Below are 70,826 nucleotides of genomic sequence, written 5' to 3'. Positions count from 1 at the left end.
GAGTGGAGCACTAAGCAAGGGGGAGGGGGAGGGAGAGGGAGAGACCGAGAGGAAGGGAGGAAGGGAGGGAGGGAGGGAGGGAAGGAGAGGGAGAGAAGGAGAGACAGAGGCTGAGAGAAGCTCCTAGCAGGCTGTAGTCCAACTGAGAGGGTCAGGTCTGGACAATTGTGTGCCGGGCACAAGTGGGATTTGGATGAGTCATGTGTGTGAGGAGCACAGCTGAGGTGATGTAAGCACCTGGGGAGGAGCACAGGCAGAAGAGGAGGAGTGGGAGGAGGGGAGGAGGAGGAGGGGAGCAGGAGGAGGGGAGGAGGAGGAGGGGAGGAGGAGGAGGAAGAGGAGGAGGAGGAGGAAAAGGAGGAGGCGGCGGAGGCGGCGGCGGCAGCTACGGGGCGGCTGCCAGTCCAGAACAGAATGATGGGCAACTCTCACCACAAGCAACCGAGGAGTAAGAGCCAAAGCAGGATGCATTCAGCAACAGGTACTCTCTTCCCTTCCCTCCTTTTTTCTCGGCTCTTGCAGCCAGGGCCTCCCCAGCTGCAGCCGTGGGGCCCCTGACCCTTGGTGTGACTCTCAGGAGCTGGCAGGGGGCGGGGAGACAGCCCAAGGGAGATGCGGGTGAACTCCCAGCTCCCCTGCTCTCGCGCCAGCCTGAATTGCATAAGTCAAATGTTCCTGAGCTGGCAGGGGCCAGCCTCTTCACCAGCAACCCCGTGCAGCCTCTGGAGGGTGGCTGGAGCGTCAGGGAAGTGAGCAGCGTGCGGTGGACTGAAGTTTATTGCTAGGACTGTGCTTTCTGTCTGGATCCAGGAGGCAGGGACCTGGAAGCATGCATGGCTTATCCTTTACGAGCCTCCTTTGTTATTCAAGCCTTCATCTCCCCCAGCCCACCTCCCACCCGCACTGTACACCTACACCTCTCCTGGCTCTACCTCCTGTGCTGCATGCACGGAATGAACCAGAGGAATCTGTTTCTTGCTGTGTAATGCCCTGCCCCCATCTCCTGCCCCAGCTCCGGCAGGGAGATCTGCCTACTGCATGGGTGACAGCACAATGTGACAGCCTTGAGCTTGTAGCCCTCCTAACCTGGGTGTGCCCTGCTTTGCCCCTTGGTCCTCTCCAGACATGGACTCATGATGCTGGTGTAACCCGCCCCCCCCCCCCCAACAATTTCCTGGATGCTGAGAGTATGGAAAGCAGGGAGGCAGAATCTGGAAACAACTTTTCTTAACTTGCCTTCCCATTCACCCCCCACCAACTCTTTTCCCTCCTGCTTGTTCCGTGGCTACTGGGAAGCACCTTCCACTGCCGCCTCAAATCGGGCCACATGCCTGAGGTGCTCTACCCTGGCACCTTCGTATTCATGGTGCCCCCTCTTTTCCCTTCTCAGCATCCCTCCTCATAGAGAAGCCCACGGTTTTCTCGGTACCCGTTTGGGAGGACTTCATCCCCCGTTCAAGGCCAGTGAGAATGAAGGGAAAGTTTCTGTCGAGTTTCACTGAAGTTTACCATAAGAAAGCAATGCAAGGATTGGTATCTTGTCAAAAGCGTGCCATGCTCAGGCCCAGAGAGTTGCCAATCTCTTTTTCTGGGGATTCAGCTGACCATGTAGTGGACAGTTGTCCAGGGCCAACCAGTCCTAGGGATAGCTGCCAAGTGGGGTCTCACAGGGTGTGTGCAGGAGGGAGGCTACAGAAAAGTGACTTGGGATGTGCTTTGGCCCCATGAATGGGTGGAATTTGGGTTTCTGTCGTGGACTGAACCAATGGCGATGGTTCTGGCTGTTGAAGTTTCTTTGGAATCTTCTGTGGACACACTTTTCTAAGACTATCATTAGGTGGATGGCCTGACCACCACCTCGTAGCATCCTGCTTCTCTGCCATAGAGTTGGATGCTCAGGATCCACTGGTGTTCGATGGAGAGGCTCTGCACAGCCTAACACAGGAGCTTGAAGATAAATGTACACATAACTGCTGGTGCTGCAGCTCAGGACAGTTACTGGTTGCCATTTCATTGCTTAAATTTTGCTCTGCCTCTTCAATGCCAGCTCCAGTCCCGGAGATAAGTACTGGACCAGCTCCTGGCAGCATGAGGAGGGGGCCTGATGACCGCTGCTCCCTCTCTCCCCTCTGCCTCCTGGCCCTCGCCTTCCCCCAGCACTGTACTGCTCACTTGCCATCCCTAAGCAGCCCCAGAAGGCTTGGTTGAACACACCCCCACTATGCTATCTAGAGAGAGACTGGTTAGCCTCCCACCACAGACTGCCCACAGGACGGTCAAAGAGAAGAGATGAGCAGAGGAAACAGTCAGCGAATAGTGTAACAGAAAAGGTGAGGTTGGCAGGAAAGTTCATGGAGGAAGAAAGCACCTCTTCTGTTGTGCATCCTTACTCACAAATCTCCTTTCCTCTGAGCTGTCTCTGGCCTGTGTTTCCTCTCACTCTATACCGTCTCCACTAGTGGTCAAGGCCATACCCAGAGGCCACTTCCATAGGCTTGGCCTCCAAATGTCTATCTCCAGCTCAGACTAACACAGTCAACTGCTTCATCTCCCCTTGAATGTCCCAGAAGGACCTCATTCTCGGCTAAACACATCTTCTTGCACTACCCTCCATCCTTGCAGAAAAGCTCCCTTTTGTCTCTTCTATTTTGTCTTGGTGACACCTCCACTAATCCAAACTAGAAACCTGGGAGCCATCCTTCACTCTTCTCTTTCCCTCACCTCATGCTTACAATTTTTACTCATCCATCTAGCTATCCATCCATCCATCCATCCAACAGGTATTTATTGTTGAATCTACCTCTGAGACTTGTCAGACCCTTCTTTTGTCCCCCTGTTAATGCCTGCGTCTACACTTTTGTTACCTCTGACCCAATCCAGAACTGGGTTCACTACCTCCACCTTTGCCTTCCTCCCTGCCATGCTTATCATACCATCAGCGTGATCTGGCCCTGCACTCCCTTGCTATGAGCCCAAACCTTGTCCCAGGTGACCCAGGGGATCATTTGTAAGTGATATAGAGAAAACTGTTGTTACCTTTCAGATTTCTTTATGTATTTTAATGTGTATTAGAAAAAACATAGGTAGTAAATCTAACCCATGGTTTCATATATATTTGGTACGTACCCCTAGGGGGAACCAAACCCGGACTCTCTGGTCCACAGAGCAATGCTCCAACCATTGAGCCAAACAGGCCAGATTTTTAATTAGGGCAAGATTCAGTGTTTACAAAGTGAGTCTCTTTAAATAAAATGGTTAAGTAAATAGTAGTACAGGTGTTGCATGGAAATGGAAAAAGTTGAGGATGTGAGACAGGATTGCGTGAGGATTGGGAAGCACCAGTAGAAACTGGGTAAAATATATGTTCCTTGGCATAACTTAGACACCTTCGTGATCGGGCCTCACCTGCCTCTCCAGCCTTACCTCCTGTTACTTTCTGTTGAACTTGATGATCCAGCCATCTTGAATGATTTGTGGTTGTCCAAATACACCATGCCCTTTCAACACTGCCACGTTGTCACAAATGCACTTTCCTGGAACCGCGCTCTCCTATACCCCTCATTTTCTCTGGGCAATTTTTTTTTTTTTTTTTTTATCCTCACCCGAGGATATTTTTCCATTTTTTGTTCAGGTAGAGTGGGAGGGAGAGAGAGGAACAGAGAGAGAGAGAGAGAGAGAAACATCGACGTGAAAGGGACACATCGAGTGGCTGCCACCCGCATGACCAACCAGGGCCAGGGACAAACTGCAACCGAGGTACGTGCCCTTAGCGGGAACCGAACCCGGGTCTCTCCGGACCGCAGGCTGACGCTCTAACCGCTGAGCCAAACTGGCCAGGGCCTCTGGGCAATTTTATGTTCATCCTTCAAAATGCTGACTAGGTGTCACCTTTGCTCTGAAGTCTTCCCTGAGTGACCTTCTTCTGCCATACAAAATTAACAAAGTTCATCCTTCCTTCCTCTGTAGTGATTTAGAGACTTATACACAATTTTATCATTGCTGGCATTGTTTTGGGGTTTTTTTAATTAACACTAATTTGAGAGCAGTTTTTTTGTTTGTTTGTTTGTTTGTTTGTTTTATCCTCACCCGAGGACACTTTTCCATTTTTTGTTCAGGTAGAGTGGGAGGGAGAGAGAGGAACAGAGAGAGAGAGAGAGAGAGAGAGAGAGAGAGAAACATCGATGTGAAAGGAACACATCAAGTGGCTGCCACCCGCACAACCAACCAGGGCCGGGGACAAACTGCAACCAAGGTACGCGCCCTTAGCGGGAACCGAACCCGGGTCTCTCTGGACCGCAGGCCGACGCTCTAACCGCTGAGCCAAACCGGCCAGGGCTTGAGAACAGTTTTAAGTTTGTAACAAAATTCACGAAAAAGTATGGGAATTCCTGTATACTCCCTGCCCCCACATATGCTTAGCCTCCCCCATGATCAACATCCTCCACCTGAGTAATACATTTGTTACAATTGAAGAACACATAGCAATCACCCAGAGTCCATGGTTTACATTAGGGTTCTCTCTGGGTATTATATATTCTGTGGGTTTGGAAAAATGTATAATGACATGTATCCATCATTATAGCATCATACACAATAGTTTCACTGCCCTAAAAGTTCTCTGGGCTCTACCATCCTAACCCCCTCACCCACCAGCCTCTGGCAACCACTGATCCTTTGAATGTCTCCATAGTTTTACCTTTTCCAGAATGTCATATTGTTGGAACCGTACAATATGTAGCCTTTTCAGATTGGCTTCTTTTAGGCATTGTCATTTTTATGGTTGTTTTACATGTTTATCTCCCCTAGTAAAATGTGAGCTTTTTCAAGGACAAGGGTTAAAACTTGTTTAACCAATGGTGGTAAAGAGCCATTGACCAGGCCTTGGAAGGCTTGGGTTCTGATTTCTCTTTCCCTTGAACAAACAGGGTGATCTTAGACAAGTCAGTCACCTCTGCTACCTCCACCCTTCAAGTATGAAAAGCTATGAATCCTTACAGGGGATCCTTAACACACATTCCGAGGGTAGCTGGGAAGATTTGGTACAAGATAGCTAGGAAAGCTTTTAGAAAGTTGAAATTGATTTTCAAGTGAAAGAAGAGTGATTATGATTGCACATGGGGGAGTACCATGGGTCCTGCCCTGAGAATAGAACCAGAAATGAGCCTGGCATGCATGGGGGACCACAGAGAGCAGCCAGGCTAAGCCACTCCCAGCAGCCAGTGAAGCTGCAAAGTGGGTGGGTGTGGGGTGGGGATGGGGTAAGGGTAGGATAGTCACAGCATGTGGAAGCCTAACATGACCTTAGAGCATAGGTTGCTTTGACACTGGAAAGCTTTGTCTGCCAGGATCATGAGTTTGAATTGATTTCTCCCCAACTTTCCCATTCACTTTCACCTCTTGAATAAGTATAGCCTTGTTACCCCATGAATCTGTATGGGGGTGGGAGGAGATATGTGCTCGCACCACCCTGACTACCCAGCATCAATTTGAACTAGTGTCCCACAGAGGAGGGGAAGGGAACCAATATAACACACTATTGTCTGACAGCACTTTCCATCCACAACTTTAACTCTCAAAACAACCTCCAGACTGTTGATGCCATTTTACAGATGAGAAAACTGAGACTCAGGGGCAGAGCTGAACTATGGTTTGATAACCAGGAAGTTGCAGAGCCCAGATTTGAGCCCAAGTCTGTCCAACTGTCAAGCTTGTATCTATTTTACCTTGCCAAGCGCTTCTCAGTATCTTTGCATCTGCGGCAGGAGTTAGTAACCCTGGAGACTGGGTGTGGTGAAAGGAGGATTCTGTGGCTCTGTTCTGGAAGGGCTAGCAAATCTCTATAGCAACCAGGACTGCAATTCCCAGCCTTGTAGAAGTGCCACCGTATGTCTCCTTGATGGCACGTTTGTGTTGGAATAATTGAACTCATTGGAGAATCTATGTTGGGTCCAGAAGCTAAAGCTGAGGATTTCTGAGCTGGCAGGAAAGTGGGATGATTCTTAAATTTAGGCCTAAAGCAGATGTTGAGAGGGGCTTCACATACAGGGACGACTGGTGTCATACTACTTTCCAACCACCCCCGTCCCAAGCAACCACACTGATGCTGTGAGCAAGGTGACCTGTGTTTAAAGATGAAAATTTGTCTACTATTGTCTTCTCTGTGCCTAAGCAAAATGAAGAACTCATCTCATTGCATTTGAAAGGCATTTCGTAGTTGACCTGGCCCTATCACATTCACAAGGTTATTGCATTCTTACAACCCTTGATTTCCATATGCTAGACACTAAAGTGGCAGAGACATATAAGGGAGTCAAGTGGCGCATATCCCCCAGGGATCTTTCCCCCAAAGACATATTTCCTTACCCAACTTAAGGACCCCACTGGAAGGTATGGAAGAAGTTGAAATTCTAGACCACAAAACAAAATATTTCCTGGTACTCCTCACTGTCCACGCTAAGCAATGTGTTAGAAGTAGAGGCACAGACCCTGGGGTTTGAGGCCAACGTGATACTCCCACATTCCCTGGGCTAGACTTCCACTAATGTTGTTATAATCCTATTTGTGCAGTGAAAAATAAAAATCACTAACACATAGAACAATTACACTGGCAAATCATTTTGTCAAGCAGAGAGACCAAATCATATCATTTTCCTGAGTCAGCAAACACACTAGAAAGACAAATGCAAAAGTAGAAGCAGCCACAGGGAATGAGGAGTTGTGTAGATTTCGGGTGGGCAGCCTCAGGTTTGAATCTGAGCTCTGACCCTTACTGTGGGCCTTTGGGGAAAGTTACTTCCTCAGTTTCTTCATCTGCAGTGTGAGAATAGCAGTAATTGCCAACCATCACCTTACGGGGCTATGATGAGGAGCAAACGATGTGGGAGGTTTTGAAGGGCTTTGTGAGGTATAAAATGCTGCACACTGGAACACCTTATCATGGGATATATGCAAATACTTTGAAACCAAAGTATTATGTATTGTTTGCCACTGTCTCACAGCAGTTGACAACAGAGCCAGGCTGGGCCTGTGCTTCTGGGTGGCTTCAGGTGGCAGCCACCTTGTCTCCTGAGTGCTGGGTGCTATTAAAATTTTATTAAACAAGTGACATTTTCTGGTTTAGTCATGGTTGGCTAATAATTGGGTAAATGTTGTGGGTTTTTCTCCTTCTCTAAAATGTTTAAGCTTTGCGGCAAGAAGATTAGAATAAGTGATAAAGAACATAGGGAAGACTTCCAGAGCTGCTTGGGTTCTAAGCCAGACTCAGCCACTTACAAACTGTGTGCCTTAAGGCAGGTGACCTAAGCTCTTGGAGCCTCTGCTGCCTCCTTGGTCTGGTGGGATTAACAGGGCCTACCTCATAGGGTGGTTGTGAGGATGACGTGAGGTGCTGCGTGTGAAGCATCTGGCGTGTAGTGAGCAAGGAGCACAGTGTGCTGCCATCATTGCTGCTTCAACGTATCAGAGTAGGATACTCTAAGGATCACTGATCCAGTGCTTCTCAATAGGTACTGAGAAGGGTGTGGAGGGAGTCTTCAGGGAACACAGTGTATACATGTTACCATTTTTGCATATCAACATTAAACAGAAGACTTCTTGTCTATCATGGTGGGACCCAGATACTTTAATAAAGGGGAAATGTGCCATCACTACCACTCAGAGTAGTACTCATGCCCTCGGAGATTTCCTCATCACTTTGGTGGAGACAGTCTGTGTCACATGTCCATGTCCATACGAGCATTTTCAAGCTGGGAGAGACCAGAGAAGGCTCTGACATTGAAAAGAGGCAACAATGATGCTTCAGATGACAAAGAAAGATGCCTCTGGTGCGAAGTCCTGCACACTGACAGGTCAGTTCTGCATGGCCTCTAGGCAGTACTTCCAAACAAGCTAGGTTGATGTCGCCTCCTAACTGCCACATGCATCCCTACAGAATAAATGGTCTTTGGTGGAACCTTCATCTCTCTCAACAGCAGATTTCCTATGTTGAAAGTCAATCTCCTGTCAAATTCTCCAAGAGCGTACATGAAGGGTCATGGGGTCCAAGGAGCAGGGTGAGGCTTCCAACTGCTCCCTGCCATCTGTGTGGAGTGTGTTCTCTGAGTTATTTCTGGCATTGGAGAGGGTGTCACATAACCCCCTCCATGAATTCCTTTGAAATATTCTGATCCAGCCTGGGACCTTGCTCCTGCTTCAGGGACCTGGCTTCTGGAATTTCGGGCTTCTGTGACTTAGCTCCTCACACTTCTGCCCTGGCTTCAACTGCTGAACACTGATGTTCCATCCTCTTTCTTCTCGGACTCAACCACCCTACACCTGTACCATGACTGTCTACCTGGACATCTGCCTCAACCTTTGCTTTTGTCACCAGCTCCCTCCTGTTCTTTGGACGTTACAGGGCCTGGCTTGGGGGGTGATGGGAGTTATCTGCTCAAGGGAAAGAGCAAAATTGGAAAGGTTGAGGTTTCTTTTGGTGGCCACCCAAGCCAGAGTCCTAACCCACAGAATCCAAGGTCACACTGTTAACTCTGAATATGAAGCCAGTCCCCACCCCTGCCATCATCAGTCCTCCAATCTCCCAAACATGAAGTCCGTGTTATAGAAACTGACACACACCAACCATTCCCCCACCCTGGGACAATAGTCTGCCCTGACTCCAGCCGAAGGAACTAAAAAACTTGCGTTGGGAAAACAAAAGACAAATAATCAGCTGAGACTCTAATTTGACTCTTTCCACCCCAAGCAATGTGGCTGTATTCACACGCAATGGCAGCTCCTATCGTAACAACAGCAGCCAGTTTCAGCCCAGAGGGACCCAGGTGAGAAGTGATTTTTGAGGGGATGACAGACTGAGTCCTGTGGGAGGCAGACCAGGGTTGATGGCTGATGGGAGACCAAGTCAAAGGTAGGACTGACAACATTCTTGATTTTTAAACATAGACCATTTTACCCAGCTCTGGTTATTTTCTTAAGATAAATTTTTAGACCCTGATTAAAGTGTGATACATTTCCTTCCAGTAATGTTTCTTTGAATACTTACATTGTTGAGATCAAATTTTACCTACAGTATTTTATCCTGCTTTTAAATTTACTGCCATATGATAACCATTTAAAATTTTTTAAATTACAGTTGACATTCATTATTATTTTATATTTGTTTCAGGTGTACAGCATAGTGGTTAGACATTCATATTATTTAAGAAGTGATCCCCTGGATAAGTTTAGTATCCACTTGGCACCATGCATAGTTATTACAATATTATTGAGTATGTTCCCTATGCTGTAGCTTATATCCCTGTGACTATTCTGTAACTACCGATCTGTACTTCTCAATCCCTTCACCTTTTTCACCCAGCCCCCCAACCCCCTCCCCTCTGGCAACCATCAGTGTGTTCTCTGTAGCTATAAATCTGTTTCTGTTTTGTTTGTTTATTTTTTTCTTTAAATTTCACATATGAGTGAAATCATATGGTGTTTGTCTTTCTCTGTCTGCCTTATTTCACTTAACATGATACTCTCCAGGTCCATCCATGCTGTCACAAATGGTATGAGTTTCTTCTTTTTTATGACTGAGTAGCATTCCATTGTGTAAATGTACCACAGCTTTTTTATCCACTCATCTACTAATGAGGACTTGGGCTGTTTCCAGATCTTAGCTATTGTAAATAGAGCTGCTGTGAACATAGGGGTGCATATATTCTTTCAGATTGGTCTTTCAGTATTCTTAGGATTATATACCCAGAAGTAGGATTACTAGGTCAAAAGAAAGTTCCATTTTTAATTTTTTGAGGAAACTCCATACTGTTTTCCACAGTGGCTGCACCAGTTTGCATTCCCATCACCAGTGTGCTAAGCATAGTGGTTAGACATTCATATTATTTAAGAAGTGATCCCCTGGATAAGTTTAGTATCCACCTGGCACCATGCATAGTTATTACAATATTATTGAGTGTGTTCCCTATGCTGGTTCCTTCTTCTCCGCATCCTCACCAACACTTGTTAGAACCACCACGTTTTTTTGAAGGGAGGCCCTCCTGAGCCTTAGGTGGAGGTCCAGGAGGGCCACTAGAAGACAGAAGCCAGTCCCAGCATAGCTTTTATCAAGCCAGGCAGCACTCTGAGCACTTTGCAGATGTCATTTACTCATTTGATCCACACAACAACCTTATGGTATAGGAACTTTTATTATCTCCTAAAAGGCATATATAGATGAGAACCTGTAAATTATGCAATTAATCTATAGATTAGAACCTGAGACTCAGAGAGTTTAAACAGCTTGCCCAAGGGCACGCAGTTGAGACTGGGACTCAAGCCCAGACAGTGGGGCTCCCAAGTCTGTCTTCTTTGTCACTGTGCTAATATGCCAATGTGAAGGAGCTAAGACGGTCAGGCTGCCTTTGTCCCTCACCCACCAGCTGGGCTAAGACTGGATTTCAGTCTCTACCAAGAGTCAGCACCATGGCTCTCAACCTGGGGAAATTTAAAGCAGTGTCAATGCCTGGATCCCCACCTCTGAGAGATTCTGGTTTAACTGCCGTGAGATGAAGTCCAGCTGGCAGGGAGAATGGAGGGTAGGGTGAGCAGCAGTTTCTGCTCAAGCTCCGCGACTTAAAAACACACAGCATCTGTCCCAGGTACATGCCCCTGACTGTGAATTGAACCAGCGACCCTTCAGTCCAAGGGCCAATGCTCTAACTGCTGAGCAAAACTGGCCAGGGCCTACTTAAATTCTTGAATGCAGTTGATGATGTCAACTGAAACCAGCCCCCTCCCAACACAATGCATACTCCTGGTCTGGAAATTTCACCTCAGTCTTTTTAAATGGCTTTTCGTACCAAGCCCTATAAATATGTTCTGAAGGCGGGGCCTCCAGAGATCCACAGCCCTACCCCTGCCCTGGAGGAGTTTAGCGTGGTTAGTACTGGAGGTGTGCAGAGGCCTCAAGGCAACAAGGTAGGCTCTTCCAGGGGAGGCTTCCAAGTCCTCTCTTCAAGCTGCTTCCCTGTCTGTCTGCATCTCTGGAAGAAAAAAGAAAAGAACAGAGCTGCAGCTAGGGCTCTCTTCACGCTGTGAGCAATGAGAAGGTGGTCACTGAGACGAGGCACAGCCCTTCCGCCTGTGCTCATTTTGCCAGTATGGTTGTGGAGTCCCTTTCTAAGGAGCTTCTGACACATGACTTGTTTCCCAGACCCTCGTCCTTCTGAATACACAGAAACAAATTTGAACAAGGTACGTTATAAATGTTCTAAAGCCAGCAGTTCTCTCATGCTTTGTGCCCTAGGAAATAGGCTTTGCTAGAATCTGCAGCGTGCCAGTGAGGTGGAGGTGGGAGAAACAGTGAGGAAGGTTGGCAGGACTCTACCCGATGCCATGGAGAGCAAGGCTGGAATCCGAATCTCACTGTTCTCTCAGTGTTGGACCTTGGGAAGCCCCTTTCCTCTCTGAGACTCACTTTCCTGCCCTGTTAGCAGGACTCATCATTGTTATCTCCTCTGTCTCAGATGAGGATTCTGGGAGATGACCTCTGTGTGCTGTGGGCACAACCTCTTCCACGGGAGGACTCACTAGGAGTCAGGGAATCTGAATTGAATCACGTCCAGCCATAGTGCGCCGACTCTTTCCAGGCCAAGAGAGAAAGTGTGTGTGTGTGCAAGAGAGACTTGCAAATAACAAGGCCTATCTCTGTGCACGTCTCTCCTCTGGGAAGGAAGGGGCCCACGCAGTGACAATAGACCAGGGCCGCTGACTCAGACAGCCAGTTCCTGCTCATTTCCCCTCGCTGCAGGACAGCAGCTAAGCGGGAGGTCAGCCTCTGTGGGGCTCTGACTTGGGCCTTTGGCTGAGAACCTCACCCAGAGAAAGACAAGACCGACTCAGACAGCTCCCCTCACTGGTCTGCTGCGACGGGACCGACTGGACCAGTGTGGCTGTGGGCAGGCGGTAGGGCTAGAGAGGAGAGGGAAAGAGAGAGAGGAAACTCACTTTTTGAGTCCTGCATCACTTTCCCTGGGCTGGGCAGCCCAGGAACAGCTTCACAGGGCAACAGAGCATGTGACCCATGGGGCCAAACTGACCCAGCCAGGGCGCTGGGGAACGGGGATCAGGAAGAGTGCCTGGGCGCCCACTGAGCAGCCTGGGGAGGGGGTTCAGAACAGCGTGGAGCCCATTGGCTCCCTGCCGCCAGTGTGAGCCCACCACACAGTTCTCCCCTGCATGAGAATTTGCTGGATGTGGAGTCTTGGCCATCCACACCACTAGGATGGAGAGAGCTGAGTCTATCACCCTCTTCTGGAGCCGGGCAGGTGAGTCTTCCTTCAGGGTAGGAGCATCGCTTGCTTAGCAGAGAGGAGAGGGGAATGAATTGAGGTCTCTTGAGGAGGAGGTATTTTCTGCACCCAGATCTCTCCTGAGGCAGCCTGGGCCATCTTGGGAGAAGCGGGTAGCCCAGTACTAGAGGTCCGCAAGGAGGGGCAGGCTGGACACGGCAGAAGTGCTGTGAAGGGAATTTCAAACTGGGTAGCTCTCAGGGAAGAAAGGGTGGATGTGATCACATCCCAACCCTGATAAACTGGGATTGCAAAGGGATAATGAAAGTCACCGAGGAAGTGTGTGTGTGTGTGTGTGTGTGTGTGTGTGTGTAAGAAATACTGTATCTCTAATTTTTGATAAATAGAGTTATGATGCCTCCTGAAGTCTTATGTTGTGGATGATGGAAAATACTGTCTGTTAATCTTGGTGTTTACCCACCTCTGGATTCCTCCTAAAATGCTGGGGGGGGGGGGATTGTTTTTATTGTTTTGTATTTTGTTGTTGTTGTTGTTTTTGTAATACTGAAGCATGGAGGCAGGGGGGAGCAGGAAAAAGTGCCTATCACTGGCCATCTGTCCACACAGGTTGCTATCAAGGTAACCAAATGCCTTCTAATCGAAGTTCAAGCCAGACTCGCTGGCAGAAGGGTGGAATCAAGTTCAGGATCCTTAGCGACACCAGGACCCCTCCCTGGCTTCTGTGAAGAGGATAGTGGGGTGGGGGAGACGTGACATTGCAGTCGCGTGCCCTGGAAAATGTACTGGAAGCTACAGTTGAGGCTGCAAGGTAGCTGGTAGGACAGATGGCGAGTCTGCGTCATGTGTTTGGGTTCTGGTTGCTCAGTTGTGGAGCTAATGCGGTGTGAAAAGCAAAGTGATGGGACTGAGGACGGAGATCATGTGCTGCTTGGCAGGTGAAGAATCAGAGGAATGTGGCCTTTGGTCTTCAGGTCTTTGAGGGGCTGTCACAGGATGAAGGGAGTAGATTGAGGTCTGTGGGGGATGGAGGGAGGAGGTGCCGCCCTCACCTGCGATGCAGGCCTGGCCCACCCCGTAGTCAGTGCCCGCCTTCCACCTCCACAGCTAGCACCTGGCCTGGCACCCCAGCACGCTTCCTCCCATTGGGCTCCATGCTCCTGCTCTTGCCCCTCTCCTGCCCATTCTCCACTCTTCAGCCTGAGCAAGACTTTAAAAAAACAGACCTGGCAGCTCAAAATCCTGCCATGGCCGCCTACCAGTCACTGCTGAATGGCCGCCCACCACTCACTGCTGAAAGTCCAGGTTTCTTTCTCTTCTTTATCACCTCCTTTCTACTCTCTAAACACAGAGCAGAGATAAGATCTTCTCTCACTCTAACACAGCTCTGACATTTCATAAATCTATGTCCTAGACAGCTGGAAAGGGCTGTATTTAACCTTCCACCTGGCAGCTTTTACTGAAGGGACCCGCTTCAGGCACTGCCTCCTGACACCAGACCAGAGACTTTTCCTTGCCCTCTCCCCCCCGCCTCTAGGTGAAGGAGGTCCCCGTCCCACCCCGTGGAACATGCCCCCTTAGCTTTCTTATCTGCAGATACTTGAAAGATTCCTTATGAGCTCCACAGGCAGATAAGTGGGGCAGTCAGGCGAGCAGGGAATAGGACAGAGACAGGGCCTGTAAGTGTTGGCTGGGGGAGGGGAAAGCCAGGAGAGAAGAAAATGTATCTGCAGGGGTCTAGGGGGCTGGGGATAGGGGAGAAGTAACCCACATCATACTCGAGTGAGGAGACTGGACTCAGAGCAGCTCAGTGACTTACCCAGACTCATTCACAGCTACAAAGTGGCAGAACTGGCATTGAACCCAGGTGCTGCAGATCCCAAAGCCAGGTTGCTTTGCACACCCTCAGGATGTCTTGGCTGAGTTGACATTGCCCCTTGCAGGCTCATTCCTCACTGCCCACCACCCAGGCCCTGGGCCCACCTTGACCTCTGCACCTAGCCAAGGAGCCTAGGCAAGAAGTTGATTTTTTGACAGTAGCCCTGTGCTCTCAGGTCTGATGGACTGACTTCTCCCCACCTCTGCTCCCCCATTGTATTCCCCACTGCCTTACAGATGGCAAGTGCTGAGACCAGTAGCCTCACACAATAAGCTATACTATTCTTTTTCCTCGTCTGTCTTCTGGACTGCTAACACTAACACCCTCTGTGGCCTTGGACAGATCATTTCCCTCCTGTGATCCCAGTTTCCCCAGCTGTAAAGTAGGAAGATAGTAAACTCAGTAATGGCCCTCCCAGTTCCAAGAGGCTGGGATTCCCAGGGTTCTACCTCCTTCCCTGGCCCACCCTTTTGTTGCTTTATCCCCCAAAATGTGGGTCATGAGGGTCACCACAGTCACTGGTTTGGAAACCTTCACTGAGCCAAAGAAGGGACAGCTACATAGAAGTGACTACCCCTGGGCCAGTGGACCAAGCAGTACAGCAGTAATAACAACCACATCTGCAGGGCACTTTATTGTTTACCAACTGCTTTCACAGTCAGCGGGGTGGTCGGGAGGGGAACTTCAAGGTGATCTTAATGGTACATGGTACGGCTTTAAAATACATTGAATTACATGGTGAGAAAATGATCCTCGCTTCCTTCTCCTTCCAGCTTTCTGATTACATCAAGGAGAAAGTCTCAGCATGGTGCTTTTCTTCAGCTTCTATAATGCTTGCTAATCTTTTGGAACAGAGCTGGCGCGGGCCTCAGGCTCAAAGACATTGACAGAGATATCTACATAGAATTTAATTACTCTGTTCTGTTTCCATTGTATTTCTTTTTATAGTGAATTTATATTTCTGGCAAATGATACTCCTTTTGTTTTGTTTTGTTTTGTTGCCATATAAAATTTATTTTAACATACATTAATTTCATTTCAAGAAACAGATTAAATGAATAGTAAATAGAACCAGTGGTACCAAAATGGCTGAAGCTTGGGCGACACTGGAACGTGGCTGTGGTTCAGCAGCAGGTTCCTATGCGTGGCCTATGGTCTGCCCCTACTAGTGTCCTGGCCTTCATTGTCCCTTCCTCCCCTTCTTCCCACACCCTACACCTCTTCAGGCCTGCCAGCTTTTGAGCATGCTGTACCCTCTGTCTGGAATGTCTTCCCCACATCCCTTGTCTACCCAACAAATCCCAATTCATCCTTTAAGACTTAGTTTAAAGGGCACCTTCTCTAGGAAGCTTTCCTTCAGGTTCATTTTTCTTCTCTATCACACCATCTTTCCCATTGCTATAATTATTTGCTTATAGGCCTAGATTTTCCACACTATTGGTTCCAAATGCGTTTGATAAGAAAAATGAGAGAGACAGAAAGGGGGAGAAAACATGTAACTGAGTGAGGTCTGTGCACAGTGCGGGGACTTGCAGTTCCTGGGATCATAGTGGAGGCTTCCCAGATGCTGAGTCAGAGGCTACACAGGCCATAAAACCAGTCTGGGAACTGCCCCTGGGGGGCTGTTGCAGGTCTCATGTAGGAAGTTTATTGGGATGTCTTGTGGATCAACACCTGAAGTCTACAGGAAGGGAGCAGAATTGGTTCAAAGGGGAAGCTGGGCTGTGACACCATCCTAACAGCCTCAGCTGACCCGTGAGGAGCTCTGGAGCTGGGTTGGCTACTCTGTGCCAGGCACTACTCCTTTGGTCAAATCTGAGTGGACTAGGGAGCCTGTGCCTGGGTCAAGGGTAGCCATCTTCCAGCTGAGTTACCATGACGGAACCAGACATTGGTACCCAACATGGACCAGTGATTAGATGCGGGCTGCCCTAGGGGAGTACATGTGGACTCCGGTAGGACTCCCCACAGAGGACTGTCAGCCAGCAGCACTCAGTCCTGGGGGCCCCTGAGGGTGGATCACTGTGTCTGCCACAGGGTCCTCATCAGACCTCCTGGGGCTTAAATGCTGAAGAGGCAGGAAGACTTGGAGGGCACAGTGTGGCTGTCGAAAGTTATTGGCTGGAAGGGCATAAGAAATGTTTGTTAAAAGAATGAATGCCTGAGCATGATGTTCTAAGCACTGTGCTTAGAGGCAAGGACAATACAGAGGCAAACAAGTCCCAGGGAACTTCTGCTATAATTAAGGTGGCTGTTTACTAACAGCAAAGACACTATTTCAGAACAATGTAGTTAAGTGCTGCAAAGTGTACCAAAGACCATGCTTCCACAGCACTGTGTTCTTATTTCTTTTGGAGACCTTATCATAAGGTCCCTCCAACAACCCTGCAAGGCATGAGTTATTGTTTCTGCTCACTTGACACATGTGAAAACCGAAGTGAAGAGATTGGCTTTAAACCTCACTGCTGGTCAGATCCTCAAGCCGGGCCAGCCCTGAGCACGATGGGGCTTCAGAGCCCATGCGCTCTCCCTGAACCACCCAGTTTGCAAAGTGCTTGTTACCTACGTCTCATGTCACAGCCCTGTGAGGGAGAAGAAGAGTTTCAGAAGAAAGTAGGTTTTTTTCTTTTATTTCCTTAACCTGCCTGGTATGCTTTCAGAAATAGATGTATTCTGATCATATTTATAACAGCGACGTTCTTTTTTATTCCGTTTTTTTTTTCCTACACATTCTTAACCACCTGTGAAATTCTTCCATTACACTCATCTGTTCTCTCATGCTTTATCACAAATGTGAGAAAATTGTGATCAAAATCCTGTTAGTTCCTTTTGAGCTGTAAGGGGGAAAATATGCTTTTTGTTTTTTAAATTTCAGCCTTAGTCAAAAAGGCTTTCTTGGTTTGAAACATTAAAAATGTATGAAACCAAAATTACCTCTAATTTTATGTGTGATTAATAACTACTCTAGGAGAGATTTAGGGGTGGATTATATAGACTGAATAAAAGGCCACTTAGAGGCAACAAAAAATCCTCCCTGAGGAGCTGAGTCCTGGGCAGGGCTGCTGTTCCCTGTTCACTCCCAACACCCCTAGGCTGTGCCTTTTGCCCAAACTCCAGGCCAAGTCTCTTTCTTCTCTTCATTCACTGCCCCAAATTTCCTGTCAATTGCCAATGAAGGCACATTTTGAGGCTGTAAAAAAAGAATTCTAGTATCTTTCCCGATGGCTTCCACTGTAGCTTGTCTGGTCCCAGAGTTTTCCTAAAGCAATCTAGAGAAATCTAGAGTTTTCCTAGCAGAAGCTGTCACACTGTAGAGATCCAACAGTTGTTTTATGTTCCAGAGGAGAAAAGTCTTCACATGTTCACAGGACCATGCTGGCCTCATGGGTTAAGCAAGGGAGCCCTCATTTCTACTCATTTCCTTGACTTCCTTGTAGGGAGCTTGCAATAGGCTATGGGGGCCAAAGTGCAGTGCAGGGTTCAACTTTATGCTTTCAAAATTAGCAAGGTAGCCCAGCCAGAACAGCTCAGTTGGTCGAGCATCGTCCTGTGCACGGAAAGGCTGTGGGTTTGATTTCTGATCTGGGCACATGCCTCTCCTTAAGTCAGTCGGTCACTCTGCAGTCTGGAACATCCCTGTCAGTCAGGTCCTCATCGCAGAACACTCCTAGGCCACTGGGCTCCATCAGACCCAGCTGGAAGATGGCTACCCTTGACCCAGGCACAGGCTCCTTAGTCCACTCAGTTTTGACCAAAAGAGTAGTGCCTGGCACAGAGTAGCCATTCAGCAAAATATTTATTGAATGAGTGAATAGTAATCTAGACTTAAGGAAGCACTTCTGTCCACTTCGTTCAGAAGGGGTTTATGGGTAAGGCAGGCATGCAGAGCATCGTAGGAGTCCTCTCTAATACATTAAGCATAAAACCAAACTTAGAGAATCAATCACTTGGCTTTCTGATATACTTCTGTCTCCAAATGTAGAGGTGCAGCATGTTGTGTGAAGAGTGCAGGCCTTGTCACCAGAGAGACTTGAGCTCCAGTCCTGACCATTACTGATTCTGCAGCTTTGGGCAGGTTCCTTGACCTATCTATGTCCTCACCAATAAAAAGGGCCTTACAATATCTACCTTGCAATGTTGTTGGGAAAATTAGTCTAGACAAAGACTGCAAAGTGCCCACTGCAGTGCCTAGTACCTGCAGGTGTTCAAGTGGTATTATCTATTGAGATTTTTAAAATAACTTTTTAAAGTTATTTAATTTTTTTTTTAATTTAAACCTCTGACTTTATCAAATAAGCTCCCAGCAAGTGAATTTCTCAAGTCAAACACCGCCAGGCACCACAATTACCTCTTATTGATGTTCATTACTGAAGGGAAAAGCCTTTTTTTCCTGCTGGTCATTCCTTTCAAATACTTATGAATTGTCTCCTCCTGAGTTCTAATTTATCCCCTGGACTGTTTCCCTATTTTTATTGGAATTGATCACCAGTAAAGGCACCTTCCCTGCAGACATGGGATTCTGGCCAGGTCCCCATGGGCAGCAGTGAGGGTATCTCCATCTAATGTACAGGCAGTTACAAGTCACCTCCTGGTAGCAGGCTCTGTGCTGTGAGGAGTGTTATTTCTTTATTCCAGGGCTCAAGGCAGTAGGTAAGAAAGGGACTTTTTAATACTGTTTTCTTGCAAAGTCCAAAGTGTTAGCCAGGGTGGGTGTCCCACAGGTTATCCATCTATCTTGCTCTCCATTGATGGACATTGGGAATGTTTCCAGTTTCACCCTATTACTAACAGTGGGGCAACAAACATATGTGTGTGTGTGTGCATATATGACTAATGTAGCTTTTTTTTTTTTTTTAATTTTTTTTTTTATCCTCACCCGAGGACATTTTTCCATTTTTTGTTCAGACAGAGCGGGAGGGAGAGAGAGGAAGAGAGAGAGAGGGAGAAACATCGATGTAAAGGGACACATCGAGTGGCTGCCACCCGCACGACCAACCAGGGCTGGGGACAAACTGCAACCGAGGTACGTGCCCTTAGCGGGAACCGAACCCGGGCCTCTCTGTACCGCAGGCCGACGCTCCAACCGCTGAGCCAAACCGGCCAGGGCTGACTAATGTAGCTTTATGGAATTACAGTTACTGGATCAAATGGTGTATAAATTGTTGCTTGGGATGAATACCAGAATCTCACCCTCAAAAAGCCTTAAAATTTACAATTCCATGCCTTACATCAACTGCTGCACTCCTGGGTACATATCCTAGGGAAATTCTCATACAGGTGGACCATGAATGTTCACGGCAGCATTGTTAATAAGAGCAAAAGAGTTGAGAAGCAACAGAATAGATAAATCAAATCACTGTAGATTCGAATAATGGAATACTTCATGGCACGAGAATGTCTGAGCCAGGGCTACCTGCATCAATGTGAATATTTTTCAGAAACCTAATATTGAGCGAGGAAAGGAAATTGCAGAAGGATAGGTGCAGTTTGCTATAATTTAAACAAAGTTTAAGAGCATGTAAAATAAGACTGTATATTGCATATTGTTTATGAGCCTAGGTGTAGTACATTTTAAGACATGCATGTGAATCACAGACCCCCAATCAGGACAATGGCTGCCTCTGCAGGGGAGGGGTTTGGGACTGGGTAGGTACACAAGGGGCTTCAATTGAACCTATAAAACCTTATTTCTTCCAGAAAAAGGTTCTTGGGGAAATTGTTTTTTTTCTAGCTCTTTTCTGTATGCTTAAAATAGTTCATCATCTAAAAAGAAGAAAAGGAAATCAGGGCACACATTCCTGCTGCTTCTTTTTGTGCAGATGAGGAAACTGAGGGCCTAGAGCCCATCCTGTGCTTTAGAAGCACCCAGTACATCAGAGAGACTGATAACGTCCATGGGAAGAGACCCCACACTCCAGTTCATTGAGAATCTCCTTGTCTGTCAGACTCCAGTATAAATTGTTGGAGTGAATTGCTTGGGTCAGTTGCTTGGGTCAGTTACATCATGATACTTGGCTTCCAGGCCCAAGAAGATGACCATGACATTTTTGCTGTTGTCACTCTAATTCTGGACCCTGCCTGCCCACCTAGGGGTTCTGGGTATACTCCAGTGGAGTGTGATCAGTGCTTGGAGCAAATAGTAGATCCAGCCCTGGATTCTGCAACAACCTTTACCGTAAGCCTGCCATTGCGACACGGGTGCTGGAACTGAAATTTTACCACGATGGGTCCTGCAAGCAGCATTGCCCTGCTTAGTGACACAATGGGGCCAGCAGGCCTTATCAGCAGCACTTGCTCTAAAACTGACTCTAGGAGTGGTAGGAAGGGCTGTCCTCAGTGTTTGGTCCCGTTGCCACGGCCTCTGTTGCCATGGTCCCCAAGCACTTTTGCTTACTGTTTCTTTCCACCATCCATGGCACCCATCAGCAAGCAGGACCTAGAATCTCTTTGAGGCAGACCAGGGAGAAATTGGTTAACAGAAAAGATAAAAGAGAGTAGGGAAGTAATTAAACAAACATAAATAGTGGGTGAGAAGAATTTGGTGTATAAAAACATAAGGCCCCAAAAACAATTTTTTAAAGAGAATCTTCTTGAGATTGTGATGGACTGAGTGGCTGGATCAGAATTCGCTGGGAAATGCCCATTATGTAGCTGCCATGAAATACGAGTACAGCAACTCTGTGCCCTGGATTTTCCAGAGAAGTCCCAGTTGCAAGTGTTTGGTTCTATTTGTCACACCAAGAATCCTGATTAGAGATTCAGAAAATAAGGTCACTGCAGTTATAGTGGCTGTCTAAGTCATCCAGGAAAGGCGGATTTAGAATTCACTCTGCTCTCACTGGTTAGCAGGGAATTCCCACACGGGGTGCCCGCCACAGGGCGAGATTGCTCTCCAGGGGTGTGTAGCCAGAAAGGCATAGATTTTGACCCTACAGACCTGAGTTTCAATATGCTGTGCACCAACTCTGTCAACTTCGGCAATGCTCGGACCCTCAATTTTCTCACCTGTAAAAGGAGAACAATAATACCAACGACACAGGGTTATTTGGACCATCAAAAAAGATGTTTACCTTTAAAGCTTGCACAAATATTAGTTGTTAAAATGCATTCCTTCATTCAACAGATAAGTATGCACTACATGACTGGCATGAGGCCAGTCCTAGGACTACAGAGGTGAGCAAAACAGACAAGGTCCCAGCCAGCATGGTGCTTTAGCCCAGGGGATTGGCAGACATCTGAGGTCCATGCTGGGGAGAGACAGGGTAGAGTCGCTCCTTTTAAAAGCTGACTCAGGCTCCTGTGTAGGGTGAGAAGACAGGAGAGGGGAGGGGAAGCCACTTGGCAGGTTCTGCCAGCGATGATAGCTTGGACTAGGGTGGTGGCAGTGCCAGGGAGAAATGGTCTGATTCTGGATCTATTTTGGAGGTAGAAGCAATGGAATTTGATGATGGAGTGATGTTTGGGAGTGAGGAAGAGGCAAGGAGGTATCTTAGCTAACTGTGTTCCCAGCACATGGGTCACTCGGGCCACAAAGACAGGCTGCTGAGGGATTCTGTTTCTCCTCTTCTCCCTCTGGTGAGCAGGGCGGTGCCAGTCCTTGATTCTACAAATCAGTTCAGTAGACTTACTTTTAAATAAGACCCTAGTATTTAAATTTTGGGTTTTGTGTAAATAATAAAGCCAAATATATGGCATTCTGGCTTAGTTTTCATTAACTTAGGATGTTGAGAAAATTCTTCGATCTATGTGGTCTCAGGGATCAGTATAGCTGTGGCTTACTATGTTTTGTTCTGAGGTGCTGGAAGACAAGAGGGGCTCAGCGGGCAGGGGGAGATAGAAAGGTCCAAAAGACAAGGTTGAGTCCCATAACAATGTTTAGCCACAGTTTTCAAAGGAATCTCACACCAATTATTTGCCGCCATATTTTGTAAAATCAAGACCAGAACTGTGTCCTGACTCCCAGTCTGGTGTTTTTGCTACTTACTTCGATGCCAGAGCTTTATTTGGGGGGGGGGGGCAGGTCTCCCCATGAAAAACAAAAAAAGTTCCAATGACATTCAAGGTCTTTCTTTACTGAAGCAAAATTTTACTTCATTTGCATTGAGAATGATTGTTAAAAGAAAATTTGGTCTTTTCCCACACCACTTGTTCCCCACACAATTCAAGACGGCTTTCATTTCTCAGTCCTTGCAGGCCCACCCTTCAGAAGCTATTATCTGCTTGACAATTGGCTGAGACTCTTGTCTTTTTTCCTCTCTCAATTAAACTCTAAGGACGGAGGTTCCCATCTGCCTTGGAGCAAACAAATCTTTTGTTGTACCTGTTTCCCAGAAGCTAGAGAGCTTTTTTCCTTTCTCCGATTTGTATAGTTATCTTTTCAAAACACTTGACCCTCTTAGTGATTTTTTAACTGCAGATGGCAAATTAAATTGGTTTCCCAAACTGGAAAGCCTTTGCTTCAAAGCCCACCACTTTTACCCTGCCTGCACCCATTCCTGAAATAGGAAAGAAAAAGAAAATCACACACACACATTTTCCTAAGTGGTTATTTTTCTCTTTCTAAGCTGTCTTAATATGAGTGTTAACATGAATGTGGCCAGATTGTGAGGGAGAAATGGTAGGGTGTATTTCCACTGGGTAGGTGTTCCTCTCCAGGGTGAATAGGGTGGACGTGGCCATCTTAGCTCATGGTATCTGTACTTGAGCATGAATCCAGCAAGTGCCTTCCTCTTCTATGGTAAGACAGAGATAGCAGCAGATGCCAATGCTCAGGTTCAAGCTGAGCAAGGAGCCAACACAAGTGGAGTGACTCCCATTCTCACATCCTTGAGGCTTTTGAAGGTGAAAGAGAAGATGAGGAAAGAAGAGGACAGAAAGGGAGAAATCAGAAACAGGAAGGTGAAAGGGGTGTCTGCCAAGTAGAAATAAAGATATGAAAAGAATAATAGGCCCTGGCCGGTTTGGCTCGGCGGTTAGATTGTCGGCCCGTGGACCAAAGAGTAGTGGGTTTGATTACGGTGAAGGGCATGTATCTCAGTTGAGGTTTGTCCCCGGCCCTGGTTGGGGTTGGTGCGGGAGGCAGCCAATCTGTCCCTCTCACATCGATGTTTTACTCTCTCTCTTTCCCTCCCTCCTACTCTGTGTGAAGATGAATGGAAAATATCCTCGGGTGAGGATTAAAAAAATAATAAATAAAATAATAATAATAGAAACTGAATTGTTATTGAAAAATATTAATATTTTATACTATTATATAAACTATTATAACAAATTATATTCCCATATGTAAAATATAAATGTAGGCAGTAATTTTACTATTGTTAAAACTGCAAATAGCACTGCTCTGGCAGGTGTGGCTCAGTTGGAGCGTCCCATGCACCCGGAGGTGTCCGGTTGGATTCCCAGTCAGGGCACATACCTGGTTTTGGGTTCCATCCCCAGTTAGGATGTGTGGGGGACTCAGCCAGTCAATGTTTCTGTCTCCCTCTCCCACTTCCTCTCCCTAGGATCAATTTTTTAAAAAAACACAAATGGCCCTGGCTGGTTTGGCTCAGCTGTTAGAGTGTCGGCCGGTGGACCAAAGAGTCTTGGGTTCAATCCCAGCCAAGGGCACGTGCCTCGGTTGCAGTTCAGTTCCCAGCCCCGGTCAGGGTCGTGCAGGAGGCAACAAATGGATGTGTCTCTCTCACACCGATGTTTCTCCCTCTTTCTCTCTCCCTCCTTCCCTTCCACTCTATCTGCTGCTTTGAAATGCCATCTTTATTATACTCTAAATGACCTTCTACACATGAGTTTGTTTTAGACAATGTCATTTCATTCACTGATTTGCCAGTTTGTACACCAGTATCCCCCATTTCCAGTAGCCACGTGTAAAAAGTATAAACAAAGAGATGGGATTAATTTTATTAATAAATTGTATTTAATCCAATATATAAAATATTTTGACATAAAATCAATATTAAAAATTATTAAGACATTTAACATTTTGTTTCATATTAAGTCTTTAAAATTTGGAGTGCATCTTACACTCACAGCACATTTCACTTCAGGCTCGCCAGTTGCAAGTTGCTCACAAGTCCCGAGTGACTGGTAGCTACCAGATTGGACAGTCACCTGAGCTGCGTGTCTCTGTAGTGGGCAGGAATGGTTTGCAAGGGCAGAAGCTGAGGACAAAAAACCTCAACTTCAACAATCTGGGCAGCTCCTGGGGCCTCTCGGGTCCTTGGAGTGTGGACCCCCATAAGCTGTGCGTGCTGGCCCAGTGCAGGGCAGGACAGCTGACCCAGGTTACAAAAGACCCTACTCCTCTCTGCCTCATGGGCTCTAGCTTTGCTGGCCACAGAAACAAGGAAAGAATTCTGAGTGCTCAGGGTCCTGCCACAGGTTCCCCTTTCTTTGCCTCCATAGGTGCCTCTGTTCACAGTCTGTCGTTGCACTTCTCATTGTATTCAAGACCCATTGCCCCCAGTTTCCTTTTTTAAACAACACAGCGGTGTGGCAACGGGCTCTGGGGAAAGCCCTGGGGAGGGTGTGGTGGGAGGAACCCACATCGAGGCTTACTCAACGGTGAGATCTTAGCCCAGTGGCCCCAGAGCGGCTGTGGTCCCTGGAGGCAGTGGTGACGGCCATGGCGGCTCAGCCGATAGCCTGGAACGGTGAGCTGGGGCACAGCCGCAAGGGGATTCGCATGGGGGTTGGAGGGTGGGGCTGGTACCTGAATGGGTGCTGGAAGTGCCAGGGAAGGCAGGTAGGTGGTCAGCTGGAGAGCACTAGGGACTGGGAAGCAAGCTTTGGCCTGGCCTGAGCCAGGCCAGGTTTGGGAAGCATTTGGACTCCACAGCAGGCTTGAGGGCTCCCCCAGGGTAGGCAGGAAGCTGAGAATTGTGATTATCCCCCACAGAGCAGCATGCTGTCCCTGGGCAAAGGCGGTGGCCCCATGCCCACTGCTAGCCTGATTTCCAAACCAGCCCTACCCCAGCCTACCCTTCCCCCCACTGGCCAGCCACAAGTACCAACTCCGTGGCTTGGGCTGGGCCAAGGGCTCAGAGTGGACTGAGGTGCAGAAGGAAGGAATTTCTTCCCTGGCAGCCTGGGTGGGAGCACTTCCTCCCAGTTACCCCACTGTGAGGAGGGGCAGGGCACCAGCTCCTGCAGGGGTGGGAGTGGGGACCTCACCTTCTTATATATCTGCTACCCAATCCCAACTGTAGCCGTAAAGGTCACTGGGGTCTCAGGCCAGAGGGGAATGGGAGGAGGCAAGAGAAATGTCCATCGGCGGGCCGTGCCTCAAATGCTGACTCCTCGGGCTGGCGAGGACCACTGGGGCATCAGGCAGACGTTTGTTTATTGAGGGCCTACTCGGTGCTTCCCAGTGAGGGCCTGACTGTCATTTGGGGTAGGCTCATTCTTTATTGTACAGGACTGTTCCTTGCATTGCAGGACATTTAGCATCTGGCGGCAAGATAAGGGCAGGGGGCGCCCTGTAAGCCTGAGAGCCGGACTGGTCTCAGCTGCCAAAGCTCAGGAGAAGGGCCTGAGCACAGTGGTGGCCTCTTCACAGTTCTGGATGGCATTTTGGAGGTGACTTCTTCAACCAGACTCTTCATAACTCTGTTTTGGCCTGATGGCTATGAACCAACCCATGAGCCTGGTGCCTTCATGAGTCCGAGGTAACCTTGGCTGGGCCAGAGGAAACGTAAAGTCCCACAGACAGAGCCTAGGCCTGAGGGGAGGGAAGCCACAGAACAAATCCCCTAGAAGCTGCCCAAGTGGAGCTGGTGCCTCTGGCAGGCAGTGAGCCACTCTGCTTAGGGCCCTGAGCCCTGGGCAGCCTGTGCCAGGGAGCCCACGTGGAGAAGAGGGCCAGCTTGGCCCAGCGCCCACGCCCGTTTCCCAGCATCGGCCAGGCTCGCAGGGGCGGCTGCAGCTGTGCTTGACCTGTAGTTGGATGGAAAAAAAATCACAGCTTTATCTTCACTAACCTCTAGCTGAAATTTTGCCTGTTCTTCCGTTACGAATGCAGGCAGTACAGCACAGTAGTGTTAGTGGTCTCTAACCTTGCCTCCCATAAGAACCACGGGGTTTTGACACCTCCTTACTCTTGTTGCAGATACCTTGAAACACTTTTCCACTCATGGTTCCTTCAAAAATATGGGAGCTATTTGACCCACCAATAGATCTTGGTACTTAATGTGCTAATACTTAAACATATGTTGCTCTATCATAAAATTTAAAACATATATTAATAACTGTCTTTAAATATAATGGACTTCCTTTGCAATCCTGTGTATCTTATTTTATGCTTAGAGAAACATTCCAAGAAGGGGCCCATAGGTGTCATTAGACTGCCAAAGGGGTCCAAGCCATAAATACGTTAAGAACTCCTGGATCAGAGAGTTGGCAGGAAGTCGGGTTGATTGGAGTCGATGGGGAAGGCCTGCAATGCAAGGACAAACAGCATGGATTGTGCTCTAGGTACTGAAGATGCTGAAGGTTGCTGAGCAGGGGCTGATGAAGATGATGCTGAGCTTTGCAGACTGGAATTACAGAGATGGTGGTGGCATTAATAGAAATAGAGAAGTCAGGGGGAAAGGCTGGTTAGGGGAGTGGGAGAAGGTTCTGTTTTAAATATATTAAATTTGGGACTTAAAAAATGGGCATCCAGGTGAAGTTGTCCGCCCTGCTCTTGGAAATGCAACGGAGCAGACAGGGAGAGTGGCGATGGCAACAGGAAAGAGTTGGGGTCGTTCCCTGCGGCGGTCATGGAAGCATTCAGGGTAATTGCAGTCGTCAAGGAAGAAAGGGGAGTGAGAGGAAAGAGGCCGAGGAAAGAGGCTGCCAGAGCCTGGCTCCTCCAGGAAACAGATCTAAGGCAGAGGTATGAACGCAGGTTTGTTGGGGGCTGCCTTCCAGAAAAGCACCTGCGATGGAGTAAGGGAAGCAGGATTGGTCAAAGGCAGGAGCTGAACGGCAATAGAGTCGCACTGGAGACCTCAACCAATCCCACAGGGAACTCTGAGCTGGGATGGTCCTTCAGATGGTCCCAACTGAGGCCAGGTGGCTGGGTCTTTGTCCCCTCGTCACTGTGGCTCCCCTATCTATTGACTAGTCTTTGGATGCAGGCTGCCCCCCAGGGAACGGGCATTACCTCGGAGAGGGACTCAGCCGCGAGCCATCAGCAACATACCTGGCAGCTGGGGGAAAGAGTGCCTTGGTCCTGAATGGGCAGTGGGGCAGCTCCGGGTCTGCTGTCCAGCCCTGCAAGAGGTGCAACTGGCTAGCGCCCTGCAGGACTCTGAGCAGATCCCAGCCAGCAGCCCACAGCCAGTCACAGGAGTCCTGGCCACAGGGAGCCAGGGCCTAAGAGGCAGTTGAGGCCTTGATGCCTGTAATTGAGAATCCTCAGTATCTCCTCCAAGCTCATTAGAGGCTAAGCTGGGTGGGATGGGGGGCGGGGGGGTTGGTGGGATGGGGGTCGTTGAAGAGAGCTGAACTGTTGCCACCCTCTGCAGTTTGTTTTCAAAAGGTTACCAAACTAAGCAAACCATCCACTGCAGGAACAGGCTCTGTGGCCTCTGCATCCCTCCCTTCCTCCTGGAGCGACCCACATCTCAAATGGAGATATTACCACAATTGAGGTTAGAGCCCTGCGCACAAGGCCTGCAGGCTGCCCAGGAAATGGGATTGTTACAGTTGCCGAGTAAAAGAGATTGGGCTTTGTTTTGTAAGAGAGAAATGTACAAACTTGACTTTTGATTTTGATTTTCATGTCCTTACACCAAAAAAAGCAAACTAAATAGCAATCAAACTGATTAGGCATAAACTCTCCCCAAACTTTGAAATTTAGAGTTGCTGTAGAAAACTTGAATCCAGAAAAAAAAAGATCATTTATTCATCTATCCATTCATTCATTCCACAAACAAATAGCAGGTTCTGAGTTTGCAAAATGATAGGCCGAAAGACCAAGTGTGGCCAGAAAGCCAGTTTTTTGTCGTCGTTGCCCTGCATAGTTTTAAAAAACAAAACACAATTTAAGTTAGTTGCTAGTTCACTTTTTTTCAATATATATATATTTTTATTAATTTATTTTTGTTACAGATGTTTCTCCTTTTTCCCCCATTGACAGAATCCTCCCCATCCTGCCCACCCCCAGCTTTGTTGTCCGTGTCCATGGTTACGCATACATGCATATAAGTTCTGTGGTTTATCTCTTCCCTCCCCCCGCCCCCTCTTCTGAGGTTTGTCAGTCTATACCCTACTTCTATGTCCCTGGGTCTATTTTGTTCATCAACTTGTTTTGTTCAAATAAGTGAGATCATGTGATATTTGTCTTTCTCTGATTCACTTTTTTGAAAAATCAAGATCTCCCAACAATGTACCCATCAGCTAAAACTGAAGAGTGCTGCCCTCCTGTGGGTGGGCATGAAGCTCCCCAGTTCACCTCAGGCCCCATTGAGCCTGTTTCTCGCCTTGGCCTGGGCAAATTCAGAATTTGTGTTCATGAATGCTCGATTCAGAGAAGCTGGATGGTGCTTTGGCTCGGCTCACAGAGCTGTCTCCTCTGCCATCTTCTGTTCACCAGCTAGTGTGGGACTTGTTGGACTCGACAACCAAAACTTGGCCGAGCCATGTGCACCAACAGACAGAAAAGATAGAGTTCTGTAGGGCCCTGGGGGAAGGAGCCACAAATGTGGCCAAGAGAAGCTGGGAAAGCTTTGGAGATTCTAGGACGACAGGTAGACTTCTACTGGGTAGGAAATAGGGCAGGGGTGGAGGAAAGCGGTTTGTCAGTGCAAAGAAGTAGTGGGTCCTGGAGAATGGCGCTTCTGAAGGACGTGTCACGCGTGAAGTGGAAAGGGGTGGAGACCAGATGGAGGAGGACTTGTCAGCCAAGCTTGAGGAACTGGTATTTTATCCTGGAGTTTTGGATGCAGAGGTGTGAGATGACCTGACTGTGTGACTAGAAGCTGACTTTGGTGGCCCCGTGGAGGACAAGATCTGAGGCAGGAAGGGCAGGCAGGAGGTTCTTCTGATTGTTCAGGTAAGATTGATGGGCTTTGATTTGGGGAGGTGCTAGTGAGTGGAGGAAGGAAGGGATTCAAGAGGGATTTAGCAGGTCAGGTTGACAGGTCCTGGTGATTCCTCAAAGTGGGAGGGGACAACTACACACCACGGCACACTGGGGAGCTCTGCGATCTCGGCCCCAGTTATCACTGCCCTTTGTTCAGGGTTCTGTTATGTTTGCATTTGCTCATCCATTAACACATTGGTCTCAAAGCCAAGGACAGCCAACCCACTGTGTGTCCACAAGGCAACCGGCTCCTTGAGGAGCTTCCTAGCTTCCTTCCTGATACCCTGGCGTGGTTCACCCACCCTGACCTTAGCCATAAGGGCTCCAGGGCTCCAGGCCGTGTGCACTGTGTGCCAGGCAGAGGGCTTTTCCCATGGATTCACTCACTGGATCGTTGACGTGCCCAGTGAAATAGATACTGCTCTTTCCTTTTTACACATGAGAACACTGAAGCTCATGGAGGCAACACGACTCTCCTGGGTCACACAGCTAATCAGTGACAGAGCAAGGCTTTGACCTATGCCATCTGCTCCAGTGCCTATGTTCTGCTGGCTGTGCGGGCCAGAAGAGTGGTCGCCAAGCTCACAGACCTAGTGCACACCAGCACAGCTGATGGCACCAGCCTAGGAGTACGGGCAACCTCGCAGTGCTCCAGGGATCATCCAGACTGGGACACCCCCAGGTGTTAGCTAGGCTTTCAGGTTCTGAGAATTTGGGGAGATGCCAGGCTAACACCAAGCCCGGGCGGCTAGCGTTGCAGACAATGAAGGAGAGCAGTCAGGTCACAGCGGACTCTGTCTCTTCCCCAAACTATTTACCCTCCAGGAGTTTTCTATTGCACTGCCAGTCAGATCCAGGTTCCTGACTGCCACCTGCAAGAGCCTGAAGTAATCTGGCTCCCAGCCCACCTTTCCCACATCTTTTCTTACGGGGACTCCCCCTCACTCACTATCCTCCAGGACTGCTGGCTCCTTTCAGTCATTCTTTCCCACCCCAGGGCCTTTGCGTATGCCATTCCCCCTGCCAGGCATGCTCCCCACCCCCACCTCTTGCATGAATGATTCCTTCTCATTATTCAAGTCTCATCTGCTTCATTGCAGAGTCCATGAGGGCAGGGACTGTGCCTGCCATGGTCACCACAGTATCCCCGAATGCCTATGTGTCCAGTACACAGAAATGACCCAATACATATTTATTGAATGAATGAATGAATGAACTAGTTTTTGGCACCTACTGTGCATCAGGTACTTGTCAAATATTCATTTAATCTTTAAAATATCACTATGACTTAGGTATGATTGTTACCCCATTTTGTAGATGAGGAAAATGAGGCACAGAGAGGTGACGTGACTTGCACAAGGTCACAAGGCCTAGGAAAAGAAAGAGCTGAGATTTGACTCCTGACTTATGCTCCAAAGTGTGCATTCAGACAGGATCTTAATTGAGAAGGTCCAGGGCTCTGGTCTCCCACAGACTGTTTCAGATCGCTGACTGAGCTTCCTCAGGAAGGAATTGCAGCAACCCTGGGGGCCTCTCAGCTGGGGTTGTTAACTTTTTCGCTCTTGTTTATTAAACGGGTTGTCCCACTTTCTCACTCTTGTTTATGAAAAACCCTACAGTTTGAGAGAAGTAGCTTAGAAAGCAGAGTATCCACTCAGTGAGGAAGTTATTCCACCCCGGTGGGGGATGTCGGTGGGGGATGTTGGGAACAGGGAGGCCAAGTGCCTCCCTCCGGCCCTGGTGTATTTCCTCCACCGACTTCTTGCTGCTCCGAGTGTGGTATGAGGACCAGCAATAACACCAGCCCCCGAAAGCTACTTAGGAGTGCAGACTCTTGGCTCATGTTCCCCCTCCCCACCTCCTGATTCAAACCTGCATTTTCACAAGATCCCCAGGAGATTCACATGCACAAAAAGTTTGAGAAGGGTGGCTTCTGAGAGTGACCTGGCTCATTACCAGACTGGAGTTCCCTGAGGGCAGAGCTGCGCCTTGTGGGCATATCCCTAGGGCCTCTCACAATGCCGGGCACCTAGTGGGTAGTCCGTCGTGTTTGTAGAATGAGGAAATGTGTGACGGGATCTGGTCACATACAGCCAGTTTAGGCAAAGTTGGAATCATTCACCAGGCACATTGCACAGCCCTGCCTGCTCCCGTCACTCGCTCCTGCAAGCTGCCCCACGCGGAGGCCCAGCCCTGGGACTCTCTCCAGGCCTGTGGTCCCATGAGGGAGACCCAACAACAGGGAGTTTGTCTATATAGGCCTCAGACTTTGGACAAGACACTAAACAGACTTGTCCCCTCCTTTCCCCTTCATCCTCCCACCCCGAAAACCCCAGGGAGGAACTTCTGGTGCCCTCACCCTGTGTGTTGGCTCCCTTCACTGAGGGCACGGCCTCCTCGGCACATGTGACCGGCCACCACAACTCCTGTGGTGCTTCTCAAATGCCCCCTAGGAACCCAAGTCCCTGCCAAGGTGCAGAAGCTACTGCCGGGTGCTGGCTCACCAAGCCCTCGCCGAGTGTGGAACCAAAATAAACCCCTGTTGATATGGAAACGGGTCGAATTATTTTAAGAAAAAAATTGCTCCTTCATTAAGTCACGTTGTTACGGCAACCAGGATTAGGAAAGTCAGTTGGCCAAGGAGGTTATGTGCAATGTTTTGGGACTGAGAGTTTTCAGAATAGTGGAAAACAAGTTGTAAGCTCATCTTCCCCATCCTGCCTGGACCGGCTTGTGCGAAGTCGCTGGGGGCCACTCTCTCTGGTAATGTAGGCTGAAGTCATACAGGATGTGTGGGAAAGGAAGCTCACTGGGAAGAGGATGTCCTGACCAGAGGTCCAGCACTGTCTGCATATGTAAGGTGGCCCTCCACTCAGCTGGGAAAGGTGGGAGAATTGAGGAAATATAACAATGTCTACTCTTGATTGGGTGTTTACTGCATGCCGAGCACTGAGCTAAGTCCTTGACACACTTTCAGTCCTCACAGCAACCCTGCCAGGCATGAGAAGCATCTCAGTTTTGCAAATAGACCGAGTCTTGAGTCAGTGGAGTGACTTGTCCAAGGTCACACAGTTGGTGCACAGTTGGGATTGGGTTTTTAGGCTCCACTTGTGGTCTCTGTTGTAAAGTCAAGGTACTAAAACTGAAACGTGAAGCCAAGCTATGAAGTTGTGCTCTCGGGTGCATGCTCACCCTGTACTGAGGCTGCACTGACCCTCCACACAATCGCACTCAGTTCTCCACCCGGTCAGGAGTGGATATCTGCAAAGATGATTGGCTGAGATTTATTTGTTTATTCATTCCATATGCATTTACTGAGCACCTACTATGTTCCAGGCTCTGTGGATATGCTGGTGACCATGCTAAAGTCCCTGGACTCGGGGATTTTACTGTCCAGTGTAGAGTAAACAGGTGGTAAGTGGTGAAATCAATAAACCAGAAAAGTTTCAAATGGTGGTAAATGCTATGAAGAAAGGCAAGCAGAGGAATGTGCCAGGGTGGCGAGGATCTGGGCAGCATAGGATCGCAGGAAAAGAGAAGGTCTACCTGACGAGGTGATATTTGAGCAGAGACCCAAATGAAAAAGGGAAACAAGCCATGTGATTGGTGGAAGAGTGCTCCAGGCAGAGGAAACAGCCAGGCAAAGGTCTTAGCGTGGGAATGGGCCTGGCATGTTTCAGGAGCAGCAAGAAAGCTGCAGTGCCCAGAGCAGAGCAAGGGGAGTGGCAGGTAATGACACTAGAGAGGGGGCAGAGGCTACGTCATGGTGAGGACTTTGCATTTTCGTCTAGTGTGAGGACAAGCACTGGAAGACATGCTGGGGAGCAACAGGATGTGATTTAATGCATTATCTAATAACAGGTTTATTGAGATAGAATTCACATGCCAGACAGTTTATCCACTTAAAGCATACAGTCCTATAGTTCTTGGTATATTCCCTGACATGAGTAACTACCACCACCATCTAATTCCAGAATGTTTGCGTTATCTCCCAAAGGGAACCCTTTACCCGTTAGCAGTCCCTTCCCACTTCCACCTCCAGTCTACTTTTTGTCTTCATGAAGTTGCCTGCTCTGGACATAGCATATGAATAGAGTCATAAAATGTGTGACTTTGGGGGTCTGGCTTCTTTCACTCAGTTTAGCATCAAGTTTTCAAGGTTCATCCATGTTATAGCATGTATCAGAGCTTCATTCCACTATAATCCTGAATAATGTTCCCTTGTGTGTATATGCCACATTTTGTTCATCCAGTCATCTGTTGATGGACATTTGGGTTGTTTCCACTTTGGGGCTATTATACATAATATTGGTATAAGCATTTGTGAACAAGTTTTTGTGTGGACGTATGTTCTCAATTCTTGGGTAGATAAGTACAAGTGGAGTTGCTGGGTCATGCTGTAAGTATGTTTAAACTCTGTCGAATGGTTCAAGGAAGTGCAGTCTGTTCTCCATAGTGGCTGCACCATTTCGCCTTCCATCCAGCCGGGTGTGAGGGTTCCAGTTTTTCCACATTCTCGCCAGTACTTGTCATTGTCTGATTCTAGCCATCCTAGTAGGTGCGAAGTGGGATTTCACTGTGGTTTTGGTTTGCATCTCCCTGATGACTAAAGATGTCAAGCATTTTTTCATGTGCTTATTGGCCACTTGTATATCTTATTTGGAGAAATGTCTGTATTTTTGCTGTCCTCATTTTCGTAACATTTATTTTATGCAAAGCCCATTTCCTGCTGACTCGAACCTGGTTGGGCGACTCCGACATTTGGAAAGACAGGCCAGGTCAGGAGGTGGTCTGGATGGCCTTGGGTGACTGGGGAGGAGCCCTTGTCATGCTAACTCAATGTGGGCATGAGAAGAAGCCTTTCCTGTTTCTGGGCCTCAATTTCCACATCTCTGTTATGTGAGGGGGCTGCACTGGGGTTGTGGCTCCCCACCGGCTTCTGGATCCTCCATTCCCCGATCTCACAGGGTGGTTGAACAGGGCTGGCAGAAATATTTGCTGCAGGAGTAAGAGTTTCAGCAAACCACAGAGCAGTGTTTACAGTATGATCCCATCTTTGTTTGGTGTAGGAAAATTTCCAGAGAAATACACCCAAGGTAGCAGCACTGCTTGTCTGTGGTGTGTAGGACTATGTGTTACTTTCCTCTTTCAGTTTGTTTGTATATTCTGCTTTTCCACTGTGATAAACATGTTTTACTTTTGAAATAAGAATAAAAGGAAGGCACAAAAGAAAGAAATTAAGCTTGACAATTTTTTTTAAAGAGACAGACTGCCTAGAAGCCGTTAGCAAAGAAAAGGATTGAGAAAGGGAGCAACCCACACCACCACCACTGGAGCCGATGGCAACGGTGCCAGTGCGCCTTTCAAACTGCACGGTGCCCTCTCTGCCCGGGAGCTTGGCTGTGCAGAAAGTGGGCTCTGAGATGGAGGTTGGTGCCCAGGAAGTTGATTAGGGATGCTCTTGGGATCAACCGCTGTGGAAAGTGGCTAAGGAAGCAGGGTTGTGCAGAGAGGATAAAGTGAACAGCGCCACAGTTTCGACAAAGGCTTCAGTTGATCTAACCTGGGTTCAGTTTTGTCCAACTCCAGCTCTCACCCTCTTTCCCTGAGGACACAGCTGCCCAAACTTTCCAGTGACTGTTTTTGTGGTCAAATGGACACATTTGTTCCCCCTCATTAATGCTGAACCACGCCCACCAATCAATTTTCAGATGAGCTGGTCTCAGTACCAGAAATCAAAGTGAAATATAACTTAGCTGATGCAACACATAGTGGCCCTTACTCTCCTGGAAAGCTGTTGTCTTTGGAGGAGGACAGGCCTGAGCCGCCCCTATTTGGGGGGACATGGGAGGCTGGCTGCAGGCATTCCGAGTTAATCTCATTAACCTGTGAGATCAATCGGCTGCAGGCACCAAGCAAGTGATAGCAATGGAGGGGGCAGCCTCACAGCTAGGGACTGATTTATCCGTCCTTTTAATGGATGGGGTTGTATTTAGCTAGTTGAGTTTGAGACTGGCATGAATAAGTCTTCTCTTTGGGCAACCCCCTTATGACGTGGTACTCCTTGCCGAATGTCCTGCCAGTGCAGAGGGGTGAGGGAAGGAGGAGGGGGCACAGGGCAGAATCTTGAACTCTACTCCAGACCTGCTTGATTAGAAACCCTGGCAGTGGGACCCAGCACTGTGTGTTTTGACAGGCCCTCCAGGGACTTCTGATGATCCCTAAAGTTTGAGACCCACTGGAGGGTTTATGTGCACAAACTCTGGTTCCAGGCAGCCTGGTTACTAGCTGTGTGACTTTAGACAAGCCATCTGACTCCTAAGGGTCTCTGTTTCTTCATCTGCAAAATGGGGGAAATAGGAGGAGTACCTACCTCATAGGGTTGTGGTGAAGATTAAATTTGTCAAGTGCTTATGATATATATTTAACAACTGTTATTGTTGGAAATGACGGAGCTTAGGACTTTTGTCTGTTCCCTTGGCACGACAGTGGTTGTAAGTAAGAAACTGGATCATAAAGCTCTTCTGGTTTGATAAGTAAAAAAATATGGTACAAACTTGAGTCTTTATTGTGATTGTACTCATGTAAAAATATGTATGCATATGGATAAAGTAAAAGTATGGGTGATTTCTTTTTCTCATCACAAACTTTTGAAATGTAGTTAAATAGAATATATCTTTGGAATATATCTTTGGAAATATTAAATAAATTCAGTTGGACAAAAGAAATGTATTGGATCATGGATAGCCAATGGGCAGAGTTGAAGTAAAGACTGCTTAAAGGATGCAGGGTGTCCTGGCCAGTTTGGCTCAGCGGTTAGAGCATCAGCCTGTGGACCAGAGAGTTCTGGGTTCGGTTCCCGCTAGGGGCACATACCAAAAAATAAATAAATAAATAAATAAATAAATAAATAAATAATAAAAAAGGATGCAGAGTATAGAACTGCTATATGTGGGTCCCCATCTCCACTCCGGGACAGCAAGGTCACTCTCAGCCCCACTTTCCTCTTTTAAACTATGGTACCTAGAACCAAGACACTCCAGCAAAACTTGACTCAGATCTGAGTATGGTGCTGTCTCTATAGGGTATTTCTTTGTACCACAACCACTTGATATACGGTCACTATGGAATCTACTAAAATACACTGGAATTCCTGCAGTTTATCACATAGCTACCCTGATCTCATTTTGTGGCCTTTGTTTTGACATTGGAGTATGATATTGTGGTACATTTCTGATTTAACAAAGTTTTATTCCTGATAACAGCTTTATTGAGACATAATGTGTGCATACACCATACAATTCACCCATTTAAAGTGTACAATTATACGGGTTTTGTATATCTAATGTATTGTGCAGTCATAACCACAATGTTAGAACATTTTCAACACCTCAGAAAGAAACCCTGCACCCCATTTCCCCTTACCTCCCTCCCCAGGCCTTGGCAACCACCAGTTGATTCTGTATCTATGGATTTGTCTATTCTGGACATGCCATATAAATAGAATCATTCCTATGTGCCATCTAGTGACTGGTTTCTTTCACATGGCAGAATGTTTCAAGGTTCATCCATGCTGTAGCAAGCGTCATTACTTCACTCTTTTTCATGACTGGATAACATTCCATTATATGGCTAGACCACATTCAGTTTATTTATTTATCCATTCACCAATTGATGCACTTTTTGGCTATTGTAAATAATACAGCTATGAACATTAATATAGTTTTTGCATGGACATGGGGTTTCATTTATCTGGGTATATGTCTAGGAGTGGAAGTGATAATTCTATATTTAACATTTTGAGGAACTAATCATTTTCCAAAGCAGCCACGTGCCATGTTACATTCCCATCCAGAATATGAGAGGGTGTGTGGTTTTTATTTGCATTTCCCTAATAACTAATGATGTCGGGTATCTCTTTATGTATTCCTTGGCCACTTAAATATCTTCTTTGGACAGATATCATTCAGTCCTTTGTCCATGCTTGAATTGGGTTATCTATCTTTTATTATTGATTTATGGATGTTTACATACTCTGGATGCAAGTCTCTTATCAGAGATAAGATTCGCAAATATGTTCTGGCATTCAGTAGCTGTCTTCACTTTTGTGATAGCATTATTTGTAACACAAAAGTTTTAATTCTGACAAACTCCAATTAATCTGTGTTTTTTCTTTTGTTGCTTGTGGTAATAATGCCATATCTAAGAAACCATCCCCTAATCCAGAGTCTCAAAGATTTACACCTGTAATTCCTTCTAAGTTTTAGCTGTTTTATGTATGTCTTTTATCAGTTTTGAGTTTAATTTTGTATGACTCCGCGAATTAATTCCAACGTCATTCTTTTGCATGTGGAAATTCTGCTGTCCCAGCACCACTTGTTGAAATGACTATTCTTTCCCCAGGGAATGGACTTGGTACCCTTGTCAAATATCAGTTGGCCACAGATGTATGAGTTTATTTCTGGTCTCTCGGTGCTGTTTCATTGATCTATACATCCATCCTTATGCGAACAGCACACTCTTTTGATTACTGTAGCTTTGTATAAAATTTTGAAATCAGGAAGTGTGAGTCCTCCAACTTCATTTCTTATCAAGATTGTTTTGGCCATTCTGGGTTCCTCGAATTGACATATGAATTTTAGGATCAGCTTGTTAATTTCTACAAAGAATCTAGCTGGGTTTCTGATAGGGATTGCATTGAATCTGTAGATCATTTAGGAAAGTATTACCATCTTGACCATGTTGGATATTTTGATCCACGAACACCGGATGTCTCCATTTGCTTCAATCTGCTTTGATTTCTTTCAACATGTTTTGTACGTTTTCAGTGTACAAATCGTGCACCACATTGTTTAATTTATTCTGGTGTATCCTTTTGATGGTATTTTAAATGGAATTGTTTTCTTAATTTTATTTCATATTGTTCATTGCAAGTGTATAGCAATACAATTTTATGTATTGATTTTATATCCCACAACCTTGTAGAACTCATTGATTAATTCTAATAGATTTTTAGCAGTTTCCTTAGAATTTCTATATACGAGATCATGCCTTTGTAATCTTTCCAATGCCTTTTCTTTATTTTTTCCTTATCAAATTGGTCTGGCTAGAATCTCTAGTACAATATTGGGTCGAAGTAGTGAGAGTGGACTTCTTTGTCTTGTTCCTGATATTAGAGGGAAAGCTGCTAATGTTTCACCATTATGATGTTATTGTGGGTTTTTCATAGGAGGAACCCGTTGTCAGGTGGAAGAAATCCCTTTCTATTCCTAGTTTGTTGAGTGTTTTATCATGAAAGGTGTTGGATTTTTGTCAAATTCTTTTTCTCTTTTTATTGAGATGATCATGTTTTTGTTTTATGTTATATTTATATGCTATATTTCATGAATTGATTTTCAGATGCTACAGTAAGTCTGCATTCCTGGGATAAATCCTCCTACTTGGTTGCGGTGTATGATCCTTTTTATCTGTTGCTAGATTTGGTTTGAGTATTTTGTTGAGGGTTTTTGTGTCTGTATTTATAAGAGCTCTTGACCTGTAGTGTGTGTGTGTGTGTGTGTGTGTGTGTGTGTGTGTGATGTTTCTGTCTAGTTTTGATATCAGGGTACTACTGACCTCAGCGAATGAGTTGAAAAGTATTACTTCCTCTTCTATATTTTGAAAGAGTTTATAAAGAATCAACATTAATTCTTCTTTAAATGTTTAGTAGAATTCACCAAAGAAGCCATCTGTGTCTTGGCTTTTCTTCATGGATAATTTTGATAACTAATTCAGTCTCTTTACTTATTATAGGTTCATTTGGAGTTTCTATTTTTCTTCAGTTATTTGCAATAGTTTCTATCTTTCTAGGAATTTATGCAGTTCATCTATCTCAGTTATATAATTTATTGTCATACAATTGTTTATAGTATTCCTTTTATAATCCTTTTTATTTCTGTAAGGACAATTGTAATGTCCGCCCCTTTCATTTCTGATTTTAGTAATAGGGGCCTTCTTGGTCAATCTAGCTAACCAGTTTATTTGAATTCTCATTTGGTCCTCAGTCTCCTTCAGCCTATATTTGGGAGCCTTGGGCCAACCTAGCAAATACACATATTTCTTTTATAGTCAAGAAAATAAATCTTCTTCCCATTCCAGCACGTGGTGCTCTCAGTCTGAACCACCAAAGCATACTTTTCTGTTCCCTCGACTAACTGAAGCAGATTCATTCTGAAGCAGCCTCTTTATTAGCCAGTGGTGGTAGTTCATAAGGCTATCACGGCCCCACCCTTTCACTTTGGAAATTAAGTTGCAGCCTTTATATTGCATGGCCATCGCGCAAATATCGCTCATTTCTGAGTAAATATGGGAGCTAGGGAAGAACAGAAGGCAAGGGTCCTGGCCAGCTGGGACCCCCAAGCAAGGCATTGTGAGTAGACCTGGGGCCTGGTTCTATATGAGCAGTGCTCTGTTTGAGTATTGAATGGGAACAGAGGCAAGTTAGAAAACTAGAGGCCTACTGCTGTTCCAACCATTTGTCTCCTTGGCCACAGCACCCAGGACTGCGCTGTCATGGTTGGCAGGGACTCAGTTGACAGGTGGCAAAGCCGGGAAGTCAGGAAAAAGCATTTGGTATTTTGGGAAAATACCAATTCTGACTAGTGTTCTGGGGTGCATGGCACAGTGGATGATCATTCCCCTTCTCTCTGGGTGTCCTACTCCTGACTGGGGTAGTAGGGCAGAAAATATCCATTAGCTCAGAAAATATCTTAGAGCCAATAAAATGTCCACTTAAAGATTATTTCCAGACTAATAGGACATCTGTGTGTGCAAACAGGTCCAAATTTTAAAATAAAGCAAACCCAGCAAGATGTTACTCGTATGGAAGTGGCAACAAGTCAACGCTTAGGGATGGGTGTGTGGTGAGCTTGAAATTCAAACCAAGTATGACAACCTCGGCTCCACCCTGAGCTGCTGACTCAGGACCAAGAGGAAGAGGCATCTGCCAGACTTCACGATTTTTGTAAACAGTTCTTGAAAGAGAAACCACACACTTGTCTTTTTGCCAGCCCCGCCTGCCCCCCGGCTTCTCTTCACAGCTGACAGTGCAGCCATTGTCTTTTCTCTGACACCCTAGGGCAGAGCTCCTTAACTTGATCTCCATGAACCACCAAGGGCTGCGCGGAGAGAATTTAGGGGGTCTATGAGCTTGGATGACAGAATTATGTGATCTTATTTCCATTAACATCTAACAGAAATTTAGCATTTCCTCAAATTCAGAATGTAGGCAACAAGCCATAATAGTATTAGCAGTATCTGTGACTTTATCCCCCAGTAGAAATCACAAATATTTTCATCTCATCACTTCAAAACTTCTAATCTATAGACGTGCCACTCAATTTTGTCATTTAATGCATTATTAAAGTAGTAATATAACGAAGTCACAATTTCTTAAAAACATTTTTAATTACTTCACTATGACTGGTTTCCTTTGTAATTCTATATATTTTATTTTACGCATCTGAAAACATTATTCTGAGCAAGGATTTAGAGGTTTCCCCAAACTGCTAGAGGAATCTACCACCCCAAAGAGATTAAGACCCCAGCCCCAGATCTTGGCTCTCTCCTGCTCCACTGGCCTCCTTTCTGACCCACAGAACTTGCCCTGTCCGACCAGGAAGCTCGAAAACACTGGGCAAGTTACACTTTCTGTGCCATTTCTTAATCTGCAAAATGGGGACTAGTAACACCACCTACTGTAGAAGGTTGTTGTGATGATTCAGTGAGTTAATAAATGTAAACTACTTCATGCCCAACAAATAGTAAGTGGTAATAAGTATTTGCTATTTCTGTTGGTGGTGGTTCATATCAATATCTCACTAATATATCCTATTATCATCTCCATTTTTAGAGAAAGGAAAGTGAGACTTAAAAAGGGAAAATGACCAGCCCAAGGGTACACGACAAGGAACTGGCAGAGCCAGGGTTCAAAGACAGGTCTGTGTGACTCTGAAGTTGAGTGGAAGTCAGTCTGCACCACACTACTGAGGAGTGATGGTCCCTCAAAGATGCAAAGGCCATCAACAGGGTACTCAGGAATGAACAGCCACTCTGCAAGCTCCTGGTCTCGTCCCCAACTTATCTCTACTGTCCATATCTCCAACTTGATGAGGTGGGGTGCTCCCAGATCTTAGGAGGCCGGTGCTTCTCCAAAAGGCTACTGCCAATACAGACTCACCTGTGAAGGGGACAAACCAGCCTCTGGTCTCAGGTGCAACTCCAGCCTCATAGAGCAATGGGGTTGGGGGAGTGAGTGGGGACTCAAAACGGCAGGAGCCTGTCTGGGCAGTGAAGGCTGCCTCCTGGAGGAAGTGGTCTATGGGCTGAGGAGATTGCCAGTTGGAGTGGGGCCAGGAGTGCTTATGAATTTTTAAAGCAGAGGGAATAGGGTGTGCAAAGGCCCAGAGGCATGAAAGGCCCTCGTATGTAAGGAAAGAAGGAAGTAATTCGGAATGTCTGAGGTTTGGATTGAATGGAAGAGGGAAGAGAAATGGCATGGGGGGATGAGATGGCATACAGAGTTTATGAGCAGACAGTGAGGAGTGCCAGCATCAGGTCCACGAGTCTTCTAATAGAGGAAGGAGAGCCACAGAAGGGTTTTTGTACAGGAGCAACCGGACCTACCCCAGAAGCATGCGGAAGGTGGATTGATTAGAAGGGGTAGAGACTAGAGGCTGGTTAGACCAGCAAGGAGGCTACCTCAGTAGTCCAGATGAGGGGTGAGGAGGTGCTGAATTTGGGGGGAGAAGTCTGGAACTTCCGGACACTCTCTCTGGCTTATGTGTCCTCTGTGGTAAGGAAATGGTAGGACTGTGATTGCTGGGGGCACTTGGCCTCCTCGGGTTTGGTTGACTATGGGTCCTATGAGGTAAGGTTTCCTGGGGCCAGAGGACACTCACCATGAATCCACATGCCAACACCTTCCATTTCAGCCTCTTCCTCATATTAACAGTCTATAGCAAGGGCAGAATCAAAAACCAGGGTCCTACTTTCCATCATGCTCACCCAGCTCCCAGTAGAGTTGCTGGGGCGAGGGGCCCCATCTCTATCCCAGTGTGCGGCAGGCAAGAAGGAGAGAGAGGACTCAAGGAGCAGGTCAGAGCCTGCCCTCGGTCAAAGGAAATATCCACCCTCCTAAGCCTTTCACAGACTGTTTTCTTCAAAGTAGGTCCCGCTGTTACCAGGGCAACAGAGAACTCTGGGCTTTTTGTTTCTGTGTCTGTTGAATCCCTGGGGAGAAGTAGCCTGCAGAGCTTTCCATAGTCTGTGCAGGATGCAGGAAGTGCTAGTGGGAGATGGAGACACCCTCCCCCCCAATTTGGCGGTGATCTCTTGCCTTGGTCATGCCTGTCCTTATTTTCTGGGAGGGGCAAGGGCCCCACGTGAGTTAGTTATGATGGTCAAGGGTAAGGTTTAGGCTCCTATGAACCTGGTTTCCCAGGACCAGACTTCTGCACCAATCCTATGTCACCTCACTCTGAAGGGGTGCAGTCTGTGCAGGCGTCCAAGAGGGGCAAGCTCACACCAGACCATGGCACATGCTGGGGTCATTACACAAATATGTCTTTATGACTATGTACATAGTGTGGGATCTCCAGGCTGATCTCTCCTCTGGAGAGCTCTATGGGAAGGCTCAGAACCAAATTGGCCATTAAATGTCCCTCGGCTAGTTAGTACCCAAGAGTCTTTTCTGTGCTGGGCCAAGCTGGGCATTCGACTTGCTTAGAGTGCTTTTTAGAAATAGGAGTATTCCTGGGGTTTCTGATTCCGTCAGTGTGGGTGTGAGTGGAGGGTGCCGATTAAGAATTCTGAATATCAAACTGCTGGAGTTCACAGCAGAATTCTGCAAATGAATCAAGTGACCTTGAGCTGCCAGTTTCCTCACAGAATGATGAGGGGAACAGTGGGTTCAGCAAGATTTTTCTCTGCCTTCCTCCATCCCTTGGGAACAGGATTTTTACGACCCTCACCAATCTTTTCTTCCTTATCCTTTGTTTTATTCTAATGTTTCCTTACTGCTGGCATGCAAAAAGGCCTCGGTGAGGTGCAGCCTGGTCACCTTCCATTGGCCGGCCAGGACCCCAGGTGAGGTCGGCCCATCTCTTGGACCCCCCCCCACCCTCTGCTGCAGTAGCCCAGGAAGGCATTAGCATGTCTGACACCCAGTCTGCTGATTCATCCTGAACCCCATCAAGTGAAGTTCTCAGATTTTTCTTCACAAATTTCTTCTAAGCCACATCGTCCCCACTCAGGCTCCTGCAGTTGATTGAGTTGGCTTCTGAACCTGACCAAGAACTCACAGGTGCACCTAGCAAAGGTCATTTCAGCACATCCTTCCGGGTTAGGAAGATTTGGACTCGGATTCCGTTTTGGAGAAGAGTCTAGTCCTCCAGGCTTCATGCCATCTGTAGGTGTTCCTAGTAGGCAGCCTCCAGGTCTTCATCCAGCAGCCCACTTCTTCTCTCGCTTCTTTGTCTCGGGTTGAGATCCGACTGTGTACCCAGCCGTGTGCTAAGCCCCGGGGACCTAAAGTAACTGTGGCCTGAGTAGGACTCACACAAGTTCCCAGTGGAGTCGTTGGCAGCACCTGGAATCCAGGACTCGGTTTCCCATACTCATGGGGCTGCCAGCGGCAGGGCTGGGCAAGGCTCAGCCTACTCTTCTTACTTCCACCCACCTGCTCTGATGGGCCGACACAGTCAGGGCCCACCTCTCCCTGCCAGCAATGGCCATGAGGAACTTCAGGGTACTGGAGACCTTATCTGACCCCTGAAACAGAATAGGGAGCCCCAGTGCTCACAGGTGTAATTTACGGCCCCATAGTCCTGTCCCTCCCCAGACGGACAGTCAGCCACACACTCATGCAAACTCATCACCACTGCCTGCCTTTCTCTTCAGGGCAGAGCTGTCACCTGGGTGGCTCTCCCAGAGCCTCCAGAGGTAGCACACCTGATGCACACCTTGTTGCTTGGGCAAAGACCCAAAATCCAATCAGGTTGAGGCTCTCCTGGGAAACAGCATGGTGGATTAGAGTTGAGAGACTGAGTTTGGGAGTCACACATACCTGAGTCCCCTCCAGAACCTAATATCTCTAAGCTTGGGGTCCCTCTGCTCTAAAAGGAGACACCATTACCCGCCTCACTGAGTTGTTGAGGGAATGGAGTGAGATGATGTTGGTGAAAATGCCTCGCACATGGTCAGAAACACAGTGGTTGCCTGCCTTCCTTCCTTCCTTCCTTCCTTCCTTCCTTCCTTCCTTCCTCCCTCCCTCCCTCCCTCCCCTGAAAGGGGCAAAGCTGATGTGTCCCTGAAGCCGGGCCTTGTCTCTCGCTGCACTCCTGGAAGCTGGGAGGAGGCGGGCAGGACGGGTCAGACCCGAAGACAGTAGGGCCCGTGAATGGAGGCAGAGAGGAGCTGACTATTGGGCAGCTGCAGGGCTGCGAAAGAGCCACTTACCAGCTGTACCCCTTGGGCCCGTGACTTCTCTCTCAGCCTGTTTCTTCATGTGCAAGAGGAGGGTAAACGAACTGAGATCATGGATATCGAGCGTGTGGTTTAGGACTTGGACCTAGTAGGGGGTTCAGTAAACCTTCCCACCCATTGTTCCAGGAAAAAAATGTCCAATTCATGGCTGGAAAACTTGAGCAAACCCCAGAATGGGATTCAGTTTCTTCTGACGCACGTGCTGGGAGGGTCTCTGCAAGGACTGCTGTGTGGCTGTTTAAAAATCTTCACTAGCTAGTTTACTGGTGTCACATAGCACCACCTAGTGCCCCAAAGTGGAAGGACCCGCCCGGCCACCCTCCCTCCAAAGACAGCGTATGCGTGTGCCTGTGCATGTGTTTTGGGAGGCAGGTGGGGGGGACACTGTTGTTGGATGGTACAGCTGGTCCACCCACACCTTTATTTCCCAGCAAGTGGAGAACTAATGCTATTTTTCAAGATGCCTAGTCCCTCCGCTTCCTTCCGACACAAAGGCATAGGACTCTAGGTGGGTCCCTAGATCCTCACTGGGTCTTAGTGTCCTCATCTAAGGAATGCACGGCTTCAGGCTAGGGTCGCTGCAGGCAAGGTGCCTGGGAAGTACTTGATGGCTCCAGGTACCCATCTCTACTTGATCAATAACCCAGACAGACACAGTCTTTACACACCCTTTATATTTTTATTGAGGAGAAAGCTTTAGCATACAGAATGATTTATTATCTTCACAACACAGCAATGCAACAATAGCACAATAACAAGAACGTTTCTTTCCAACGGGTTTCCTCCCGAGTCTCTGGGAATCCTTGGGCTGCCTTCGTACCCCGGCATGCATTTCCCCCCACCCCTCCTTCAACCCAAGAAAGTGCCCAAAGCCCATAGTTCCTCTTGCAGCCCTTGTGGCTGTTACATCACAACAGATATTGAAGACCTGGGAAAGGAGGGAAGAGGGTCGAAGGGAAGCCCAGGACCCTTGCCACCAGAGGGCCAGAAACCAGCTCACTGCTCACCCACTTTCCCCAGCTGAGGCTACGAGGTCTCAGGGTGAGAAGCACCACGGGAACAGGCAGGGCCTGTGCTGAGGGGTCCCTGGAGTTGGGGTGCAAGGCACCTGTCCTTTGCACTTCTCCAGCAGGGACATGGGCAGCAGGGCCAGTGTGTTGACCATCAGCAAACAGGATCCGCGGCCTTGAAGAACAGCAGTTCCCCTTCTGGGTCTCTCTCCTGAGGAAATAGCTGGAAAAAAAACAGACCACATTTTCTTTTACAGGGTTATTCAGTCCTGCACTAGTGGGGGTGGGGAAAACCAGGCTACTGAAATGTCTAATGAATTAGGAGAATACTTCAATTATTCAGCATGTCTGACTGCATAGGTGGCAGCCATTTTAAATCCTGCTCATCCCGAGCTTGCGGGATGATCTCAGCTCTGAAAAGATGCATTGAAGACACACTACAGAGGAAGGCAACAAAGTGTTGCTAGTACTTGCATCTCTGTGGTGGGGTTCTGAATGTTTGGCTGTTTTGTTTTGTTTTTTCTTGATAGTTTTCACTATTTTCCAAATATTCTCTAATGATGATGTACTGTTTTTCTCTTTGGAGGAGGGGAAGCCTTTGTAAAAGGTAGCAACAGGTTATAGCAACCCGGCTGCACTGATTCCCCGGGCTGAGAAATGTATGATAAACAAAAGGGCTTCTTACCTCCTGCTGATGAATCAAGACCTCACCAGCAACCAGCCAGCAGACTGGGTTTCTTTGTGACTCCTCTTCCTCCAGCTCCTTCCTCTGGCTTCCAGGCTCAAACTCCTAAGGCTGGGCGGGGGATCAGCCAGACGCCGGTGAGGGACAGAGGCTTGAGTTCCTCGGCTTTCTTCCCTCTGGCTGCAGACACCTGGGCCGCACCCACCCAGCTGCCAGGCACGGTGCGGGGAGCTCAGTGTCTAGGGCAGTTCAGGCCAGCGGTGGATCCGGCTGCCATTCTGAGGCCAGTGACACAGTGTGTCCTTTCCACTGCAGAAGCAGCGTCTTTTGGACCCACGGCAAGCAGCAGGACTCTTTATGAGGGTCCCTAGGTGTGTACCCAGAAGTCCCAAGAGTTACTAGGAGGCAGTCACCCTCTCCAGCCTTACCATCTAATTGAAGCCCAGTGTCAGGCCTCCATGTGAGAGACGCGAGGACGGCCTGGCTGCAAGGCCACAGTCTCTGTAGACAGAAAGTTCCTCTCTCTTCCGAGAACTAAGGAATCCCTCACATTGAAGTGAAAGAGCAGGCCTTGGTGGTCCAGGAAGGAAAGGCCCGACACGCCTCCTGTGAACCCCCCAAGGATGGCAAGTCTCCCACAAAGATCTTTGGCTGGGGCTGCAGTCCAAGAACTGGCCCGGGGAGGAGACCACCTCCTACTCCCTCATCTTCCAGGCAACATCAAGGGAAAGGCCCCATTTTGGCGAGCTGATCTAGGGACCCTGATACAGTAGTTTGTGGGAAGGACAAACCTCAGTGAAATGTCCTTTTGACATGTTGGCTTTGCCCACCTTCACTGGGCTAGATGGAGGGTCCTCTTCGGGACCCTTCTGCTGGAGACCGAAGCCAGTGTGGGCTTCTAGGCACATTTCTTGATCTCATCCTGCTGTCGATTATATGCAGTGAGTGGCCTCGGTGGCATTAGGAGTTCAGTGTAGCCTGTCCTTCCGCTCTTTGGGGCAGATCAGTGAGGCATTGGGTGAAGGCCTGGCGAGCCAGTCAGTGTTGATAAAACCATAATCACAGGGTTAGGCACGACTAGAGGGGAAATACGAGGGGGTGACCAGTTCATTGACGGGAACAGGCCCAGAAACCTGCTGGCTAGCTGTGGCAGGACTAAGCAGAGTGCACAGTCAAGAGCACAGCTATTGGTGGCCCCTCCTTTCCTGCGCGGTCTTGGCTGCAAGATGGGCTGAAGTTCTACAGGGCTTTTTCAGGTTCTTCAGGTCTGGAAGTCCCTTAAGTTCCGGTCAGAAAAATGGGGCAGGTGTGGCAGCAATAGCAGGGGCAAGGGACGCAGTAGAAGGGTGTGTTCTGTGTGGCCATCTGGCCCTAGCACTCACACGCGAATTCGGCCACGTGCAGCCCGGTGGCCCCCCTGTCTCGGAGTGAGGCGGAATAGCACGGGGGGGCGTCTTCGCGTTTGGCGTTGCCCCAAGCGACCCGCCCGGCGAATCAGGGGCGGTGAGCTGTGGAAGGGCGAATTGGTGCCCGGAAGGCCCTCCAGCAGCGGGACTCGATTCTGGTTCCTCCGTCTGCTGGGCTGTGTTATGGGAGGCGCCGTATCGAGGAAATTCTCGTGATAGTAGCCCGTAGTCTGGGATGAAGCGTTGGCAAAGGTCGGCTCCACGTCCATCACATCATCCAGGTCGTCATCCTGGGCCTCATCCTCCGTCTCTTCTTCTGGTTCTGGCTCCTGCTCTGGCTCCTGGCCTGTCTCCTGGCCCTTCTCTTCATCCTCCCTCTTCTTCCTCATCTCCTCTTCCTCGTCCACGTCGTCCACCACCACGATCTCATCCTCATCGTCGTCGTCATCCTCCTGTTTCTGTCTCATCTCCTCCTCCTTCCTCATCTCTTCCTCCTTCTTCCTCTTCTCCTCCTGCTCCCTCATCTCCTGCTGAAGAGCCCTCACACGCCTCCGCTGGTCCTTGTCCTGAAGCCTGCGCCTGCGCACCTCTGCGTCTTCATCCTCACTGTAGCGCTCTTCCTCTCCGCTGCCCTCGACATTGGGGTCTGCAGCGAAAGGGAAGAAGACATTGCGCACCCCGGGGAGCGGGATCGGCTTGGGGACGCGCACTTTTCTTTCTATCTCCACACATTCAAGTATCAGCTCGTCCAGGTCAGCCATTTCAGTTGACCATAGGAGCTCCTTGCGGAAGAACTCGGACAGGCCTTTGAGGAACTGGTTCTGGAGGCGGCAGTCATCCCAGGACAAGAACTGGGCCAGGAACTGGAAGGCATCTGCATAGCTGCCGAGGGTACAGTCTCCCTGCTTGAGCTTGCGGATGGCCTTTTTCGCCACGCTCGGGGGGATGGGACCACAGAATTTCTTACGGATCTCATCCAGGAAGCGCGGGAAGTTGGCATGCAGGGGGCTTCCTTCCTGGGTGACTGACACAGCCCAGTCCTTGGCATCGCCCGTGAAAAAGGAGACCAGGAAGGCCACCCGCTCGGCACCCCCGGGGAAGTGGTCCTCGTGGTCGGCTATGAAGGTCTCTAGCCGCATCAGGAACTCAGGCAGGTAGACCGGGTCGCCTGCAAAGGGCTCGAGCTCGGGCCGCTCCGGAGGCGGCACCGGGGGCTGCGCGGGCAGCTCCTTGGAGGCGGCCGGGGGCACCGGCTGCGGGGGCGGGCTGGGCTGCGGGGGAGGGTCGCCCTGGCCCTCCGAGGTGCCGCAGTCCTGGGTGGCGTTGGCCGGCACCTCGTCCGAGGCGCACTCGGGCCCCGTGCGTGGGGGAGGCCAGCGCGTGAAGGGCAGCTCGCCCTCGGGCACGGCGTCTATCTCGCTGAGCGGGAACTCCAAGTTCTCCTCCGCAAGGACGGGCACCGGCCAGCGGATGAAGCTGGACACATTGCCCCGCAAGGAATTCACCTCGGCCAGGGCTCTTCCGAGCTGAAGGCCCAAATTGGCATTCTCCCCGCGAAGGGCATTTAATTCTTCTCGCAGGGCCACGTTCGCCATGCGTAGGCTATTGAGGTTGCCTGACGCCTCGGACATCTGGACTCGCCCGGGCGCAGGGTCGCGGGCGGGGACGGGGCGCGTGGAGGGCTGGGGGCCGCGAGGAGGCGACAGGCGGCGGGCACGGGAGGGGCGCAGCGCCGCGGAGGGCGGCCGCGGCAGGCCGACCACACCCACGGGGAGCGCGGAGGGCGGGCGCTCCGGGCAGGGCCGGGCGGCTGGGCCGGGGCGCGTTACCTCGTCCGGGGCGAGCGGGCGGGCGGGCGGGCGGCAGCCGGCGGGCGCCGAGCGCAGGTCGCGGCGGCGAGACGGCGGCAGCGGGCGGAGCGGGCCGGAGCGGACTGCGGCAGATCTGTCGAGGAAAAATGTTGCGGCTGCCGGATCCCCGCTATTTAAATACAGCCTCGCCCCGCCCCCACCCCCACCCCGGCAGGGGCGGGACTTCGGGCACCTCGGGCGCCCAGTGGCCGCCGCGCCCACCCCTGGGCTGCGCCTCTCACTGACTCTCTCCTTCCCTAGCTGCAGCTAACTCGGGTCGGGAAAATGCGACAGCGACTGCCCACTCGAGGTCGTCATGGCGACAGCCAGTGAACGTGTTCCTCTCCTCAGGCAGGCCCCCGAGTGTAAAGGAGCTGCTTCGAGAGGCGCAGCTTAATCTCCAGAGCCTGTTGCAAGGTACCGAGAGGGTGCGGGGCTGCGGCCGGACCCACAGGCCAGATGTGCTGCGGCTGGAGGGAGGCACGGAGAGGACAGGGACCAGCGAGAGAGACAGAGAGAGAGAGAGAGCGCGAGCCGCTTAAACCCATTGAGAAACAACACAGTTTCCATCTGTCACCTTCTACACTAATGGTTCCAAAAAGCCTTCTTTCTACGGCCGTTTACCACCACCACCATCACCCCCTTTTGTGGTTCAGTCGTCCATGGGGAAAAGGGCAGAAACTGAGGCAGGGCAGTGGGTCAAACCATTCGTTTCCAAGGACGGCTGGGTGAGAGATGCCCACAGTGGGGCCCACACACCGCCCAGACCTTCCGCCGCGAGGTCTCCCACTTTGGGCTTCCCTCACTCGACTCCGGCGTTGACCTTGTCCACATCTCTCCCGGACAGTTACTACCTCACCAAAGCAGACCCAATGCACAGCACCCGGCACTCACTTCATGCCCAGTTACCAACCCAGTGTCTTTGAACACGGAGCCCGCCAAGCTGGGTCCACAGCACCCAGAGAAACCGCCCGGTCAGGGTGCCTGAGCAGTCAGACTGCACCCACCAGGCAGATGAGAAAACCCAGACTTGGGAAGCAGATAGAGCTCCACTGTGATTCTAATCACACGCCTGCCCAGCTGTGTGACATTGTGCAGATACCCACCCTCTCTGAGCTTCACATTCATCGGTCATCTTTAAAATGACAATTCCAGTTCCCCACATGGCACAGCTTTGTGAGAATTAAAAAGAGGGATTAGCAAGTTTCTTGCTGCTGGAGGGATCCTGATCAGATGCAGCATCAACTCCCAATACATGTCCTTCGGAACATGGGATGCGCTAAGCACAATATGAAAGTCAATATAAAAGAAAAAACAAGGTGGTCCCTGATAAGACCTTACAATATGAAAGACACACACATTGATCAGAGAGACTTATCCAATGTCAGCAGCCAGAGTTTTAAATCTCAGAGCTATGACAGAGACCACAGGCCAAATACCTGGGTGGAGGTTACAGGAGGCATGCATATGTCAAAATTCACTGAACTATACACTTAAGTTTGTGCACTTCACTATTGCTAAGTTATATCTCAATAAAATACAAATAAAACCTCAGTGCTAAGTCACAAGCTACATCCCCACTTCAGGCTCTCACATCCCATCCACCCCTCATTTCCAAGCCTAGAAGACCCTCCTCCCTCTTCCCCACTCCAATCTTTACACTTTCTTTAAAGTTCTGTGCTTGCCTCCTCCGAGAAAACCTTTAACCTGAGTTCTGCATTTTGCACCACTCCCTCCATAAGCACTCCTGCGAGCACTTGGTACCATCTCGTTCAAGAGGACTTGTATATTCTGAACTGCTTTTTTTTTTTCATTTCTTCATTCATTTACTCTTTCATCTACTAGTCCTGGGTATATAATTCATTCATTTACTCTTTCATCTACTAGCCCTGGGTATATAGTTCATTCATTTACTCTTTCATCTACTAGCCCTGGGTATATAGTTCATTCATTTACTCTTTCATCTACTAGCCCTGGGTATATAGTTCATTCATTTACTCTTTCATCTACTAGCCCTGGGTATATAGTTCATTCATTTACTCTTTCATCCACTAGTCCTGGGTATATAGTTCATTCATTTACTCTTTCATCTACTAGACCTGGGTATATAGTTCATTCATTTACTCTTTCATCTACTAGTCCTGGGTATATATTTTTCCACCTAACCAGACAGCTTGCCAATGTAAACAATCACATCTCTTGGTTTTCCAGAAGCACCTGGCACAGGGCTGGATCCCCAAGAGGCGCTCAGTAGAGATTTCTTGAGTGAACGTTAAATGTGAAAAGACATCTTATCAGTTCTTGTTTCTTCGTGCCAACGAAGATTAATGCTGGTGGAGAATAGAAAATGGCTGATAGCCACCCAGCTGGACTGTAGCCATAACCCCCACTTCCTTGCCAGGGCGGTGGTGACCTTGGAGAAGCAAGATTCCAAGGGACACCATGAACCTTGTGTTCAGATAGGAGAGGTGCTACAATGCAGGAAGGGGCATTGTGTTCTGTGCTGCCCCCAAGGGCAGAATTAGGTCCTCAAGATAAGGAAGAACTTTCTTGACACCTAACAGCCCCCACTGTCTTGGGTGGAATCAGAAGCCTCGGGAGGAGGGCTGCTCCCTTCTCTGAAGGTCTGTGCGGAGGCTGAAGAAACATGTCGAAGGGGTGCTGGGGAGGAAATCTGAGCCCAGAATGAGGTGTTGGACCAGAGAGCCTTTGAGACCTCTCCTGACTCCCAAGCTTACAATTCTTAAAGTATTTGCTGAGATGTGCATAGAGCCCTGCCCGTTGATTCTTTACTCTGACTTCCTGTATTTCATTGGATTCCTTCACTTCCCTCAAATTCATCACTTACATGAAACCAATTCAAATCTTAAGCATCCTTCTTATTCCAGGCTGATGCCCTTGAACTTCTTCCTTCTGTGCCACTTCCTCCCTTTCCTCTCCTTCACCTAAGCCCCCCTCGACCTGTCCCCGCCTTCTAGTAGGACTAAGGTGGAGGAAGCCAGGCCCTTACTCCACACTGGACTTACCGATACCAGTTTCCTCGTGCCTCACCCAGGCCATTTCCCAGGCAAGGTGGCAGAAAACCCAGAGCCGCAAGGCTTCAAAAGAGGACCTTACAGCTTAAAGCAGCAAAAACTATCTGCATCCTGAACTTCTCCAAGCTGAGCACTTCAGGCGTGGACCGCTTAGTCCCAGAACCAGCACAACTCAGATTTCTTGATTCTCTTTTCTCCTTGGCTGTCATAGTCCCAGGAAGTAGGCATTTTTCCGTTTCCAAATCCAGAGACTCAGATGCCAGGAAATATACTAAAGAAATCATGCAAGTCAGGCCTGGCAGCTAGAACAGGAGCCCTGGCTCGTGGTCCCTCCCCTGCCCGGCACTGGACCATGGCCCCCTAGAGTTTGTATCCACTATGCTGTTTTTCAGAAGAATATGAGGAACAGTACTCGGAGGTCAGACTGCTGGGGCAGACCTTCCGCTCTGCTGATGAGGCCCCTGAGCCCACCCCCAGCCCAAGGCCTCAGTCTGCCAGGCGTCTGGAGTTTGTATTGATGGTGAGTTGCCTCTTCCCCTGCCTGGGAGAGCCAGCATGCAGAGTTCGCCCTGCACCCATCGACAGGGAACCTCGAGCTGCTTATAGTATCCACTGGAAGCTGCTGCTCACCTCTGCTCACCAGCAGAGCTACCCTGAGGCAGGGTCTGGCCTGGCAGCCTGTCCACGTTTTCCTGACTCCCAGATGAAGCCTCCAACCAGCCTGCCTAGACAGCCATCCTGTGGGCACAGCTCACCTCCAGTCAGGAGCACACCCTTTGCATCACCTTCTTTCCCAACAGCCTACAAAACAGCAGCTGAGCGAGGATGAGACTACCACCCAGGGTGTGAGGGCCCCTGAGGCCTCCCTGAGCCTGTCTACCACAGCCGACAAGCAAGTTGCCTGGAATAACCCCTTCCCTCTGCCCATCCTAGAGGAGAAGTGGTGGCTTCAGCCTTGCTCCACGCACTCTGACATTGTGCCCATCAACATCTCTGGTAGAGTTGCTTAGCACCACCTCTGTTTGCTTCCTTCCATGCAAACTAAAGACCATCCTCTTCAAATGCACTGGGGCTGGGGGAGGGAGCGAGACTTTCTCTGCTACTGGCTCACCCTGCACTGTCAAGGTCATGGCTCTCGCCAGGGAACGGAGGCATGCAGAAGGGGGGCTCTGGCTGCTCTTCCTTCACTCTCTCTTGGCTCTGCCACACTAACTGAGACCATCTGATGGCAAGCAAAGTGTTCTTAATAGAAAACTCTGAACATTTATGAACTTGTGCGCTCTTTGGAGCATCTATGGAAATTTTAGGTTTGTGAGTTATGTTTGGGCTGGGAAAAGAAAACTTCCTCCGACAGAAGCCATGTTTGGTTGGATAGGAGTCTGAGGAAAAGTGTGGGTTTCAAAGTGCTGGTGATAAAAGGGAGGGTCATCCCCAGGGCACAGACTATGGGCCTAATGGCACTTTAAGTAGACACTCGGTCTTCTAATGAGGTAGGCCTCCTCGACTTATGTGGCAAGTGTTTAAGAAGTAACAGAAAGGGACCAAGGCCAAAAAGGCCAAAGGGAGGCCCAGTACCACCTCAAGAGTGGGGAAAATGACGTATGTAGCTCAATTGGATGTGACTTTGGGAACATGTGATCGATTGCAAGTGGAAGAGGAGGAGGGTTGGTCATTTCATAAGGATATAGGGCCAGCGAGCCGATGAAATCAAGACTTCATGACCCATAGGGACCAAGGCACCCTGTGAGCCAACATTGGCCTGTGGTTTGCGGGGAACCGTTGAAGATGATGAGGGCAGCTCTGGCCACATGTGGTGACGCTCCCTGGATATGGGATCATCCAGCGCCATTGGTGTCATCTGAGGAAATCAGAGGCAGAAAACAGAGCCCACAGCCTAGGGAGATGTACCAAGAGGACTAAGGGCTGAAAGGATAGTGGGAACTTTGTTTCTAAACTTTTATCTTACTCTCAATGAGGCTGGCCCTGAACTTTGCCTGTAGAGTCACTCGTGGGAGGGGGATGTCATGTGCTGCTGTAAGGCTGAGAGGGGAGGGTTTGGGTAGGCAGCTGTTGAGAGAGAAACAGTGAGGGGAGCAGCAGACTCACCCCCTGTCTAACTCTGCCCCTGTGTAACCCTGCCCCCTATCTAACCCTGCCCCATCCCAGCAATTCCACAGGAACAAAGACTGACCCAGTGCTTTAAGAGGAATAAATCTCAGTCACCGCCCAGGGGTGAACTTTGAAAAAATGTAATCAATGATGGCTGGAGGGCAGATATCAGGCTGCTTCCCAGAAACACTGTCCTCTGTCCCATATAAGAGCTTTCTTTAAGAAAAGATTATAATCAAGCAACATCTAGTCTCAGCCTGTCTCTCTGTACCAGTGGTTCTCTCCCCAGGCTACACATCTGAATAATCAACCACCTGGGGAGTTCAAAAAATAGTTTCTACTTGGGCCCTCCTCCCAAAGAGTTCAATGTGCTGGGGTGGCGTCCAGGGATTGGAGTTTAAAAAGCTGCTCAGTGTATTTCCATATATGTAGGCAGGATTGAAAATCATGGCTCTCGGCCACCTAAGACTCACAGGTGACCCTTAGTGTGGCCTATGAAAGCCAGCATGTCTGCCTTGGGGCTCTGGGTGTCTGGGGCCATGTTGGGAGGGATGTTGAAGAAGGGCCACCTGCCTGGATGCTATCATGCTCATCGCTACTGCCATCATCCCTTCTCTCTACCCAGGCCCATTTCCACTGTACTGTAAACAGAAACCAAGATGCACCCAAGTGTCTTTATTTTGGCTACAGGGCAGCAGTTTGATAAACACGCAAGTTCAAGACACTCCTTGTTTAACACAGAGACAGCCGTGAACCCCAAGTCCACCCTGAGGCGGAGGCGGACCATTATTGGATTCTCTAACTTTTCCCAGCGAGACCAAGGTGACCCCACTACAGCTGATCCCCCAGACCCTTCCCCTTGCTCACTCACACCAATCCTGGTGGTATTATGATTATGGGGAACAGGAATAATTTGAAGGGGACTTTGGATAGCCTGAAAAAGCCAATGTGGTAATGAGAGATAACCAAGGGCCTTTGGTCAAGGAAAGCAATAGAATATGAAGAGCAGGTCTTCCAGGCTATAAATTCATTATGTTGTTTCCATTATAAATGGAATATAACCATATATGTCAAGTTTAAGCAAGTAGGTAAAAGGGGAAAGCATCACTAAAAGCATCATCTTAGCAGAACCATTATGCTGCTAAATAAATGCCATCCAAAGAGCACAGGCCAGAGAGGTATGGATGTGAATCTTAGCCTCTCCACTTACTAACTGTGAGGCCTTGGCCAGGTTACATAACCTTTCTGAGCCTCAGCTTCTTCATCTGTGAATTGAGGATAATGATACCAACCTGGTAGAGTTGCTGTGAGGATTAGAGTTATTATATGAAATTTGCCTACCGTGTGCCTGCTACATAGTATGTGTTTAAAAAATGATGACTGTTATTATAAATTATCATAACAGTAGAAGTAGTAGTAATAATGATAGAATAGTAACAATTGTGTGTATGAGAAATTTTTTTTGAACATTTGAACAGTTGCCTCACATCTGTAGGTTGTCTTAAGTGTCACATGTTGCAAAGCTAAAAAGTGACAGGTGCCAAAAATGCAACCAGACTGTGGGCTTTCCAGCTGTGGCATATTCAAAACTCATTGCTGGAGCTGAGAGGCACACAGTGCTGTCGTTTACAGTTCAGAAACTTCTGCTGTCATCTCAGGAGAGGTGAACGCTGAGGTCTGTGATGGCTTCATAAACCTGGGGTGAAAGTCCGGAAAAACCCCAAGGTAGTCCCACCTGCCACCTCCGCTCCAAAAGGAACAATCAAAGCTGGAAAGTCTTTGACAACCATCTGGACAATTCAAGGGCACCCTGTGGCTCATCATGTCGTGATGGGCAAGGACACAATTTCCCCCACACTCTCATCTGTGGAAAGGAAGAACCAAGGAATTCTGTCCAAGTTGTTGGCAAATGCTTCTTGGCAAAAATTTGGTGCTGCCATCATGGGAGCTGCCAGGGGATCCCTGGCTATACCACTAACATTCTGTGTTTCCCTCCTCCAGGTCACAGCAACAGCCCCACAGGCAGGGCAGCTCACTCTACCAGCTCAGACATCAAGCCCAGTCATTCCGTTCCAGAAGGTGTTCATGGAAGAGTTGCAGTCGGTCAGGAAGCTCGTTTCCCCTCACCGGTACTAAGAAACCCTTCTAGAGATCCGGAAGAACCTCCCCAGGCACGTGGTGGCACCAAGCCTCCTAGCATGGAAAGCATGGGAATGGTGTATAGCGTCCCCAGTTCTTGCAATGGCCCTACAGAATCGACATTCTCTGCTTCCTGGAAAGGAGATGCTTTTACCTATATGACTCCAAGTGCCACAGGTCAGAGCAATCAAGTCAATGAAAATGGAAAAAATCCTTCCTCTGGGAATTCATGGGTCTCTCTGCACACACTGCCACCTCTGGTTCCTAAGGAGGCTACCACACTCTTTGTCACTCGTGATAACCCAGCAGGATGCAGTGGGTCAGCTGGCTACTCTGAGCCCCCTACGCAACGAAGGCAAGTATCAGAGCGACCCTTCAAGATTGGACTTCTGACTGGTGGTACCTCAAGGCTGGAGACAGGCCCAGGTGGGGCCAGCAGGTTCCGGGAGCGGTCACTGTCTGTGCCCACAGACTCAGGCACCACCGATGTGGACTATGATGAGGAGCAGAAGTCCAGTGAAGCCTGTGCCCTGCCTTATGCCAGTACCAGTTCTGAGGGCAGTAACAGTGCTGACAACATTGCCTCCCTTAGTTCCCAACAGGAGGCCCAGCACAGAAGGCAGAGATCCAAGAGTATCTCACTGAAGAAGGCCAAAAAGAAGCCTTGCCCACCAATGCGCAGTGTCTCACTGGTCAAAGATGAGCCAGTTGCCTTGCCAGAAGGTGGGTCAGCACTACCCAAGGACCAGAGGCCCAGGAGCCTTTGCCTCTCCTTGGAACACCAAGGACATCACTCATCCCAGGGTCACCCAGCTGTGCCCACCTTCAAAGATCCAGAGGGTACACAATTCTCTCACCACTGGTATCTTACTGACTGGAAGTCTGGTGACACCTACCAGTCATTGTCCAGCTCCAGCACTGCCACTGGCACCACAGTCATTGAGTGTACCCAAGTTCAGGGCAGCTCAGAGTCTCTGGTCTCCCCTTCCACCTCCAGAGCTACTACGCCTTCCCAACTCTCCATCGAGGTAGAGGCCAGGGAGGTACCCTCTCCAGGAAGGCCCACTGGATTGATGTCACCCTCTAGTGGATACTCCAGCCAGTCAGAGACACCAACACCCACTGTCTCCATGTCCTTGACCCTGGGCCACTTGCCCCCTCCAAGTGGCAGTGTCCGGGTGCGTCCAGTGGTGCCCGAGAGGAAGTCATCACTACCCCCAACATCGCCAATGGAGAAAATTTCCAAGTCACGACTATCATTTGACCTACCATTGACCTCTTCGACCTACCTGGATCTGTCTGGGATGAGTATCTCCATCCGAAGCAAAACCAAGGTGAGCCGGCATCACTCAGATACAAATTTTGGGGCCAAGCTGGTCCAGAAAACTAGTCCCAATCAGCCAATCATGCCCATGGTTACTCAGTCTGACCTCCGTTCTGTTCGGCTGAGGTCAGTCAGCAAGTCTGAGCCAGAAGATGACATTGAGAGCCCTGACTATGCTGAGGAGTCGGGAGGAGAAGTCTTCACCTTGCCAGAAAGAAAGATAAAACCTCCCATAGCTGAGAAACCCCTGCTGGCCCGAAGGCCTGCAAGCTTGATCCACAAGCCACCATCTGTCCCTGAAGAGTACCCACTAACTTCGCCTACATTGGTTATGACCCCTAAGAGCTCAATTCAACACATGAGACCATTCCCTCCAGACATCTACACGGTGGTGCGGAAGCCAAAGTCCTCCAGCTTCCCTGAGGCCAGAAGCCCAGGAGAGTCAACAGCACCCTCATCTCTTATTTTCACACCTTTTGCCAGTTCCTCTGGTGCTTTCTGCTCAGGAACACAGCAACCTCTCCAGGGAAGTACAGAAGAGGAGGGCTCCAAGGTGAGATCCCTGCCGGAAAGAATTAGCCTTCAGAGCCAGGAACAAGCTGAGAAGAAGAAAGGCAAGATTCCACCTCCTGTACCAAAAAAGCCCAGTGTGTTGTACCTGCCTCTCACCTCACCCACAGCTCAAATGGAGGCCTATGTGGCTGAACCAAGGCTGCCTGTCAGCCCCATCATTACCCTGGAGGAAGATGCCAAGTGCCCCCCTACTGGCGACCACCTGCAATCACCTGGTACAAGGACGACTTCCATGCCACCGGCTGACGATGAAACGGAGGCAAGCCCTCCAGGTTAGTAAACTGTCTGCTGGCTTTTCCTTTCAATCCCAGGGGAGATGAGGGTGAGCATGGAGTGCCAGAGACAGAAGCCAGTGCCCCATGATCCTGACCCTGGAATGACCAAGTCAGCAGGGGCACCTCTTGAGAGTTCTAAATAGGCCTCACTGCCCTTGGGATTGGAACTGACCCAGGGGCAGATCTCCAAAGCTCAGTTTGAGCCAGTCTACCCTGGAACCCCCGGTGCTGAGGTAATGAAATCGAACTAGGTCTTAGCACCCTCGGACCTCAGTAGCCCTAGTCAAGCATGCATCCCCTGCTGTACCTCACTGTACAGTACTTTTCACTACCACACTGAATTTAGTTCCATGCATGGGACTCGGAGGACATTATGCTCCTCCGAGTTGAATCTGGAGGACATTATGCTCAGTGAAATAAGCCAGTCACAGAAGGGCAAATACTGCATGATTCCACTTATATGAGGTCCCTAGAATAGTCAAATTCAGAGACAGAAAGTAGAATGGTGGTGAACTCAACCCTCCAAAGCTGAGTTCAAGTGCCATGGTGGGCTTGCAGGCTTCTGAAGTAATGGAGTATGTTAGCAGCAGCAGGCTTTCTTAGAGATTTCAAGAGGAAAGGGAGCTCACTTTCTTGGATGGTTAGCTCTTTCTGGAACAATAAGACTAAGCTAGATAACATTTCTCCTCTTTTTTTTTTCCTGTCTCTTCCTGTTTTTCTTGTGGCAAAATACACATAACATAAAATGTACCACCTTAACCATTTTTAAGTGTACAGTTCAGTGGTGTTAAGTATATTGACAATGTTGAGCAACCATCACCACTGTCCATCTCCAGAACTCTTTTCATCTTGCAAAACTGAAGTCTGTACCCATTAAACACTAACTCCCCATCACCCCATTCCCCAGCCCTGGGAACCACCATTCTACTTTCTGTCTCTGAATTTGACTATTCTAGGGACCTCATATAAGTGGAATCATGCAGTATTTGCCCTTCTGTGACTGGCTTATTTCACTGAGCATAATGTCCTCCAGATTCATCCATGTTTTTCATCCTTTTTTGAACTCTTAAGAACAAACATCAAAATATTTTGGCCTTCCTTAAGCTGATTTGGACTTTCAACATAAATTAAATTATTGTGAATAAAATACGCAAACAAATCAAAGCCACGGGTAATTTTAGAATACTCTTCCTCAAACTACACAGGCTTCCTCTGAGATTTAGACAGGTCCCACTCCCACCTGCTGGTTGAGTCATTGCTTTCGTTGCTCCCAGCTCCTTGATCTTTAGTAATGATACATTTAAAATAAGAGGATGCTCAAGCAACCCATTCTAATGGAAGAGGCATGAGAGAACAGGGACCCAGGCTGACCTTCAGCACGCAGTCCACCTTGGCCAAATGAATAACTTTCTGAACATCATGTTCCTTTGCAAAATGGAGACATTAAGAGTCTCCGCCCTGCTGCTCTTCTGGAGTTGCTTTGAACATCAAATGAGATACAGATGAGAATGTGCTTTGTCCTCACTCTTGTGGTCAAAGTAATTCCTCTGGTTCTTCTACCTAGGGAGTACTATGGAACCAAGCACTGAAGAAAAAAGTGTTATCAGTGATAAAACAGCTGAATGGATTGCAGAAGATGATGATGATGTGTTTGTGGCTTCACGCACAACTGAAGATTTATTTACTGTGATACACAGGTCTGGACGAATTTCCTTCATTTCTATTGTAATCACCTTCCTTTTTTATACCAAAAGACAAACTGCCACCTCTAAGCAGCCATTAGATTGAAACTAGAGGCTTAATTCCAGATACCAACATATGTGAAAGCAGTCCAGAGCCTCACATCACCAATTCACTGACATCTTTGGGTGAAGTGGAGGAGGGGCGGGGAAGGGAGAACCAGGTGCCAAGTGAGAGGCCCCTCGTCTCCTAGCAACCGCACGGCCTATTGTGGCTCCATCTGCTCTCTCACAGCTTTGTCTACAGTCAGAGACATTTAACCCTTCACAGAATTCCTTGTATCAAAAAATCTTATCAAGAAGTGAAGTGGGGCACCAGGCCAAGTATCAGAGCAGGAACGTAAGCAAAGGGGGACCAGATGGGGACCTAGTTATTGGATAGGGGCACAAAGCAGGGGCTCAGTGAGGAGGAAACTGGAAAGAACCCAATGATTGGAGCTAGAGCACTAGTTCCCAGACTGTCTTCTGTCTTCATTGAGTCACTGAGCTACTAGCCTTGACTCCTTACATTCTTCTTGGGTCCCAGAACCTGTACAGGACCGAGCCTGCAGGCACAGGCCAATGACTCCAGCTGCAGACATTGAAAGGAGTGTAGGGAGAGGGGGCCAGATAAGGGAGCCCAAGGACTTACTGGGGAGAGAGAAAGCTGGTGAGTGTGACTGTTTGCAAGGCTGCTCTGTAGAAGTTCCCAGATCATGTCACTGGCATTCATGAAGGTATATGAAGCATTAAGAAATGTCCACCACATGAATTCACTCAAAGCAAACTTTCTCTTATTTAGGTCCAAAAGAAAGCTGCTTGGCTGGAAGGAGCCCGGTGAGGCCTTTGCCGGAGGTAGCAGACCGAGCTCCCATTCACCGATAAGAAACACAGCTGATTCTCCAGTTAGTGAGTCAGCTGCCTCCGCAGGGTCAAGCGGTAGTGCCAGCCTAGATGCTGGCAGAAACGATTATTTCAAGGCCTTGTTACAGAAGAAGGGAAGTAAGGCCACTCCAAGGTCCCGCCCCTCAGCAGCCGAACTGCTGAAGACCACTAACCCACTGGCTCGGAGAATCATCGCACAGTTTTCAAAAGACTACGATACCACTGATAACCCCAGTACCTAAGCCCTGGGTTGAGCAAGTAGGGTTCAGTTACTAAACTTGAGAGAAAAGGGAGAAGAGAAAAGATTTGAAAAAGAAACCATGGAAATAGCAAAAGAGCCTACATTTCTTTTACTTTAACTCACACTCTGGACAACAGGAGAGAGACCACTTTGTTTAGAACTAAAATCATCAGGCACTTTAATCATGCTTAGACATTTTACGTTGTCATACTTAAAATCTTGCCATTACTGACTACAAATTTTCTCCTTATTTTCCGCCAGTGGTGTGCACTAAGAAGAAATTCTCAGCTGCAAGGGCACACGTGCCATGTTTGCCATCAATGACCGGCTGCTCCATCCCTTGCTCCTGTAACTGAGGGGCAGAGTGTGAGAGCAGATTGAGGGCTGTCAAACCTGGGGACATAGGGAGCCATTGCTGATTATTCACTTTCCTGGTGAGGCCTTGATGACTTATATGAAGAAACAGAAAGACTCTGATGCCTCTTCAACCACAGTTTAACTCTCTCCCACTAGAGGTTTGCAGGTGTACACTTATTTCGGCATGAGTTGATTGGATGGCTTTTGTGCAAAATGTGAATGTTACTCTGTCCTGAACTTCATGCCTTTTTCAGTTTGATTGTCTACACGGTGATCAGGGTGATAAATTTCAATAACATACAGACCCCCCACCCCCACCCCTTAGCTAGAAAAGGTCAGGACCGGGTTACTTTGGATGAACCAAGCTCAGCCAACGAACAAGGCATCCATTTGTCCACTCTGATCTATCCAAGGTAACTCGCACACACGCCTTCAGATCCTTCTAGTGTCTTTCAACAATGATAGCTAGGATCTGTGCCCAGCTTATGCTGCATTCGAAGAACTCTCATGTCATTGGCATATAACATTCATTACAGGAAGTAATTAGCTGAACGAACGGCATCATCAAAGTCTCAAGGAGGAGAGAAAGTAAGTGTAACTTGCCTACCACCATTCAGTTCAGATTGTGGTTTGTGGTTGGTTTGTTTTGTTTAAAGGAAGTCTTACTATGGCCCATAACATTTAAAAAAAAAGGCTTACTTTTTGCCATTTAGATTCTGCTGTTTGACCAACTTTTAGTTAACTATGTGGGGAGAGAGGGTAAGAACTAGGTAAATTGGATGCTGATGGAGCCCCAGAACAATCATTGTGACCCCTCCTTCCCCACCCCAAAGCTTATAGGCACTAACTGTTCTTTTCAGTTCCATTTTCTAAAGAAAGCCAGAGCAGTGATTCATTTGATTTTCATATGTCTGGTTTCTGGGAGCTTGAGGAAAAACCAGACAAAGCATTGAACAAAGAAAACTGGCTGACCAATAATGGAGGGGTAATTGTGCACCATCCCAAGAAGGGAAAAGAAGTCAAATGAAATAGCAGCCTGTTTCACAAAGAGGGTTCCCCGACCCGTTCTTCCTTCACCCCTCTTGACCCAACAGATCCATTGGTCAACCTCCTGAAGGATGCAGAAACTGCCACCAAGACAAGCAGATCTTGATTTTGATAGGTGATGTTGCTCACCAATGAGAAGCAAGCTCTTGGCACAACTGCCCACACTCCAGGGGATAGAGTAGCTGAAAAACCACACCGAGTGCTGAGAAGACTTAAGCCTCTCACACAGAAGCCCTGGGCCTAGGCTCTTGGTTGGTACAGTTCTGAATTCTAGACTTCTGAGTACAGAACAAACCCACCCACTCTCTTGCAGTCAGCGCTTCCCCCTGATTTAGATTGAAGCCACTTAAAATAATAAACAGCAAAATCCCAGCTGCTTTGGAAAGCATTCAAACTATTCGGTTCGAAGGACCTGACCAAATTTCAGGGGTTTTACTTGAAATAAAATAGATCCATTCCTGACCTTGATGTATATGTGAGTGCCACACTTGTCTGTCCCAGACCGAGAATTTCCAAAGATGCAAACATCTTGCTCTGTAGAGAAATGAAGGAGAGTTTGTGTTTTGGCCTCACAAAGGTAAAAGGCAGCCAGGGCCTTCTTAGGAACCATTATGAATAGCTGAACTCTAAAGTCAAGTGTGAGACTCACATCGTATAGAACTTGCTACTTCTGCTGATTTTTCTGGAAGCTTCTTGTTTGCTACTTCTAGTGGGTTTTGCCTCTCCCTGCACCTTGCTACCTCTGGTGGTTTCCACAAAATATTCAAAGCTAAATGCCCAGGCACCTTCATATTTGTCAGTTACCTTGAGTCTTACTTTCCTCTACAATACTCTGTATGCCTGGGATTTTTAGAGCATCTTCTGTGTCATCACTGTGGCCCTCAAATGCCCCAGTGGTATTCCAATTAGCACAAGAGGATTTGGGGCAGAGATTGTATGGTCAGAGGTAATACTGAGAACTGGAAATACTCATTTAATGTTTTACAACAGGTGGACCTAGTTCCAAACAAACAACAACCAAACTGTACTACTTCTACCAGTCATTGATGAACATAGCACTGAACATCTTTCCTAATCCTAACACCCAACCTGTCTCCTCCCCTTGATTTTCGTAACACCAACTCCCTCTCCCACCTAGGCACAAACTACAGTATTTGCTGCCTCTGCACTACTCTGCTGAGACTGTAGAAGAGAGGCTGAAGCCCCTCCAGAAAGGTTTTCAGGGACCCTACTACTGCCACTATTACTAGTGTGAATAATAATAACAATTTTTGAAGGCGGAATACAGAAGAGGCGCAAGTGAAATAAAGTTGGCCCCAAGAGGTCAGCTTCCAATTCAAGTTGTTTCTGTCCCTTTGTTTCCTCTGACTCCAACCAATAGTAGCAGGTGGCTCTGCTAGTCTGACTTCAGGTCAGTCAAGAGTGCAGGAAGTCATCCCCAGGAGAGGAGGTTAGTTGGCAGCCAAGAGTACATTGCACTTGGTGGGTATTCATTATATATTTGTGGTTCAGATGTTGAGGACAGAGAGCAAGTCATTCTCAGTATAACAGGAAATTTTGCTGGTGTCTCCTCTCCTTTGCCTGCCTCAGTCTCCCTCGTGGGACTTCCACCTGGCCCAACTTGTCCCTTAGCCACAACCCCTGTGAACCGCATCCCTAGCTGACAGCTCACCCTTTAAGGAGGCAAGAGCAAGGCAGAAGATTCATTCATGTTAGCTTAATGACCACAAATCAACCAGTTGAGCTGGAGACATCAGCTTGAATATGCCAAGACAGAGGAGATTCTACCAGACGTCCATTGTAACTGTCAGTCTGAGCAGATCTGTTCATGCACCTGCCCTCTTCCTCGTAAACAAACTGTTCCCTAAAAAGACGAGTTCGTGGTCAGCGCTCTTTTCCTACCAGTGCAGCCTTTCATTCTCACCAAGTCTGTAACATAATGATGAGCTTTCACTTTAGTATGATTTGCCAGGGCCAGGATTAGAGTGAGGTGAGTGAGGCGCTTGTAGTGCAAAGCTTAAGGAGGCGCCCACTCTCAGGGCTGTGCAAGTGCCTTACCCTCGTCCTGGCCCTGCGATATGCACTCCATAATGTACTATCAGTTTATCCCCTTCCTATGAACAAGTATGGTTCTTCTGACTTTGGGGTAACTCCCTACCTGCTGTTACACCAGGTGTTTTTATTACCATCTGTTTTTCCACTACTGGAAACATTTGTATGCTTATACATCAAAGACTCTTCATTATTATCAGAAAACATGGTTGCTTTCTAAGTAACCTGCTCCACGTGGCAAGTTAGTACCTATTTTAGTAAGGGATGCCGACAGGATAGCCCGTCAGCAAAATAGTGAATGAGTTGGAGGTCTGTCATTGGGATCATCCGCCTCTTTGTGCTCCATTCTCCCTAGACCTTGCTTCTCAGCACCAACTCTTCTGAGTGCCTCCTACTTTGTTCTCATCCTAGTTAAGAAAAGCATGCTCTCAGGAAAGGGATAAATTCCTTTACTTTGAGGTTATAAGGCTTAATGCTACCTCTTTTGAAGGTCTTTTGCAGTTTAACAGGGGAAAAGCCTTATGCCAAAGGAATGAAATTCTACTGTAGAATTTTAGGCATCAATTAGTTGCAGAAGTGTTTGTTTTCTTGTTGTTGTTGTTTTTTTTCACCATCAAAAGGCCAAATTCCCTGACAGCTAACTCCAAAATACTGAAAATATTTTAATCTCCTGGAATTATTCTAGTAAATTACTGGTGGTCGATTCAACCGCCCTAATACCCAGTGCTGTTCAATACAGCTCTTATCAAAGGACTCTCAGAAATGCTACCAAACGCCACTGAAAAGGCCTAGATAATTCATGGTGTACATTAACATTTTTTCACAAATGGAATTAATACTATTTATCATTTGAGTAAAAAGAAAAGGATTTAAAGAATTTGTGAAGATATGTCCTGTTTGTGAAAGTGAGACTGTCCAATATTGTCCGATCAATGTCAGTCATCCAGTATTGGTGGTGATGATCAAACTTATTGGAGGTACAACTTTACCGAACACAAGCCTCTGCTCCCTGCCATCTGTGTTTTGTGCTATGACTTCAGCTTCATGTGAGAATCAGTCCAGATCTACACCACAGCACCCAGTCCCTGCAAAGCCTTTGGGTATACTTCAGCTGTAAGTGATTGGGGGTTTAAAAGGAGAAAAGAGAGGGAAAGAGGTACAAAGAGCTGCATTTGTCAAAGGGCAGCAAAAATTATAATTATTTAAACAATGACATTAAATAGTTTTAGAATACTCAGAAACAGATTTATAGAGGAATACAGTAGTAAATGGTTATAGACACACATTTGAGATGCTTTTAATATGTTTAGCAAAAAACCAATTTGCATAAGTAATGGGTTGTGTGAAATAGGTATGTACTTTGTTCAGTAATGCCTCAAATTTAAACCAGTGGCTCTCAAAGCGTGGTCTCAGGACCACCAGCAGTAGCAGCCCTGGAATGTGTGTGTGTGTGTGTGTGTGTGTGTGTGTGTGTGTACGCACGCGCGCATGCATCTATCCAGTGATGTTACTTCTTCAAGCCCCTGAATCACTATAGGCACGATTCTCCAAATGATTTCAACCTTCTCGTCATTTCTGCTATCATTACACTGATCAGTCTCTGGCCACGTGATATATATTGTTATATTAGTCAGCTATATGATGTTGCTTGGTGTTAAGAACTTACCAGATTGAATCAACTACTTCCTCAACCTGCAAAATCTTTGATTTAACTTAACCAGCACATCTAGTGTTTTTATTTAAAATACTTTTAAATTCACAAATAAGGAAAAAGAAAAGGTGTTAATGTTTGTTTGGTATTGCCAATCCTTAAATACCTGTCTTCACTATGGTGGTTGTTCTCTAGAAGGGCTCTGGCAGAAGTATATTTGATTTTAAGATTTTACCTAAATAGCAGAATTTTATATCAACAAATTCTCAAACAAAATATGAACTGGAACAACCAGTTAACCCCTCTCAGCCTCTCTTTAATGCTAAGCTTTATAGAAATTTATTCTTTACGTAGTGTTGAGCGTTTTTTAATGTCCAATTTTATAAAATGTTAGGCATGCAAAAACAGCATTGTGCTCATTGTACAATTCACCCAAACTCATGTATTCCTCCGTATGTATGATGGTGAAGAAATATCAATATGTCTGTTCTTGTCTCTCCCGATCAATTGTAAATTGCAAATCTTTTCATTAATTTTTAAATGAGATATATTTACTCTGGCTAGTAGTTAAAATTTTATTCTTTTTATTATATTTCATTGCTACATTTTTCTACTGACTCCAAAGCTTACTTTGGGGAAGATTTCTTATTTCTAGATTGTTGTATTTATCTTATTTCTATATTTATCTGTAGTCATGGAATATTAGAGCTGAAAGGAACCAACTTCTCATTTTACAGATGAGGAACTGAGGCCCAGAAAGTTTAAATAATTTACACAAGGTCACACAGTGGCAGGGTCTGGCCTCAATCTCAGGTCTCCTGCCTCGGGGTCCAGTGTTTTTCATTTAAAGCACTACATTTCTAGAAGACCCGCAGCTGGCTTCTACTTTTATGACACATAAATTTCCTAGATATTTCAGTGAAATAATATATATGCTTTAATAAAAAATGGTCAAGAGTTCTTTAGTTCATGAATCCAAAGACAGATCTGATTTTCAGTTTAGAAACAGTCATTTCCTTCTGAATTCAGTATATGTGCTCTACTTTGTACAATGGATGTTCTCCTTAAAAGTTGTTTTTAAAATGATTTTTTTTATAAAATTCCATATTTTAGGAGAGAAGCTTCTTATGTAAGGGAATTGTTTTTGATGATTTCTTTAGAAAAATGAAGAATCCTCTTGTCAGTGTCCCTAAAAGCCTCTAGATTTTTCTGGGTTTTTTGCTTTTTTTTTTTTAGTGTGAACTTTTGTAATTGGTGTTTATTTAAAGTAGGGCAAGCCGATATAGGCTTTCCTAAAATCTACTTTATCCTTCCTTTCTTAAACTTTATGAGATTTTCAGACTGTTAGATGCTCATGAGATACTTCGTTGTGTTCTAGAAACTATTCCTAGCTTGATATTTTGTCAATCCCTGGGCTCAAACTCTATCTCCATCTTATCGAACAATCACAGAATTCACTAATCAGTAGAGAGTTCTGCATGCAGTCTCTTTTCCAGAACATTCTTTACCTAATGCTCATTAGTGTGATTCTCTCCTTAGCTATTCTGTGGAGTTGCAGGCAGTGGCCCTTCAGGGCTGCCTCAGTCATAGGCAGTGGTGTTTCTAGTCATTTCCATTGTCCCACTTTTTCTCCTACACCTCCTCTGGTTGCCCTTTTCAGGAATGCTCAGAGGTTGGTGGTATTTTCCCCATCATCCAGACAAGGGGTTGACACATTTTTTTTCTGTAGAGGGCCTCATAGTAACTATTCTAAGCATTGTGGGCCACATATGGCCTCAGCAGCAAATTCTTCTTTTTCTTGTTTATTGGACCTTTCTTTTTTTATCCTCACCCAAGGACATTTTTTTTTTTTTTTTTGCATTTATCTTCAGATAGAGTGGAACGGAGAGAGGGGGAAGAGAGAGAGAGAGAAACATCGATGTGAGAGAGACACATTGACTGGTTGCCACCCACACAACCCCAACCGGGGCCGGGGACAAAACTACAATCAAGGTACGTGCCCTTAGTGGGAACCAAACCCGGGACTCTCTGGTCCGAAGGCCGATGCTCTAACCACTGAACCAAACCGGCCAGGGCTATTAGACCTTTCAAAAGGTGTTTTTACACCTTAAAAATGTAAATAGCATTATTAGCTCATGATCTATACAAAGCCGCAGTCTGGACTTGGCCCACTTGTCAGAGTTGCTGGGCCCTGGTCCAGACTGTCTTCTGTGCCCCCTCCCCCCCCAATGTGCTCACTGGCTTGTGTACTGGGTAATACGGCTCCCAAGTCTACACAGAGGTGGGTGGAGAGGAGCTGCCTATGCCGACCATTACTCTTCACTAGGGTGTCCTTTATGGCCTCTCTCCCTCCATCATCTCATTCTCACTGAGTACCTCAGTGTAGGAGCCCTCATTGTTTTCTCCAGCCCTCCCATCCTAGTTATCCAATGTGCCTCTGTTTCCTCGAGTTTCAGTTAAGCTGGCAGGGAAGAATGGATTTCTGAGATTTCTTATTTATTTTGCCCCATCATTATCCCCCGACTGTGGTTCATCAGCCCTGCCCTGCCTCACACTGCCATCGTGAGCTTAGGGCTGTCTCTGGAGAGTCTGGTGGCCTAGGCTGTAAGAGTCCAGCGCACTCTATGATTTCCTAGGGAAATCCCCAGCTCTCTCGGTTTCCATGGCTGGTTTTAAAACCCAGAATGCCCACATGTCCATTTTCTCATGTAATTTGGACCTGTTGTAGACAGCCCCAGCAATAAAGTTGATGAGTTGCAGAAGGTATTCTGTACCCTCTAGTTCTTCCTGCCCAAACCTCCTGCCTCCTGGGCCCCTGGGGATGGATTTCTTCAGATGCTCTGGGCAGCATCACAAGCAGCAGGCATTCAACACACTACCACCTCCTGTTTTCTGCACCTCTGAAAGGATTCCTTAAAGCTTCTTCCCATCTCTCTCCATCCTGCTTCATCTCTATCTCTAACTCTGTTACTCAGAGTCACATTTTCATACTTGCTCATACAAACATGGGAAGATACGCGTGAGTGACAAGGTGTGTGCTGGTGTACGAAAGTGTGGTTCTTCTATGTGGACTGTGAGGGCCTCATTCCCTAATGTGCATCTCACACACATGCACACACACCCCGTCCAGTGCTCACAGCACTTCTTTGGTCCAGGCTCAGGTGTGATGGGGCTGGCCAAGGAGAGGGGATTGTGGGGGCTCCTGAGGCATGTCCCTTTTCTCGTTTTTTCCCACTGGCTTGTGCTGGCCTCTCCCAAGAAGCTATTGGAAGAAACTGCTCTGTGGCAGTTCTGGACAGGCCAACACTCAGAGAGCTATGACTCTCACTTATTATTAAGGACTCAGTCACTCAGACATACCTTTCGGGCTGCAGGTTTTCCTATCTAAGCAAATTGCTTCTTAAGACCTTTAGCTTGCTTTCTGTTCTTTGAGCCCAGGGATCTACCCACTTTCTGAAATCAAAATTTTAAAAAATCAGAGACATGAGTCACTTGCAGGATTTCCTGATTTGAAAGCACCCATGAAACTATTTCTTTCTGCCTTTTGTTTAGGATTTGCAGGCTTAGGAAGGGAACCAGGCTTGTGTCTTGGAGTCTAAGGCAGCAAAAGTGCCACACTTGCCAAAAGCAAAATGAGGAAGGAGGATTGGCTAGTCCTACTATGCATAGTCAAGAGACGGACTTTTGTGAAGTTAGCACTTATGGTCCAATGCTATT

At 47.8% G+C, this 70,826-nt stretch overlaps 2 protein-coding genes across 8 annotated transcripts; one reads left to right on the top strand and one right to left on the bottom strand.

Annotated features, from left to right (window-relative positions):
• Positions 1-24,487: 24,487 nt before the first annotated feature.
• Positions 24,488-68,158, top strand: NHSL2 (NHS like 2). 7 transcript variants are annotated; one of them, XM_036271690.1, is made up of 9 exons: positions 24,488-24,815; positions 25,600-25,829; positions 49,965-50,120; positions 53,131-53,258; positions 53,539-53,734; positions 55,538-55,669; positions 56,849-59,155; positions 60,723-60,855; positions 61,679-62,361. In XM_036271690.1, the coding sequence occupies exons 4-9, from the start codon at positions 53,256-53,258 to the stop codon at positions 62,001-62,003; spliced, it is 3,096 nt and encodes a 1,031-aa protein (XP_036127583.1). In that variant the 5' UTR covers positions 24,488-24,815; positions 25,600-25,829; positions 49,965-50,120; positions 53,131-53,255; the 3' UTR covers positions 62,004-62,361. The 7 variants fall into 7 exon arrangements, with proteins under 7 accessions (XP_036127583.1, XP_036127587.1, XP_036127586.1 ...); XM_036271688.1 differs by lacking the exon at positions 25,600-25,829 and having other exon boundaries at positions 24,772-24,815; positions 61,679-61,731; positions 62,264-68,158; XM_036271687.1 differs by lacking the exon at positions 25,600-25,829 and having other exon boundaries at positions 24,772-24,815.
• RTL5 (retrotransposon Gag like 5) lies at positions 45,884-49,484 on the bottom strand. Its single transcript, XM_036271695.1, has 2 exons — positions 46,448-49,484; positions 45,884-45,985 (listed from the first exon to the last, which is right to left on the bottom strand). The coding sequence occupies exon 1, from the start codon at positions 49,482-49,484 to the stop codon at positions 47,826-47,828; it is 1,659 nt and encodes a 552-aa protein (XP_036127588.1). The 3' UTR covers positions 45,884-45,985; positions 46,448-47,825.
• Positions 68,159-70,826: the final 2,668 nt, after the last annotated feature.

The sequence above is a fragment of the Molossus molossus genome, unplaced genomic scaffold, assembly GCF_014108415.1.
Source record: "Molossus molossus isolate mMolMol1 unplaced genomic scaffold, mMolMol1.p scaffold_m16_p_2, whole genome shotgun sequence".
In the NCBI taxonomy this organism is placed as follows: domain Eukaryota; kingdom Metazoa; phylum Chordata; class Mammalia; order Chiroptera; family Molossidae; genus Molossus; species Molossus molossus.
This window is presented reverse-complemented; position numbering and strand designations above follow the sequence as displayed.

Excerpts from the sequence above, each read along its gene's own strand:
- NHSL2 (XM_036271687.1), top strand. The coding sequence starts at position 24,788 with ATGGCGGCTCAGCCGATAGCCTGGAACG. Across the intron at positions 53,259-53,538 it reads GTCTGGAGTTTGTATTGATG|CCTACAAAACAGCAGCTGAG; the intron begins GTGAGTTGCCTC and ends CTTTCCCAACAG. Across the intron at positions 53,735-55,537 it reads TGTGCCCATCAACATCTCTG|GGCAGCAGTTTGATAAACAC; the intron begins GTAGAGTTGCTT and ends TTTTGGCTACAG.
- RTL5 (XM_036271695.1), bottom strand. The coding sequence starts at position 49,484 with ATGTCCGAGGCGTCAGGCAACCTCAATAGCCTACGCATGGCGAACGTG.